General features: G+C 45.7%; 3 protein-coding genes across 3 annotated transcripts; 2 read left to right on the top strand and 1 right to left on the bottom strand.

The window, feature by feature from the left end:
* The first annotated feature begins 19,364 nt into the window (after positions 1 to 19,364).
* LOC124697514 (protein NRT1/ PTR FAMILY 8.4-like) lies at positions 19,365 to 21,019 on the top strand. The gene is made up of 4 exons (XM_047230096.1): positions 19,365 to 19,550; positions 19,691 to 19,790; positions 20,178 to 20,395; positions 20,636 to 21,019. The coding sequence occupies exons 1-4, from the start codon at positions 19,494 to 19,496 to the stop codon at positions 21,017 to 21,019; spliced, it is 759 nt and encodes a 252-aa protein (XP_047086052.1). The 5' UTR covers positions 19,365 to 19,493.
* A 1,739-nt stretch (positions 21,020 to 22,758) lies between these two features.
* LOC124697513 (protein NRT1/ PTR FAMILY 8.3-like) lies at positions 22,759 to 43,116 on the top strand. The gene is made up of 6 exons (XM_047230093.1): positions 22,759 to 22,854; positions 27,192 to 27,355; positions 27,477 to 27,831; positions 35,919 to 35,929; positions 36,756 to 36,765; positions 42,428 to 43,116. Exons 1-6 carry the CDS (start codon positions 22,759 to 22,761, stop codon positions 42,887 to 42,889), a joined length of 1,098 nt encoding a protein of 365 aa, XP_047086049.1. The 3' UTR covers positions 42,890 to 43,116.
* Positions 43,117 to 50,746: 7,630 nt separating this feature from the next.
* LOC124700641 (dof zinc finger protein 4-like) lies at positions 50,747 to 51,862 on the bottom strand. The gene has a single exon (XM_047232735.1). It carries the CDS (start codon positions 51,860 to 51,862, stop codon positions 50,747 to 50,749), a length of 1,116 nt encoding a protein of 371 aa, XP_047088691.1.
* Positions 51,863 to 56,420: the final 4,558 nt, after the last annotated feature.

Genomic DNA, 56,420 nt, shown 5'->3' with positions numbered 1-56,420 from the left:
ACAATGATAGACCTTATGTTCATCGCTATATCCAAGAAAAATACACTCCGCAGACTGAGCGGATAGTTCGGTGCGTTCACGGGGAGCGAGGAGAACATAGCAAACACAACCAAACAGACGAAGAACAGAATATATAGGAGAGCGATCATATAGTCGCTCGAGAAGAATGTCACCCTGAAGGGCGGCATAAGGTTGTATGTTAATGTTTAGGCCGAGGTAGAGATAGCCTCAGCTCAGAAATGAGGCGGAAGAGAGGAAGCGATCATCATCGCATGAGCAATTTTAAGAAGATGACGATACGTATGCTCAACAACGCCATTCTGAGCATGCACATCGGGACAAGAGAACTGAGCGAGAGTGCCCTTCTTAGGAAGAACACCACGCAAATGCTCGGAGATATACTCACCAGCAGAGTCAACACGAAATACACAAATAGGTCTAGAGAACTGAGTGTGAACGATGATAACAAAGAACTTATAAATAGAGAGAACCTCAGTAGGAGAAGACATAAAGTAAATCCAAGTGTAGCGATAGAAACCATCTATATAAATAATGTAATATCCATGTGTTGACGTCAGAAACCCCCTGGCGGGCAGAGACGGTCAACACGGTAGAGCCGGGAACAACTAGGGCTGCGGCTGGCCCCAGTCCCTCTGAGCGACGGCCCGCAAAGCCTCCTGGTCGCACGTCCGATGTTTATCACAAGGGCGTGCCACCCGACCTATACCTGGTCGGGAAGGTGTGGATGATGCCTCGCTTAGTTTCCTCGCGGGGCACACACGTAAACGTTAAATACGAGCCTCGATCGGCTCTCAGGTTATCCCGTGAATCGGCTCAAAGAGCCGATCCACCCATGATTCAGACGGGGTGTCCGAATATATGGTGGTCCTGCTTGATCAAGATAAAGCTAATGAGATCCACGACGATGTAGGGTTTTCACCGCATAATCGGATCATCCTACTCACGATTGGGCCTCGCGCTCGCGCACGGTGATCGTAAGCCGATCCTAGACAGGGCCTAAAAACCAACACGAGGTTGATCCTCGGAACATCCTTTCTAGGGCTAGCAAACGCCACCCTGCACGCCGCTGGATCCTCCAACCCTTTGTAAGGCCTAACTATTGCGGATATTAAACTAATCCTTGATGAATCAAGGAGCAACCGTAACGGATCAGATCTACTAAACTATGATCAAGCGGGTGCCGCCCCTACACCTAAGATAGGTGTAGGGCGGCTAGACATGCAAGGGTTGCACTACGAAAGCATGTAATTCGAAGAACAATGCTAACCCTAACATGTCTAAGATAACTACGCTGCTCGCCATCAAAAACGCTTCAGCACGAGCAACGCATGAACAACGTGGGTAGGCTTGTGCTGCCTAGATCGCAAGATGCGATCTAGGCAGCATGGTGCTTACCGGTAGAAACCCTCGAGACGAAGGAGTTGGCGATGCGCCGAGATTTGTTTGTGGTTGAACGTTGGTTGTTGTTTATTCCATAAACCCTAGGTACATATTTATAGTCCAGGGGACTTTCTAATGTGGGCGTGCACTAAACCGTGCACGGGTAAAACTCTAACTTCTAATCTTAGATGCGATCTACTATGTTACAGATACACGGGCGGTTTAGCCCAACTTGGTATAAAAGGCCGATTCACGTATTCCTTCTATGTATATTCTTCAAATCCACCTTGGTCGCGGCCCACCTCTGACTTGGTCGAATTCTGGTGATAACACATGCCCCCCCGGTTTTGGAAATGACATTTCCAAAATCATTATGCTCTTCTTTCGTCGGGTCATGTCGTGGCAGAGCAGAACTGCCGCAGAATCTTCCATCATTACGCCTCGTCTCCTGGGCTTCTCCGTATGACTTGTCAATTTAGGCATCACGTCCTCGAGAACCGTCATGGCATTAAATCTCCACTATACTCTCTTTATTTATCTGTGCCAAACGGTTCACCACTCCATCCCCTTGCTCTGCTCTGTTCACCAAACCAAAAAACCCTTCTCTCCCGCAGCCATGTCTTCCTCTTCCTCCTCCGCTTCAGGCCTCTCTCTCCAACCGTTGCCAAAGAACAAGGAAGAGGACGGTCCCTGCTCTGGGGCGCACCCCATCTCCTCAGACAAGGAGAAGAAGGGAGGAGAAGCGGAGAGGGCCAAGGCCTCCCCCTCCGCCAAGCTTCCGCCGAAGAAGCGCTCCCGCATGTGGGCGGACAGCGAAGACGACGATGACGACGAGGAAGAAGAAGATGAGGAGGAGGACTTCCTCCTCCATTGGGTATCCTCCAACGAAGCGCTTCCGCGGCTGGGCGGATAGCGGGGATGATGATGATGATGACGAGGAGGAGGAGGAAGCTCCAGCCGACGGCTGGGGCAGCAGCGGCGAGGAGCTTCCCGGGAGCCGCGCCGACGACCTTGACGATGGCGACGATGAGGACAACGACGACTAGTAGAGTAGGATTAGTAGTAGCAGTGCACTAGGCACTAGATCCCTCTTTTGAGAGCCATCGGCTCTTCTTGTAAAGCTGCTCCTTTGAATTAATGAGAATTGTTCTTCCAATTTCTCCTTTCATTAATCCAATTTCCATCCTCCCGCTTGCCACACCAAGACCGATAGTAACGAACCGGGCTATTATTGTTTTTCTCGACCGTGGCGTTTTGCAGTCCCGCAGCCGATGACTATTCATCGGCTAATTTGAGAGACCAGTCTCTCCCTTTTCTTGCAGCACCAGCACGGTCCAAACCTCGTACCAGACGACGGTCTTTCCTTCCCAGTTCTTCCCTGAGAAGATCATGATGCAGTGACGGCCGAGGTAACTCCAATCAGCTCTCAAAAATAGGGCACCTACCAGGCCTGTTGCCCCCCGAGTCTCAGCCAAGGCAAAACAGAGACGAGGATACGCACATTAGCTGTATGGACCTGGGCTTGATCATGTATGAGGGAGCTTTTCATGCAGAACCAGCCGATTGGAACATAAATCGGCTTCCCAGAGCAGAGAGCCTTCAAGGTGAGCTGCCCCCCGAGCTTCTTCAGTTCTTCCTGCATCTTGCCGGCCAGATCGGTGATACGTCTCCGACGTATCGATAATTTCTTGTGTTCCATGCCACATTATTGATGTTATCTACATGTTTTATGCACACTTTATGTCATATTCGTGCATTTTCTGGAACTAACCTATTAACAAGATGCCGAAGTGCCAGTTCTCGTTTTCTCGCTGTTTTTGGTTTCAGAAATCCTAGTAACGAAATATTCTCGGAATCGGACGAAATCAACGCCCGGGTTCCTATTTTTCCCGGAACCATCCAGAACACTCGAGAGCTGCCAGAGATGGGCCAGGGGGGCCCCACACCACACCTGGGCGCGGGCCAGGCCCTGGCCGCGCCACCTGGTGGTGAGGGCACCCTGGTGACCCCCCTGCGCCGCCTCTCCGCCTATAAAGAGCCCCTGGATCAGAAAACCCGATACCAATTGACGAAACCCACGAAAACCTTCCAGAGCCGCCGCCATCGCGAAGCCAAGATCTGGGGGACATGATCTCTGTTCCGGCACCCTGCCGGAGCGGGGAAGTGCCCCGGAAGGCTTCTCCATCGACACCGCTGCCATCTCCACCGCCATCTTCATCACCGCTGCTGCTCCCATGAGGAGGGAGTAGTTCTCCATCGAGGCTCGGGGCTGTACCGGTAGCTATGTGGTTCATCTCTCTTCCATGTACTTCAATACAATGATCTCATTGAGATTCATATGAGTTTGTATCACTACTATCTATGTGCTACTCTAGTGATGTTATTAAAGTAGTTCTATTCCTCCCGCACGTGTGTAAAGGCGACAGTGGGTGCACCGTGTTAGTACTTGGTTTATGCTATGATTATGATCTCTTGTAGATTATGAAGTTAACTATTGCTATGATATATTGATGTGATCTATTCCTCCTACATATGCATGAAGGTTACGGTGTGCATGCTATGCTAGTACTTGGTTTAGTCTCGTTGATCTATCTTACACTAAAGGTTACTAAAATATGAGCATTATTGTGGAGCTTGTTAACTCCGGCATTGAGGGTTCGTGTAATCCTACGCAATGTGTTCATCATCCAACAAAAGTGTAGAGTATGCATTTATTTGTTCTGTTATGTGATCAATGTTGAGAGTGTCCACTAGTGAAAGTGTAATCCCTAGGCCTTGTTCCTAAATACTGCTGAGTTACTACTGCTTGTTTACTGTTTTACTGTGATACTACTGCTGCAATACTACCACCATCAACTACACGCCAGCAAGCACTTTTCCGGCACCGTTGCTACTCGCTCATACTTATTTATACCACCTGTATTTCACTATCTCTTCGCCGAACTAGTGCACCTATTAGGTGTGTTGGGGACACAAGAGATTTCTTGCTTTGTGGTTGCAGGGTTGCATGAGAGGGATATCTTTGACCTCTTCCTCCCTGAGTTCGATAAACCTTGGGTATCCACTCAAGGGAAACTTGCTGCTGTTCTACAAACCTCTGCACTTGGAGGCCCAACACTGTCTACAAGAATAGAAGCTCCCGTAGACATCAAGCACTTTTCTGGCGCCGTTGCCGGGGAGGAAAGGTAAAAGGTACTCACACTCCGGATCTCGGCTACTAAGCTATTCTCCGCCATTGTAAGTACTCGAAGCTATTTCCTTTAGATCCTGCAATTGCAACTTTTTGTTTCTTGTTTACACTAGTTAGGCATAATGGAAAACAACAAAAAAATTAGTGAGCTTTTTAATCTTTTTCCTGATTTAGAATTGTTTGATGCGAAAATTAAAAAACCTATGGAACCTTATTTGCATGTTAGTAGCGATGTTATTAGTATGAATGCAATTACTGCTAATGCTATAAAGAAGTCTAAGCTTGGGGAAGCTAGTTTTTGTGGTCTTTTTAGCTTCCCATCTTTAGGGGAGAAAATTTGTTCTGATAATGCTTTATCTCCCATATGCGATAACTCTAATAATGCTTCGATATTTTAAATCCACCTGCTGAAAGTATTCCGTATAAAATACCCATGAAAATTATTGAACGTGTTATGGACAACCACTATAAAGGGGATGGAACTGTCCATCCTAGAGATCATTTACTGTTTTTGCACGAATTATGTGGGTTATTCAAGTGTGCAGGTATCTCTATGGATGAAGTGAGGAAGAAGCTATTCTCTGTTTCGTCTGTCCGGTAAGGCAGCGCATTGGTATAAATTGTTGGAGAATAGGCATTCTCTTGGTTGGGAGGAAATTGCATCTCTCTTTTATTCTAAATTTTATCCTCCGCATGAAGTGCATATTGATAGGAATTATATTTATAACTTTTATCCTCGTGATGGAGAGAATATTTCTCAAGCGTGGGGGAGATTGAAATCACTAATGCTCAAATGTCCCATTCATGAGCTCCCCCGTAATGTTATTGTTAACAATTTTTATGCGAGGATTTCAGGACAACACAAGGACTATCTGGACGCGTGTTCGGAGGGATCTTTCACAAGCAAGGAGGTTGAAGCTAGGTGGGACCTCCTTGATCGGATTGAGGACAACGCTGAAGGATGGGAGAACGACAAAGGTAAAGAGTCAGGTATAAATTATGATTATGAATGCTTTGAAGCTTTTATGGATACCGATGAATTTCGAAATATGAGTGCTACTTATGGTCTTGACTCTCAAGTTGCTGCAAATCTTTATAAAGCCTTTGCTTCTCATTTCAAATTGCCTAAAAATAATTTTGATAAGTACCATGAACCTTTTAAAGAGGCTTGCATGAAGAATGAAATTGTTGTTAATTATTGCAATAAGCATGCTCAAACTCCTAAGAATGCTATTTCCTATAAGCATGTTAATTTTTGTGGAATACATAGACCTTGTGGAATTAATCAAATCAAAGATGAATATTGCATCCATCATGCTAATGAAAAAACTAGAAAGTGGTTTAGGGCTCTAGATGATCTTGGTAAAAAAGTTTGTGCCCTCTATCCTTTTATTTGTGAAGTTTGCCATGAAGTGGGTCATTTTAATTTTCAATGTTCCTCCAGTGATATTTTGAACCCAATGAGTGCTGCAAATTTGTATTGTGATGATGAAATTACTCCTAATCAAGCATGATGAACTTACTTTATTTTTGGGGTGTGAAGAACTGTCGAGAAAAATCTCTTTGTTACATATGAGTGATCTTGATATTGATGATGTCCTGCATGGGTGTTTTTCTTATTGCATTGATAATAGCCATACAAATACTTACATACAAGATATTTTAGAAGATGACACCTTGCCAAAATATGATAGGACCGCTGTGTGTTTTCAACTAATTAATGAAAAGGAGGGATCCCCCCAAGTTTCTTCTATTGTTTCTGAAAGTAAATCAGGTTATGCGGACAAGCCACCCTTCAAGCCTCTCCCTCCTGAAGAAGGGAATGATGAGAAGGAAGAGAAGGAGAAGAAGAAGGGAACGAAGAAGAAGAAGAAGAAGGGGAATAAAAAGAAAGAGGTAACATCATATCCCCGCGTATATGAGATAACAATAGGTAACCGTAAGTATGTTGCTCCAAATGATTATTGTGATAATGAATCTGAATATGATGATCTTCCTATGCCCTTTACATACATTAGCAATCATGATTTGAATGAGCACACTACTCTTGATATTGCAAATCTCTGGGAAATTAATTCTGAAAATGATGACAATGTGCCTCCGATCCCTAATGATTATTATAAAGAATGCTATGATATAGGTTCTAACTATCCTTATGAAACTTGTCATAGTTATGATAGGCTTACCAAAAACAATTTCCTTAATATGCAACTTGTTTACCATGTTCAAATTCTTGATAATAATCCTGCTCAAATTACTATTAATAAGAATAATTCTTCTTATGCCAAATTTAATGATACTTCTATGCATATGAACCATGATAAGAATGTTTTAAGTGATGGGTATATTGTGGATTTCATCAATGATGCTACTGAAAGTTATTATGAGAGAGGGAAATATGGTTATATGCATCTTAATAATATTAAGTTTCCCCTCTTTATGTTGAGAATCTTGAAGTTACTCGTGTTTTATCCTCTTATGCTTGTCACTTTGTTCTTCATGAATTCATTTGTGTACAAGATTCCTCTTCATAGGAAGCATGTTAGACTTAAATTTGTTTTGAATTTGCCTCTTGAAGCTCTCTCTTGCTTCAAATACTATTTCCCGCGAATGGATTATTAAAACTGCTGAGCCCATCTTAATGGCTAAAAAGAAAGAACTTCTTGGGAGATAACCCATGTGTTATTTTGCTACAGTACTTTGTTTTATATTTGTGTCTTGGAAGTTGTTTACTACTGTAGCAACCTCTCCTTATCTTAGTTTTGAGTTTTGTTGTGCCAAGTAAAGTCTTTGATAGTAAAGTAAGTACTAGATTTGGATTACTGCGCAGAAACAGATTTCTTTGCTGTCACGAATCTGGGTCTAATTCTCTGTAGGTAACTCAGAAAATTATGCAAATTTACGTGAGTGATCCTCAGATATGTACGCAACTTTCATTCAATTTGAGCATTTTCGTTTGAGCAAGTCTGGTGGCCTAATAAAATCCATCTTTACGGACTGTTCTGTTTTGACAGATTCTGCCTTTTATTTCGCATTGCCTCTTTTGCTATGTTGGATGAATTTCTTTGATCCATTAATGTCCAGTAGCTTTATGCAATGTCCAGAAGTGTTAAGAATGATTGTGTCACCTCTGAACATGTTAATTTTTATTGTCCACTAACCCTCTAATGAGTTGTTTCGAGTTTGGTGTGGAGGAAGTTTTCAAGGGTCAAGAGAGGAGGATGATATACCATGATCAAGGAGAGTGAAAGCTCTAAGCTTGGGGATGCACCCGGTGGTTCACCCCTGCATATATCAAGAAGACTCAAGCGTCTAAGCTTGGGGATGCCCAAGGCATCCCCTTCTTCATCGACAACATTATCGAGTTCCTCCCCGAAACTACATTTTTATTCGGCCACATCTTATGTGCTTTTTCTTGGAGCGTCGGTTTGTTTTTGTTTTTGTTTTGTTTGAATAAAATGGATCCTAGCATTCACTTTATGGGAGAGATACACACTCCGCTGTAGCATATGGACAAATATGTCCTTGGTTTCTACTCATAGTATTCATGGCGAAGTTTCTACTTCGTTAAATTGTTATATGGTTGGAATTGGAAAATGATACATGTAGTAATAGCTATAAATGTCTTGGGTAATGTGATACTTGGCAATTGTTGTGCTCATGTTTAAGCTCTTGCATCATATACTTTGCACCTATTAGTGAAGAAATACATAGAGCATGCTAAAATTTGGTTTGCATATTTGGTTTCTCTAAGGTCTAGATAATTTCTAGTATTGAGTTTGAACAACAAGGAAGACGGTGTAGAGTCTTATAATGTTTACAATATGTCTTTTATGTGAGTTTTGCTGTACCGTTCATCCTTGTGTTTGTTTCAAATAACCTTGCTAGCCTAAACCTTTTATCGAGAGGGATTACTTCTCATGCATCCCAAATACTTGAGCCAACCACTATGCCATTTGTGTCCACCATACCTACCTATACTACATGGTATTTTCCCGCCATTCCAAAGTAAATTGCTTGAGTGCTACCTTTAAAATTCCATCATTCACCTTTGCAATATATAGCTCATGGGACAAAATAGCCTTAAAAACTATTGTGGTATTGAATATGTAATTATGCACTTTATCTCTTATTAAGTTGCTTGTTGTGCGATAACCATGTTCCTGGGGACGCCATCTACTCTTTGTTGAATATCATGTGAGTTGCTATGCATGTTCGTCTTGTCTGAAGTAAGGGCGGTTTTCACAATCAAATGGTTTGAGTATGCATATTGTTAGAGAAGAACATTGGGCCGCTAACTAAAGCCATGAATCATGGTGGAAGTTTCAGTTTGGACATAAAACCTCAATCTCTTATGAGAATATTAACTGTTGTTGAATGCTTAAGCACTAAAAGAGGAGTCCATTATCTGTTGTCTATGTTGTCCCGGTATGGGTGTCTAAGTTGAAGAATGATCAAAAGCGAGAAATCCAATGCGAACTTTCTCCTTAGACCCTTGTACAGGCGGCATAGAGGTACCCCTTTGTGACACTTGGTTGAAACATATGTTATGCAATGATGATCAGTGTTAACCCAAGCTAATTAGGACAAGGTGCGGGCACTATTGGTACACTCTGCATGAGGCTTGCAACTTATAAGATATAATTTACATGATGCATATGCTTTATTACTACCGTTGACAAAATTGTTTCATGTTTTCAAAATCAAAGCTCTAGCACAAATATAGCAATCGATGCTTTTCCTCTATGAGGACCATTCTTTTACTTTCAATGTTGAGTCGAGTTCACCTATTTCTCTCCACCTCAAGAAGCAAACACTTGTGTGAACTGTGCATTGATTCCTACATACTTGCTTATTGCACTTATTATATTACTCTATGTTGACAATATCCATGAGATATACATGTTACAAGTTGAAAGCAACCGCTGAAACTTAATCTTCTTTTGTGTTGCTTCAATACCTTTACTTTGAATTATTGCTTTATGAGTTAACTCTTATGCAAGACTTATTGATGCTTGTCTTGAAGTGCTATTCATGAAAAGTCTTTGCTTTATGATTCACTTGTTTACTCATGTCATACACATTGTTTTGATCGCTGCATTCTCTACATATGCTTTACAAATAGTATGATCAAGATTATGATGGCATGTCACTCCAGAAATTATCCTTGTTATCGTTTTACCTGCTCGGGACGAGCGAGAACTAAGCTTAGGGATGCTGATACGTCTCCGACGTATCGATAATTTCTTGTGTTCCATGCCACATTATTGATGTTATCTACATGTTTTATGCACACTTTATGTCATATTCGTGCATTTTCCGGAACTAACCTATTAACAAGATGCCGAAGTGCCGGTTCTGTTTTCTGCTGTTTTTGGTTTCAGAAATCCTAGTAACGAAATATTCTCGGAATCGGACGAAATCAACGCCCAGGTTCCTATTTTTCCCGGAACCATCCGGAACACTCGAGAGCTGCCGAGAGATGGGCCGGGGGGCCCCACACCACACCTGGGCGCGGGCCAGGCCCCGGCCGCGCCACTCGGTGGTGAGGGCACCCCGGTGACCCCCTGCGCCGCCTCTCCGCCTATAAAGAGCCCCTGGATCAGAAAACCCGATACCAATTGACGAAACCCACGAAAACCTTCCGGAGCCGCCGCCATCGCGAAGCCAAGATCCGGGGGACAGGATCTCTGTTCCGGCACCCTGCCGGAGCGGGGAAGTAACCCGGAAGGCTTCTCCATCGACACCGCTGCCATCTCCATCGACACCGCTGCCATCTCCACCGCCATCTTCATCACCGCTGCTGCTCCCATGAGGAGGGAGTAGTTCTCCATCGAGGCTCGGGGCTGTACCGGTAGCTATGTGGTTCATCTCTCTTCCATGTACTTCAATACAATGATCTCATTGAGATTCATATGAGTTTGTATCACTACTATCTATGTGCTACTCTAGTGATGTTATTAAAGTAGTTCTATTCCTCCCGCACGTGTGTAAAGGCGACAGTGGGTGCACCGTGTTAGTACTTGGTTTATGCTATGATTATGATCTCTTGTAGATTATGAAGTTAACTATTGCTATGATATATTGATGTGATCTATTCCTCCTACATATGCATGAAGGTTACGGTGTGCATGCTATGCTAGTACTTGGTTTAGTCTCGTTGATCTATCTTACACTAAAGGTTACTAAAATATGAGCATTATTGTGGAGCTTGTTAACTCCGGCATTGAGGGTTCGTGTAATCCTACGCAATGTGTTCATCATCCAACAAAAGTGTAGAGTATGCATTTATCTGTTCTGTTATGTGATCAATGTTGAGAGTGTCCACTAGTGAAAGTGTAATCCCTAGGCCTTGTTCCTAAATATCTGCTGAGTTACTACTGCTTGTTTACTTGTTTTATCGTGATACTACTGCTGCAATACTACCACCATCAACTACACGCCGACAAGCACTTTTACGGCACCGTTGCTACTGCTCATACTTATTTATACCACCTGTATTTCACTATCTCTTCGCCGAACTAGTGCACCTATTAGGTGTGTTGGGGACACAAGAGATTTCTTGCTTTGTGGTTGCAGGGTTGCATGAGAGGGATATCTTTGACCTCTTCCTCCCTGAGTTCGATAAACCTTGGGTATCCACTCAAGGGAAACTTGCTGCTGTTCTACAAACCTCTGCACTTGGAGGCCCAACACTGTCTACAAGAATAGAAGCTCCCGTAGACATCAATCGGCTCTTTTCCTTTGGTGGATCCCATGCAATCCATCCTTGACCTAATCTGCACGTCCAAGCTGCTCTTGGCCTTGTCCTTGGAGAGAGGATCTGAGCCCTTAAACTACTCCATTGAGGAGTTCTTCCATTAAAATCCCCCTTCGTGCTCCATTGACCCTCTGATCGTGACAGTCATTCTTGAGTCGATGGCCATGCATCCGCTTTTATATCCTTAAGTCGATGTCTGCTGCATCGGCTGTGCTCGAAAATTTTCGAATTTTTTGGATTTTTTACGGCCGATTTACATTGGCCCCCATGCTTCGATACCCATCGACACAGGATGAGACGCTTCCATTGCATATCCTCGTGTTTTATCCACCTGGGTGCCCCCCCGAGCCGATTCTGTCAAGAGAATTGATGGTATCGGCTCTGTCAGATTACAGTTGAACCCAGGCAGAATGGATGGTGAGGATAATTTTGGCCGATTGCTGGAATCGGCCTCCACATTGCTTGCTCGGTGAAGGTTTTGTAACGTCCCTTCATAAATCTTTTGGGGCCGATCACAAGGATCAGCCTCGCCGCGTTTGTTTATTGGTTCGCTCCAACTACATGGTTGGGCCGGTGGATAAAACCAGCCCAATCTCTGACTTCATCATGTTGGAGCGCTTGCTGTCGTCCACCTTGAGTGCATCGTGTAAACGTGGAGCGCTAAGCTTTGTCGGAAGGACGAGCACCATGTTTGTGCCAGCCGATGTTTCATCATCGGCTTTCCTTTGCTTGGGGCGCCACTCTTTCTTTGTGGACGACCCTCTTCATCCAGGGTTCGTTGAACCTTCGCAGCTAGATCGGGCCTTGCCTTCCTCAACGTATGCAAGTATAACCTCTCGGCTTCCTCCAGGCCGCGCAATCGCTGAACCCTGCGTTTCTGGGAACGGCTGAGTCCGTCAGGGCACCACCTTGGCCGGTGGTACCTGTCTTCTTATTCTTCTTGTCCCTCGTTTTCTGAATCCTCGAGATCTTCCCATCGAGGGGACTCAGCGCGTTTGCTTTGTGGTGGGAGAGGCCCTAAGCACTCGAACACGGATACATTGGCTGCCTCCTTCTTCTTTCGGTTGCATTCTGGGCAATTGCCGATTGTTGGCAATCGGCTCATTCCTGAGTCCCAGCAGTGTCTGAAGAAGGGACAATCCCAGTGCCTGTCCTCGTCATCCCGCTCCCTTGCCTTTTCGTTGGCACAACGCTCGTGCTCCTCCTCACCGCGATTATGCCGACGATGTCTTCTGGCTTCTCTAGCCAAACGATCTCTTTCATCATCATTACCAGACCATCGGCGTTGGTCATACTGACTCACATACTTGTTGAGGAGGTGATCAGAGAGAGGTCGCTGATATCTTATGTTCTTCACTTCTCCCTCTGTCACGTAGCGCTTGCCATCTTGGCGGAGCCGATCGCACGGAGCGGCTTCCTCTGTATCTTTGCTATGAGAGCAGCTGCCCTCATCTCCATCCTTGCCAGCGTGGTGTCCGAGATCCTACCATGTTGATACTGAACGAAGACCCTGGCTGGCAACCTTCGTGGTAAGTATACTCCACCATGTTAACGGCGGGGAAAGGGTGTGTGTCGACCTTCATGGCGTACTGGTTAAAAATCAACCGCCCATTTTCTATCGCCATCTGGATTTGCTGCCGCCACACCCTGCAGTCGTTGGTGTTGTGGGAGAACGTGTTATGCCATTTGCAGTATGGCTTTCCATTCAGCTATTGCACCGTGGGGAACTTGTGGCCTTCGGGTACCTTTATATGCTTCTCCGTGAGTAAAAGATCAAAAATCTGCTCCGTCTTGGTCACGTCGAAGTCGAACCCTTTTGGAGGGCCTTGTGGCTTCACCCATTTGCAGGTCACGGGGCCCGTCGCTCGAGTCCATTCAGCCACTGCTATCTCCCGATCTCCCGCAGCACCTTCATCTTCGTCTGCCTCAACCAAAGTCACCACCCGCTTGAATTTGTCCTGGTAAACATCTGGGTGGCGCTGTTCATATGCTGACAGCTTTTGCACCATGTGCGCCAACGAAGGGTAGTCCGCTTGGGAGGCCACGTCCTTGATTGATGATGAGAGACCCACCACCGCCAACTCGATTGCTTCTTTTTCACTTATATGAGCCGAAAAGCATCGGTTCCTAATGGTCCTGAAGCGCTGGACGTATTCTGCCACTGTCTCCCCGCGCTTCTGTCGTACTTGCGCTAGATCGGCAATCCCAACATCGGAAGCCTCTGAGTGATACTGCTCATGGAACTCGCTCTTCCAACTGCTTCCAAGTCTGGATGGAGTTCGGTGGTAGCGATGTGTACCACCCGAAAGCCGATCCTGTGAGGGACTGTGCGAAGAACCTCACGCGCAACTCGTCTGACGCTGAGATCGTACCCAGCTGTGCCAAATATCGGCTCACATGCTCGATGGAGCTGGACCCATCTGATCCACTAAACTTTGTGAAGTCCGGGAGCCGATATTTGGGAGGCAGCGGGATCAGTTCGTAGTTGTTGGGGTACGGCTTGGTGTAGCCGAATGCCTTCCTTTTTGGCATCATACCGAACTGATCTTTCAGAATTGCACAAATCTGATCCGGCTGTGATGGCTGAAGGTGTCGAACCACGAAGGTTCGCCGGGGTGGCATACTTAACCAGCCATGCTTGTTTTTCCGGTTCTAAGCCAAGCTGCAGGAGCTGGGCTTTGGAGGTTTGTCGGGGTGGCGTACTTAGCCGGCCACGATTGCTTATCGGGATCGGCTCCCGAAGTTCCTCCCGCCGTTCCGGAGGCCCCGATATTGCCGCCTGGTTCGAGAGTGCCCAGGCGTTGCAGTCCGGTACGTATGCGCACGCGTATCCGTGCGGGATCTCCTTGGGTGCCTCAGGTAGGGATTGGTAGTCATTATGATCACCACCAATCTTGTAGACGACGTATGCCGATGAGTTCGGCAGTTCCGGTGCTGCCCATGCGAACGGCTGGGGCTGGAGCGGCATCTCTCCCTTGAAAGTCCCCAGAGCCGGTCCCGATGGAGAATACCGGTGGCTCATGATTTCCTTGACGACGCGCAGAGCGACACGCTCCAAGGTGTTCACCAGGCTCTCAGAGTGGCGGTGCAGCGAATGAGCCACCATGTAGTTGATTTCCTGCCGCAGCGACCTGGTGCGTTCTTCCGACGGGGCGGAAAGGTCCACTCCATCGAGTGCGCCTTCAGGTGTGAAACCCTTCCACCTGACGCCATGGGAGCGGGTTCGGTGGAAGGAGCCGATGAGTTCGGCTTCGAGGACTGTCTTGATTTCGTCATGCTTTTTCTTGAGCTCATCAGGCAGATCCTCGTACTTGACCGGAGCGTCTTCCGCCATCTCGGATGTAGACGGCGATGCGGCGGATGTCGAAGATTGTCCCACCGGGCGTGCCAGAATGTGTTGACGTCAGAAACCCCCTGGCGGGCAGAGACGGTCAACACAGTAGAGCCGGGAACAACTAGGGCTGCGGCTGGCCCCAGTCCCTCTGAGCGACGGCCCGCAAAGCCTCCCCGGTCGCACGTCCGATGTTTATCACAAGGGCGTGCCACCTGACCTATACCTGGTCGGGAAGGTGTGGATGATGCCTCGCTTAGTTTCCTGCAGGGCACACACGTAAACGTTAAATACGAGCCTCGATCGGCTCTCAGGTTATCCCGTGAATCGGCTCAAAGAGCCGATCCACCCATGATTCAGACGGGGTGTCCGAATATATGGTGGTCCTGCTTGATCAAGATAAAGCTAATGAGATCCACGACGATGTAGGGTTTTCACCGCATAATCGGATCATCCTACTCACGATTGGGCCTCGCGCTCGCGCACGGTGATCGTAAGCCGATCCTAGACAGGGCCTAAAAACAAACACGAGGTTGATCCTCGGAACATCCTTTCTAGGGCTAGCAAACGCCACCCTGCACGCCGCTGGATCCTCCAACCCTTTGTAAGGCCTAACTATTGCGGATATTAAACTAATCCTTGATGAATCAAGGAGCAACCGTAACGGATCAGATCTACTAAACTATGATCAAGCAGGTGCCGCCCCTACACCTAAGATAGGTGTAAGGGCGGCTAGACATGCAAGGGTTGCACTACGAAAGCATGTAATTCGAAGAACAATGCTAACCCTAACATGTCTAAGATAACTACGCTGCTCGCCATCAAAAACGCTTCAGCACGAGCAACGCATGAACAACGTGGGTAGGCTTGTGCTGCCTAGATCGCAAGATGCGATCTAGGCAGCATGGTGCTTACCGGTAGAAACCCTCGAGACGAAGGAGTTGGCGATGCGCCGAGATTTGTTTGTGGTTGAACGTTGGTTGTTGTTTATTCCATAAACCCTAGGTACATATTTATAGTCCAGGGGACTTTCTAATGTGGGCGTGCACTAAACCGTGCACGGGTAAAACTCTAACTTCTAATCTTAGATGCGATCTACTATGTTACAGATACACGGGCGGTTTAGCCCAACTTGGTATAAAAGGCCGATTCACGTATTCCTTCTATGTATATTCTTCAAATCCACCTTGGTCGCGGCCCACCTCTGACTTGGTCGAATTCTGGTGATAACACCATGACCCCCTTTAGAGGTGAAGGGAGCCGAAGCCCAAACATCTGAATGAACAAGATCAAAAGGACGCGCATACACAGAGTCACTATGAGGATATGGTAGCTGAATCTGCTTACCAAGCCGACAATCCATGCAATCCAAAGAGGCATTATCGGAGACATACCCTAGAACACCATGATGAACTAGAGATGATAGACGAGAACCACATAAATGGCCAAGACAATGATGCCACTGCTGAAAAGAGCTGGTGGATGCGGCAACATGGGCCGAAGAAATGGCGGTGGCGGCATCGGAAGGAAGACAAAGCCAGTCAAGCTCCCAGAGGCCATCAAGGCATCGGGGGCCAGCACCAAGCAGAGTGCCCCATGCAACGATCCTGAACAGAACATGAATCACAGTCAAGAGTGACCCTACAACGAGAATCGAGAATCCGACTACCACAGAAGAGCTGCATGGTGAGTCGAGAAATATGAGCAATAGAAGGAACATGATAAGACGAACTACTAAGAGTGCCTCGACTAGCAATTGGGAGGGCAGAACCATCGCCGGTAAGAACAGAAACATGGTAATCAATGGGGCGAACAAAGCTCGAAGCGGAAGAATCATAAGTCATATGAAAAGATGCTCCAATATCAAGAATCCAAGAGGATGTACCTAAAGTAGAAGAAGGTGGTCTCTTAGTCGAAAAAAGTCAATCGTCGAACCAGCATAACCTGTCGGTGAAGAGTCCCAAGTAGCAAGCTGGCATCGGAGTTGCTTAGTCTCGCGCTCACTGAGAGACGCAACTGAAGAGGCCGAGGCTTCAACCCATGAAGAGCGAGTGCAATCGCGTGAAAGTCACATGAAAAGTTGATGTAGAGCGGTCACGAACTCGTGTACAAGACGTGAGAGGTGTCGATGTAGAGCGGCGAGCTGACATAGACAAAGTCGACGAACAGCAGCCACAACCAAGTGAGTCGCGATAGACGTCGATGTAAAGCGGCGAGGCGACGTAGAAAAAGTTGACGGAGAGCGGCTACAACCACGTGAAGAAGCCGCGAGAGATGTCGATGTAGAGCGATGAGGCGACTTAGACAAAGTCGACGGAGAGCGGCCACAACCACGTGTAGAAGTCACGAGGGTCGACGGAGTCTGACATATACATAGTCGACGAAGAGCGAACATAGCTGTGCGAAGAAGCCACGAGAGTTGACGTAAAGCGGTCGCACAAGACACATGAGGAGCACCATGGGCAGATGATAAATCTCAGATCCTGGAAAAAAAATGCAGCAAGAGGGTTTTCTGAGATGCTCAACATCATTGACTATATGCATTAGGCTGAAAGAATTGCCCTTTTTCTTGGCAGGGGATCTACAAGGGGCATACTGGTGAGTGTGCAGTGTCATTATTGAGGCGGTGGCAGACCATGATCTTTGGATTTGGCATGGCACGAAGAAACAATGATATCAACGTGTTGCATCGCTCTTCGGTGTTTGCCAGGCTAGCTGAGGGACAAGCTCCTGCCGTGAATTTTGAGGTAAACGGCTACACATACAATAAGGGGTACTATCTAGCTAATGGTATCTATCCGACGTATGCTACATTTGTGAAGACTATTTCGTCTCCAGCAAACGAGGTGGATGCTTATTTTGCAACATGCCAGGAAGTAGCACGCAAGGATGTTGAGCATGCTTTTGGGGTGTTTCAGCAGCATTTCGCTGTTGTGAGGTACCCTGCTCTCACTTGGTCTGAGTCTCAGATGTGTGGGAGGTGATGAACGCCTGTGTGATCATGCACAACATGATCATTGAGAGCGAGTGCGACAAACATATACAGGATGATCAAACATTTGATTATCAAGGGCCACTTGCTGAGATAGAGCGTGTACCTCAAGAATTTTTCTTGTCGGTGATTATTGTCTTGCTTAGCCTATTTTTCTATGAGTGGTCCGTCAAAAACTATCATGTCCTTAGTATGTAATAATGCAAGGCACTGTTGGGTTATGCCTCGGCATCTTCTTCATGTGGATGTAAATCTGAACCTAACTAAAGTAGGTATGCGTATACACCTCTCCCAAAATTTCTACAAGATTATGAACTTTTTTATATACTGCTCGTTTATAATCTGCATTTATATAGTTGATGTATCAAGAAGCACAGTCCAGACTGCAATGTTAGGTCTGTTTAGCGATCCAGATTTTTTTCTTTTAAAATAGACCTCTACTTATTTCATATGCTAAAAGAGATCGAGACATATTTCTTAGCCCCAATTGTTGTGTAGTGTCAGACAATTTTTTTTTCCGTTGGTGGATTATTGTCTTGCTCAGCCTATTTTTCCTATAGTGATCTGTTAAAAACTGTCACGATATCAGTATGGCTCTGCATCTTATGGGGATGTAAATCGCCACCTAAACTAAAGTAGGTATACTTATGCTATCACCTCTCCCAAAATTCCTAGAAGATTATGATATTTCTATATATTTGTGTTAAGCTTCATGCAGTAGCCACTTGAACCAAAAGTCCGAACTGATGGAAAGGGCTAGGCAATCCACATATACATTTCACAACACCCCCACTCGCGTGTGACGGGAGAAGAGAAAGTCAACACGTGAAAGAAGAAGAGCACACCATGGGCATCAGCGGTGGCTAAAGAGGGGGGCAACAACAATTTTTAGGCTTAATTGCGAAAACCATGATTTGAACTCGAGACCCGGGCCACTTGAACCAAAAGTCCGAACTGATGGAAAGGGCTAGGCAATCCACATATACATTTCACAACACCCCCACTCGAGGACACCATGGGCATCAGCGGTGGCTAAAGAGGGGGGCAACAGCAATTTTTAGGCTTAATTGCGAAAACCATGTGAAAGCCATGATTTGAACTCGAGACCCGGGGCTTTGATACCATGTTAAGCTTCATGCACTAGCCACTTGAACCAAAAGTCCGAACTGATGAAAAGGGCTAGGCAATCCACATATACATTTCACAACAATTTGTTCATTCGTAGTCTGCGTTTATAAATACCTTTAAGCAGACCATGTTCATGTAGTGCATTAGACTTTAATTAGTTCTGATTTGAGTATGCATTAGAGAAAGCACTAAAAATATGCAAGTGTTATGCTTGGCTATGTCTGAGGTCACCAGCAGGCGGCGTGGCGAAGCGCGCATCTTAGTCTAGTTAACCTCTTGAGTTACGAAGAAAAATCTCTTACCTCTGCAAAGCACACTGATATTGGCAAAACTAACAACAGTTCAGGCAGAGCCAACAACCACATCAGCATCGCCGTAGGTATCAAGCTGTCACAACTCGCAACTATAGCATAGCACAATCAAAGCACTATTGTCAGATAACTCCCATTGTCATTTATTTGTCCAGCAGAGACTAGAAGGCGATGTATGAACCTCTTGCTCGTTTAGGAACGAAGCAGAAAAAAATAGGGTGCACAGTGAGACAGTTGAGTGTGGAGCCGGCCTTATGTCCTTGCTTGGACCGAGACAATTGAACCAGCAGTTTTCCCTCCTCCATCGAGGTGTATTCTTCCCGGTCTTGCTTTTCTCGGCATATCAGATAACCTCGTCTGCCTCCTCCTTCTAGCCAGCCATGGACACCACGGACAAGGGCCCTCTGCTGGAGAAGCACAGTTCCACCTCGCAGCAGGTCTGTCTTCTCTCCCTCTCTGTTATGTTTTGACTTGGTTCATAATTCGTGGTGTGTTCTTGTATGAGTTCCCAATAATTGATTCAGTTTGCAGAACTATATATCACTACAATTGCTTCTTTATTTATTGTGAAATGCAGAGTACCGCCGGATATACAGGCGATGGATCTGTTTGCATCCGTGGGATTCCTGCTTGCAGGAAAGATACAGGGAACTGGAAGGCTTGCTCCTTAACCATAGGTCAGGACTGTGAAATGCTTCTCTATAATTAGACTTCTATTGGAAGACCATGTAGGACATATAAATACTTACTTTTTTAGCGCGTTGGTAGCGTGATGCCATTCATTCTAGATCAAGATATTTATATATAGATTGTTTGATAATGGTTGTTAGATACCTGCAGAATTCTCTTTTCTTCTCCCTTTCTAAGAATGAATACTTGAGCAGTGACATTCACTGTACCCAAATGTTCATATAACATCCCGACAATATCGTGACCTCCGTTTCCAAACATTAAAAAAATCTTGATGATGCCCTATATGCCTATTGAATTTTTGCACTACAGTTTTCATTACTCCGTTCCATACTCAATGCAAGATCCAACAGAAACGAAATTTCCTTGTGCAGTTTGTTCGTTTTGCTTGTATCTGGCCTATTCCTCGATCATGAAAAACCTAGTCAGTTATCTAACAAAGGTCCTACAAGAAACAAATTTGGCCGCTGCAAAAGACCTCACAACTTGGCAAGGTACTAGCTATCTCGCACCTTTGGTTGGAGCTTTCTTAGCTGATTCATATCTGGGGAGGTACAGGACAGCTCTCATCTTCTGCACAATCTTCTTTCTTGTAAGTGCTACAAATAACTCAGACTCCCTCCATTCCTAAAAAAGCTTCGCAACTTTTTCTAGATATGGATGAATCTATAGGTAAAATATGTCTATATACCTCCATATCTAGACAAAGTTGGCAAACTTTTTTAGGAACGAAGAGAGTGCTCATTTATCATCCACATTTCTGAACTAAACATTCAGAGTTGAATTTTGACTTTCCTAACGCTTACCTTTTATTTCCATTCTGTTCATTTAGGGAATGATGATGTTGCTTCTATCCGCGGCTCTTCCGTTGATCTCTACCGGTCCTCAGGCATGGATTATTCCAACAGGTCCCGTGTCTTCCAAGAACATATTCTTCGTCGGGCTGTACATGGTTGCTCTAGGGTATGGCGCACAGAAACCTTGCGTCTTCTCCTTCGGAGCCGATCAATTTGATGACACTGATGAAGTGGAGAGAACCAAGAAGAGCTCTTTTTTCAATTGGTACTTCTTCACTGTCAATGCTGCTGCGCTGATCTCAGGGACTATTATTGTGTGGGTACAAGACCATGAAGGCTGGGTCTGGGGTTTTGCCATTTCTACAGCGTTTGTGGCTTTAGGTGCAGGTACTCTTTTCTTCGGCTCAGATACGTGTTAAATGTAGATGGGCTGCAGCCCAGTAAGGCAGCCCATATAGTCTACAATTCCTGAAATCTCAAGGCCCATCACGTTGGCAGCTTGGGACAGCCTTGGGGGACAAAGTTTAGTCCCACATTGCTAGTTGGGAGAGAGTTGGAGTGGTATATAAGGGCTGCTGTTCTAGTCATTCCAAGTGAGTGAGAATAGAAGGAGCCCTCGCGCACTCCTCCTCCTCCGCCCGTCTCGGCTCGGCACGGCACGGCACGTCACGTCACGCACGCACGTCGCGTTTCGTGACTCGAGTTCGAGTTCGAGTTCGAGACACACTCAAGGAAGCCTAAATTTTTGCTTGGTGCACCAACTGTGTTGGGTACGTGTCGACCTGCATGTGCATGCTCGCCGCGTGTCCCTGGCTTCCTACGCGTGTCAACGAGGGCGGGTCGGCGCGACTGCTCGCTGCTGTTCGTCTTCTTCATCGACGGTCCGGCTGCTTCATCGACAGATCCGACTACACCATGGGCGACATCAACAACTCCCATGGTGGTGGTGCTGCTGCTGGTGCGACCTTCCCGGTCGCGATGTACGTGCTTTTACTCTCCTACCTTGCCTTGCTACTTGTTCCATGTTCAGATCTGATGCATGTGCTTAGTCTGATGTGTATGGTTAAGTATGTTTGTGCATCTGTAATCTTGCTTTCGGTAATTAAACTCACACGGAAATTGCCTAATTTTCCAACAATCCAAAAACCTTATCTGCTTAGGCAATTTTCACCGTCTGGTTTTGCTGCTGCGCTCAAACCGAGCCCGTTTACGGGTTCTCATTTCAAGAGATGGCAGAGTAAGACCCTCTTGTGGCTCACTTCTATGGGTGTGCACCGAGTTGCGGAAGGTATTCCCAGAGGTCCGCTTACTCACGAAGAGGATAAAGCGTTCGGGGATGCCACCGTAATCTTTGTGGGTGCCGTCCTAAGTGTGCTTGGAGACAAGTTGGTTGATGCTTATACTGCACATACGAAATGGGAAGGAACTCGTGGGATGCATCTGGACGCTAAGTTTGGTGCTTTGCCGATGCCGGAGGTGAGCTGTATGCTATGGAGCAGTTCAATGACTACGAGAATGGTTGAGAACCGATACTGTAGTAGAACAGGCTCATGAGATACAGATCATGGCAAAGGAACTCGAGCTCCTCAAGTGTGTGCTACCGGACAAATTTGTCGCGGGATGCATTGTCGCTAAGCTTCCCCCTTCATGGAGGAACTTTGCCACTTCCCTGAAACATCAGAGGCATGAGTTTTCTGTTGAGAATATCATGGGCTCTCTGGATGTTGAGGAGAAGGCGAGGGCAAAAGACAAACACACTTCGGAGGAACCGAGGGACGTTCTGCTGCCAATATGGTACGGAAAAATGCCCACAAGTCCAAGGGAAAGAACAAGGGAGTCTCCCGGACTACCAACTTCAAGAAGAAGGGGAAAACGGAGAAGAAAGATCCTTGTTGGGTGTGTGGTGAGACCGGCCATCGGGCCAATCGTTGTCCACAACGCAAAGGAAAGAAATGTCGAGCTGGACAGAACTCAAATTCTGTCGGCATGGTCATTGGCAACACGAGAGGAAGGAACTACGGGGTATGGTAATATGTTACCTACATGTTCTTTCGGTGTTTCAGCCCATAGAATGGTGGGTTGATACGAGTGCTAATGTTCATGTGTGTGCTGACATCTCCATGTTACCTCTTATCAGGCCCGAGGTTCCTCAGTAATGATGGGGAATGGGTTACATGATACTGTTCTTGGTGTTGGCATGGTAGATCTGAAGTTTACTTCGGGCAAGATCGTGCAATTGAAGAACGTGTTGCATGTCCGTTCTATCAAGAAGAATTTTGTTAGTGGCTCCCGTCTTATGAAAGATGGGTTCAAGTTGGTGTTTGAGTCCAATAAAGTTGTACTTGTCTAAGTATGGAACTTTTGTTGGAAAGGGATATGAATGTGAGGGAATGTTGCGTTTCTCTCTAGAAGACTTCTGTGATAATGTTGTGAACCATGTAAGCACTAGTGTTAATGAAACTAATGTTTGGCATTCACGACTTTGTCATGTTAATTTCGGTTGTATGACGCGGCTTGCTGATATGAGTTTAATTCCGAAATTCACCTTTGTCAAAGGCTCTAAGTGCCATGCTTGTGTGCAAGCAAAGCAGCCTCGCAAGCCTCACAAGCCTGCGAAGGAAAGAAACTTGGCACCACTAGAGCTCGTGCATTCAGATCTATGTGAGATGAATGGTGAGTTGACAAGAGGTGGAAAGAAATTTTTCATGACGTTGATTGATGATTCCACTAGGTACTGTTATGTGTATCTCCTCAAAACTAAAGATGAGGCTCTTGATTTCTTTAAAATCTATAAGGTCTGAAGTTGAGAACCAACTTGAAAGAAAGATAAAAAGGGTTCGGTCCGATCGTGGTGGAGAGTACTTTTCTAATGAGTTCAATTTATTCTGTGCGGAACATGGTATAATTCATGAGAGGACGCCTCCCAATTCCCCACAATCCAATGGGATTGCGGAAAGGAAAAACCGTACTCTAACAGATTTGGTTAACGCCATGTTAGACGTGTCGGGTTTATCCAAGGAATGGTGGGGGGAGGCTATATTGACTTCGTGTCATGTCCTAAACCGTGTTCCAACTAAGAATAAAGAGATTACCCCTTATGAGGAATGGGAAAAGAAAAGACCAACACTCTCCTACCTACGAACTTGGGGTTGTTTGGCGAAAGTGAATTTGCCAATCACCAAGAAGCGAAAGCTTGGACCAAAAACCGTGGATTGTGTCTTTCTTGGCTATGCTGCCCATAGCATTGCTTATAGATTTCTTGTGGTGAAATCTAGAGTGGACGACATGAATGTTGGCACCATCTTTGAATCAAGAGATGCTACATTCTTTGAGGACATATTTCCTATGAGAGATATGCATGGCATGTCTAGTTGGGAATCTGATCCAATACACGAAACTCCTATGGAGTCTGATGACGAATCTGATGATGAGAGTTCAGATTCTAATGAAGATGACAATGAAGCTCCCACAAGGAGTAAGAGACAAAGGACTGCAAAGTCTTTCGGTAATGATTTCATTGTGTATCTTGTGGATGATACTCCCACTACCATTTCGAAGCTCTTGCATCTCCCGATGCGGACTCATCGGAAGGAAGCGGTTCAAAGCGAGATGGATTCCATCTTGGCTAATGGAACATGGGAGTTATACGAGCGTCCTTATGGGTGCAAACCTGTAGGATGTAAATGGGTATTTAAGAAGAAGCTTCGAGCTGATGGTACTATTGAGAAGTACAAGGCTCGGCTTGTAGCCAAAGGCTATACCCAAAAGGAAGGCGAAGATTTCTTCGATACCTACTCACATGTGGCGAGATTGACCACAATTCGAGTACTACTGTCATTGGCTGCCTCACACGGTCTTCTCGTTCATCAAATGGACGTTAAGACGGCTTTCCTAAATGGAGAGTTGGACGAGGAAATTTAGATGGAACAGCCTGATGGTTTCGTACTTGCAAGGTCAAGAAAGAAAGGTGTGTAAATTAAAGAAATCTTTGTATGGTCTCAAACAAGCACCCAAACAATGGCATGAGAAGTTCGAAAGAACTTTGACATCTGTGGGCTTTGTTGTTAATGAAGCCGACAAATGTGTGTACTACCGCCATGGTGGGGGTGAGGGAGTTGTCCTATGCTTGTATGTGGATGACATACTAATTTTTGGGACAAGTCTCAAAGTGATTGAGGAGGTAAAAACCTTCTTATCTCCAGTGTTTCGAGATGAAAGATCTTGGAGAAGCTGATGTTATATTGAACATCAAGTTATTGAGAGATGGGAATAATGGGATTACTCTTGTGCAATCTCATTATGTTGAGAAGGTGTTGAGCAGATTTGGCTATGCTGATTGCAAATCTTCTCTCACACCTTATGATCCTAGTGTCTTGCTTCGAAAGAATGAAAAGGCAACTAAAGATCAATTAAGATACTCTCAAATCATTTGCTCACTCATGTATTTAGCTTGCGCTACGAGGCCTGATATCTCGTTTGCTGTATGCAAACTTAGCCGGTTTGTGGCCAACCCGGGAGATGATCATTGGCATGCTCTTGAGAGAGTGATGCGCTATCTAAAGGGAACCATGAGTTATGGAATTCATTATACCGGGTATCCAAGAGGACTTGAAGGGTATAGTGATTCCAATTGGATTTCTGATGCTAAAATGAAAGCCACAAGTGGATATGTTTTCACTCTTGGTGGTGGCGCTCGTTTCCTGGAAGTCTTGCAAGCGAGACCATCTTAACGAGGTCAACTATGGAAGCGGAACTCACGAGCATTAGATACAGCCTACCGTCGAGCGGAATGGCTTCGTGAGCTCTTGATGGACTTGCCTATGGTTGAAAAACCAATACCGGCTATCCTCATGAACTGTGATAATCAAACTGTGATTGTCAAAGTAAAAAGTTCTAAGGATAATATGAAAAGTTCCAAACATATCAAGAGGAGATTGAAGTCTGTCAGAAAACTGAAGAACTCCGGAGTGATAGCATTGGATTATGTCCAAAGTGCTAAAAATCTGCGGATCCTTTCACAAAAGGACTATCAAGAAACATGATAGACCTTGCATCGAGGGAGATGGGTTTGAGACCCACTTGAGTTGCCGAGGGGTAACCCAACCTATGTGATCGGAAATTCCGTGAAGTAGGACCTGGGAAAACAAACCGGAGCAAGCCGAGTTGAGAGAAAATTTAATACTCCCACTCCGCTGCGGATGCAATTCTCTCATAGCTACTCGTAAGGCAGGTTGACAATGTCTTAATGTGTTCCGAGCGGCTCTTGATGAGCGAAGACGCCGTCCTACGAGGCGATCTTTTGAAGAACACACCTATATGAGTGACACTACTGGTCATAGTGTGGGAGATTTGGGTGAATCTCTAGTAAGCTCATGAAGGGCCGAGGAGTATGACTTATAAGCTCCACCCGAGGGCAAGGCTAAGGTAGCCTAGTACCGTGCCGGCATTGAGCGAAACTTGCTGCACAAAGACCGACAATTCAAGGCATAGTCCATTGTTCGAGTTGTAGTCAAGCGTAGCACCTTGCCTAAGTGGAAGTTCAACTTAACAGTCTCCACCGAAGTGCAGGTATATTAAACAGTAAATGGAACTAATGTGTCATCTGATGTGCATATGAGATATGGTGGAGGATTGTTAAATGTAGATGGGCTGCAGCCCGAGTAAGGCAGCCCATATAGTCTACAATTCCTGAAATCTCAAGGCCCATCACGTTGGCAGCTTGGGACAGCCTTGGGGGACAAAGTTTAGTCCCACATTGCTAGTTGGGAGAGAGTTGGAGTGGTATATAAGGGCTGCTGTTCTAGTCATTCCAAGTGAGTGAGAATAGAAGGAGCCCTCGCGCACTCCTCCTCCTCCGCCCGCCCGTCTCGGCTCGGCACGGCACGGCACGTCACGTCACGTCACGCACGCACGTCGTGTTTCGTGACTCGAGTTCGAGTTCGAGACACACTCAAGGAAGCCTAAATTTTTGCTTGGTGCACCAACTGTGTTGGGTACGTGTCGACCTGCATGTGCATGCTCGCCGCGTGTCCCTGGCTTCCTACGCGTGTCAACGCGGGCGGGTCGGCTTCCTCCCAGGCTATACAAGGAGACCGATCAGATCTGGAAACAGTGATCTTAGATCTCTCTCGCGCGAAGTTCCTTTTTGCTGTGCTACTCTCTAGTCTTCCCCATCCCGGCGACTGCGTGCACAGCCATCCGGGAGACCAGGCCTCCGAAACCCCGTCCGTTGAGATCCTGCACCGGGAGACGGGCGATAAGGTTTTTGGGGAGCGTCTCGGCGCGACTGCTCGCTGCTGTTCGTCTTCTTCATCGACGGTTCGGCTGCTTCATCGACAGATCCGACTACACCATGGGCGACATCAACAACTCCCATGGTGGTGGTGCTGCTGCTGGTGCGACCTTCCCGGTCGCGATGTACGTGCTTTTACTCTCCTACCTTGCACTGCTACTTGTTCCATGTTCAGATCTGATGCATGTGCTTAGTCTGATGTGTATGGTTAAGTATGTTTGTGCATCTGTAATCTTGCTTTCGGTAATTAAACTCACACGGAAATTGCCTAATTTTCCAACAATACGTATAGATTCCAGAAACCTGGAGGGAGCCCTCTTGCAAGAGTATGTCAAGTTCTTGTCGCGGCTACTCGCAACTTCAATAAAGATTTGCCATGCGATTCCACAGCTCTTTATGAGTTCCTGGGTCAAGGTTCAGCAATCCAAGGCAGCCGAAAATTGGAGCATACAGACGGGCTTAAGTAATAATACTCTATGCTGCGAACTCAACTCTTAATTTTATTACCTACATATAAATCCATTTCTGTTGCATTTCCAGTTAAATATTATCCAAGGTCGTAATCTGTTTTATTTCACTCTCAGCTTCTTTGATAGAGCTGCAATTGTGACACCATCTGGCTGTGAATCTCCTCGCCAACTTAGTAGTTGGGAGATCTGCACTGTAACTCAGGTGGAGGAGTTAAAGATTCTGATCAGGATGTTGCCAATCTGGTCTACGGTCATACTATATTCTGCAGTTCAAGAACACATGTTTTCGACGTTTATAGAGCAAGGCATGGTAATGGAGAAACACGTCGGCTCTTTTGAAATACCTGCTGCGTCCTTCCAGTCCGTACAAGTCATCACTGTCCTTCTACTTATTCCATTCTATGGACGAGTCCTCGTCGCGGTATTCAGAAACTTCACTGGCAGGACGAACGACATTTTTTTTGACACGGTACAGTAGGGCAAAAACCCTACTGCTTGTCGATTTTTATATTATAATGGGTGAATAAATGTACAGGCGGTGGGGGATCACAATTCTACCAATTTACAAAGTATCAATCCAGGAAGTCATGCCTTCCTTCAAACTGGGTCTAGCCCTAAGAAGATTAGAGGTAAAGATGGTTTTAAAGAAAGATGAACATGATAAAAGAGATGGGGCAATGTCTCTGAAGATTAGGCCATTTCTCTGATCCCATATAGCCCAACATCCCGATATGATTATTTCCATGATGAAACTCATTTTGTACCTCTGGCATGCGTCAGAAATCATATGAATGAGATGAAAGTCAGTATTCCATTCAATACCAATAGCCCACCAAAAACTTTGACTGAAAGAGCATTCAAAGAAAAGATGCATCAGGGTTTCCTCTGGACAGGTATCGCACAAAACACAGTCTTTAATTTGCACAAAGAAATTCTTTCTGCACATGAGATCCTTAGTATTCAGTCTGTTGTTCATGAGCAACCATGCAAAAAATTTCTGCCTCGGAATATTGCATGTATTCCATATATCAAGAATTGGTTTAGGCACTTCATAATTACCAATAAGAGCTCGATAAACTTTCTTTGTAGAGAAAGAAGCCTCATTTCCTCTAAGACACCAAATATCATCACGATCTGAGGTATTAATTCCATTTAAATCCAACTGCAAACTCCTGAATTCTTGATGAGCTTCAATAGACAGTGGCAAATGAAAGAGATCATATAAGTCCTCTAATCCAGTAGCCTTATGCAGATTTATACTGTCATTCTTAGCAAAAGAGAGAAGACGTGGATATTGGGTTTCCTTCTTACTGTTATTATCCCATTGGTCAAACCACAAAGATATTGAGTTTCCTTTATGAACAGAACATGTAGTCAAAATTCTGAAATCATCCACCAAGGATAGACAATCTTTCCACCAGAATGAGCCTTTCCTACTGCATAAGTGGGGGGTATTATTGATGTTGTGATAATAAGCTTGCCAAATAAGATTTACCCATGGAATGTCTTGGTGATTATAAAACTTATACAGATTCTTCATGAGTAGGGCCTTGTTTTGGGTTCTTAAGTTAAGAACACCCAGACCACCTTGATCCTTTGGCTTACATACCATGTCCCAGCTTGCCAGGCATTTTCCATGTTTGAAATCATCCTTATTTGCCCATAAGAATTGTCTTCCGCTCTTCTCAAAATGGACAAAAATAGTCACTGGGATCTTGATTGTACACATAGCATACAAGGGAATAGCATTCAAAGTGGTGTTGAGTAATGTCAGTCTTCCAGTATATGAGAGCAAGGAAGAGATACCTGACAACCTTTTATCCAATCTTGAAACCAAGGGCATTAGATCATCAACAGAAGGCTTAGTAGTGCCTAGGGGAAGGCCTAAATAGGTAAAAGGAAGGCCTTCCACTCTACAGCCAAAAGATGAGGCTAAATTCTGTGCTTCCTCTTGTGAAATATTGATAGGCACCAGAGAAGTTTTGTGAAAATTAACTTTCAGTCCTGTAGCTTCACTAAATAAAATGAGAATATCCTTCAGTTTTGCCAATTGATTAGCACATGCTGGCATAATGAGAAGCGTATCATCAGCGTACTGAATAATAGGAAATTTCTGCCCAAAGTCATTATCAATAGGTAGGGTAATCTCTCCCCTTTGCCAAGCATCATTGATGACATATTGCAATATTTCTGCTATGGAAACAAAAAGGAGCGGTGAAAGTGGGTCACCCTGTCTGACACCACGTTTGCATTTGATTTTTTTCCCTGGGACGCCATTGAGCAGATGATAAGGGGTGGCCCGATCTTCTCAGTAAGCAACGGTGGTGATGATGATCACGGGATGATGACAGCGGAGAAACACGACGATGTAGTGGATGATAACTTGTATGACGCAACGAGATCTCTCGATTGGTCCCTGTCGCCAATGCAACAGCTCTCAACCCTGCAAGATATTCGCAACTCCACACACTTGCGCACGTAGCCGCCGACCACGGAGCGGTAAGTTGCAACCGTCTAATTCCCAATGGAACAGAAGATCACACAAGACTTAAACAGGATCTACACAATATCCAAGCAATATGGTGTAGGGAATTCAATAGTTTTGCAGAGCAAACAACTAAGAACTAGGGTTTATCTTAAACGTGGTCTAAAGCAGCTAGGGGGCGTCCCGGGCACTTATATAGGTGTCCGGGACGAGTTCTGGTCGAAAAGATACAAAAATAACCGACCCAGAATAGATCTGGTCGAGACAGACTCGGACTGGTCCGGTCTGGGATCCGGTCGACCGGGCTGTGGACCGGATGGTCCGGTCTGTGGTCCGGTTAACCGGGCTGTGGACCGGCCGGTCCGGTTGGTGGTCTGGTCAACCGGTCGGAAACCGGGAAACTGCGAAGTTTCCGGTTTCGCCCCGGTACGATAAATTTCCTCCGGTTGGCGGCCGGTTGTCGACCGGTCGACCGGGCCAGGGACCGGGCGGTCCGGTCTGACCGGGTTCTGGACCGGCCTGGACTTCTTCTTCTCCTCTCGCGCATTCCTCCCGCTCCTCCCTCGCGCGTCCATGAGATATCTTCATGTCCAGCTTCACGGCCCTCTTGACGTCCGTCTTCATGTCCAGCTGCTCCTCTCCTCGTGCGATGCTTGTCTCCTCTTGATACCTGATGATACATAAGTAATAGGACTTAGGCAGTATAAAGTTCTCATCAATCAAAGTATCGTTTAGGAACAAGTTCACTCGTTGTTTAAGTAGCTTCGCACGAGCTCTTGTAATTGGTCCAATCCGAACTTCATTGGACTTGAGCTTCACAGCAGGTTCATCTTCATTTGTTAATGACGGAGGTAGTAGTGAGGTAGGGATGTCCTCATCATCTCCCCCCTTCAAAAGGCGTCGACCCCGACGCTCCAAGGTCTTCTCCGTCATATGGTGTCAAATCAGCAACATTGAAAGAATTATTGACACCAAACTCATCAACTGGAAGATCTATCGAGTATGCATTATCATTGATCTTGGCAAGCACTTTGTAAGGACCAGCACCACGAGGCTTCAACTTAGACTTCCGCAGCTTTGGGAACCTATCCTTGCGAAAATGTACCCAGACCATATCACCAGGCTTGAACAACATCTCTTTGCGCTTCTTGTTCATCCTTGCAGCATTGCTCTTGCCTTTCTTCTCGATCAACTCTTTAGTCTTTACATGGATCTTACGCACAAAATCTGCCCTCTTGGATGCCTCCATATTAACTCTCTCATGTATGGGCAAAGGCAACAAGTCAAGTGGAGTAATGGGTTTGAAACCATACACCACCTCAAAAGGACACAGCTCCGTGGTAGAATGTACCGCCCTGTTGTAAGCAAACTCCACATGCGGCAAACACTCTTCCCACTCCTTCAGGTTCTTCTTGATCATGGATCTCAACAGTTGTGACAAGGTTCGATTCACCACTTCAGTTTGACCATCAGTTTGGGGATGACAAGTAGTACTGGACAGTAGCTTTGTCCCCAGCTTTCCCCAAAGTGTCTTCCAGAAGTAGCTCATGAACTTCACATCACGATCAGAAACAATAGTCTTCGGGACTCCATGTAGTCGAACAATCTCCATGAAAAACAGGTTAGCAATATGCGACGCATCGTCGCTTTTGTGGCGAGCAATAAAGTGTGACATCTTAGAAAATCTGTCCACTACCACAAATATAGAATCATGGCCTCTCTTAGTACGCGGCAAACCCAACACAAAATCCATACTAATATCTTCCCAAGGTGTAGTAGGTGCCGGTAACGGAGTATACAAACCGTGAGGCTTCAGCTTGGACTTGGACTTGTTGCAAGTAATGCACCTCTTCACATACCTGTCCACGTCCCGCCTCATCTTTGGCCAATAAAAATGATCAGCGAGCATGAGTAGCGTCTTCTCACGCCCAAAGTGACCCATCAAACCTCCGAGCATGTGATTCCCGCAATAAGAGCAAACGCACAGACGATTCTGGAACACATAGTTTGTTAGCTCTAAACAAGAACCCATCATGTATGTGATATTTTTCCCATGCTTTACCAAGAGCACATAAGCGATATGGTTCAGCAAAATCATGATCAGTAGCATATAAATCACATAGTATCTCTAAACCAGGAATTTTAACATCAAGTTGAGTTAATAGCATATTCTTCCTAGATAGAGCATCAGCAACAATGTTATCTTTTCCCTTCTTATGTTTAATGATGTATGGAAAAGACTCAATGAACTCAACCCACTTAGCTAGACGCTTATGCAAAGTAGATTGGGCTTTTAGGTATTTTAAAGCTTCATGATCAGAATGTATGATAAATTCTTTTGGCCATAGATAATGTTGCCAAACCTCAAGAACTCTAATTAAAGCATACAATTCTTTATCATATATAGGATAGTTCAACTTAGCACCAGATAATTTCTCAGAAAAATATGCAATTGGGCGACCCTCTTGCATCAACACACCACCAATTCCAATACCACTAGCATCACATTCAATCTCAAATTGCTTATTGAAATCAGGAAGTGCAAGCAACGGTGCGGAAGTTAACAATCGTTTCAGTTCATCAAAAGCATGATCTTGGGCAACGCCCCACTCAAAGACAACACCCTTTTTAGTCAATTCATTCAAAGGTGCAGCAATAGTAGAAAAATTGGGCACAAAACGGCGATAAAACCCAGCTAGACCATGAAAACTTCTAACTTGACTCACATTCATGGGAGTAGGCCAATTTTGAATAGCTTCAATTTTAGACACATCTACTTCTACTCCATGCTTAGAGACAACATAACCCGAAATATGACCTTATCTTTGCAAAATGTGCACTTCTCAAGATTACCATAGAGTTGATTATCACGCAACACTTGCAAAACATGTCGAATATGGATAGTATGATCAGATTCATTGCGGCTGTAGATTAATATGTCATCAAAGTATACAACCACAAATTTGCCAATAAATTCACGCAAAACATGGTTCATTAGTCTCATGAAAGTGCTAGGTGCATTAGTTAACCCAAAAGGCATTACTAACCACTCATATAAACCAAATTTTGTTTTAAAGGCGGTTTTCCACTCATCCCCTTCTTTCATCCTAATTTGATGATAACCACTACGCAAATCAATTTTAGAGAACACGACAAGCACCACTCAATTCATCTAGCATATCCTCTAAACGGCGAATAGGATGACGATATCGAATAGTAATGTTGTTTATAGCTCTACAATCTACGCACATACGCCAAGTACCATCTTTCTTAGGAACTAGAATAACAGGAACAGCACAAGGACTAAGGCTTATGCGGATATAACCTTTGTCGAGTAGCGCTTGTACTTGCTTCCGTATCTCCTTCGTCTCTTCGGGATTAGTGCGATATGGCGCCCTATTGGGCAGCGATGCTCCGGGAATCAAGTCAATTTGATGCTCAATACCTCGCAATGGTGGTAGTCCTGCGGGTACCTCCTCCGGAAACACGTCGCCGAATTCCTGCAAAACACTAGAAACACCAAGAGGAAGAGGGGTCATGTCGTTAGAAACCAAAACCGTACCCCTGTACAAAAGCACAAGAGGCATGGCCGTAGGATCCTCACTAAATTCTCTCATGTCTTCTTTGGTGGCTAATGAAACTAAGGAATTCACTCTCTCACTTTTCGTTATATCACTCACGACATTACAATTCTCTCGCCTATCTAGAGGTGCATCCTCCAAATTTACTTCAATCTTCTGACGAGACTCATTGACAATCTGTTGTGGTGACATAGGCCGTAAGTTAATTTTCTTGCCCTTGTACTCCAAGTGATATGTATTGGCTCGGCCATTGTGTTGCACAGAACGGTCATAGAGCCAAGGCCGACCCAATAAGAGGTGACAAACCGTCATAGGAACCACATCAAAATCAATGCAATCCTTATACGGTCCAATCTCAAACTCAACACGCACCATATGGTTGACCTTCATCTCACCATTGTCGCTCAACCACTGAATATAATATGGATGCGGGTGCGGTAGGTACTTCAACTTCAGCTTGGTACATAACTCCTTGCTTGCTAAATTGCGGCAACTCCCGCCATCAATAATGACCTTGCAAGCCTTGTCAGGACCAACCAAAGCTTTGGTTTGGAACAAATTGCAACGCTGAGTAGATGCACTAGGCAACACATTAAGAGCACGTCTGCGACACAACAATGGTACGAGCATCGAAGGATATGCATCTTCGCCATCGGTGTCATAGTCATCATTGTCCGGAGCATTTGGATCAACATCATCTCCGAGTCTCATACTCATTGTCCTCATTGATAAACATGACTTTGCGGTTAGGACAATCTCTCTTGAAGTGACCCTTGCCACCACATGTATGGCAAAGCATATCGCGGTTGCGCGTTGTAGACACACCAGAACCACTCGTACTTGCCGCAGATTCGGACTTCTTTGCATTAGATACATTGGAGACCGGTTTGCTAGGCGGAGTAGAGTAAGGAACGGAGCGCGTCGACGGTGCCGGCGCCGTAGAGGGCGCGCGGGGTGTAAAACGCCCAGCTCCCGTAGCACGTCCTTTAACCTTTGCTTCTTCAGCCAACGCGTGATTCAGCTTCTCGTGCATGATGTAACAATTGATTCATATCGGTGTAGGTGTAATGACGAACAATGCCTTTAACATCATACTTCAATCCATTGAGAAAACGCTGCATTGTCATCTCGAGAGACTCACGGACACGACCACGCTGCATAAGCATCTCCATCTCCATGTAGTACTCATCAACAGTCTTCACACCTTGTCTCAATAGTGTTAGCTTATCAAATATATTCCGCATGTAATTTGTAGGCACAAAACGAGAAGTCATAACTTCCTTCATAGCACGCCATGTACGGATAGGTTGTGCACCATCTTCGTCGCGGTTACGAACCAAAGAATCCCACCAACGCAATGCATAACCATCAAATTCAGAAGAAGCAAGCTTGATCTTCTTATCTTCGCAGTAGTTGGGATGTAAGCTCCATAACTTCTCAATCTTGAGCTCCCAAGTGAGATATTCTTCAACATCAGCTCCCCTTCAAACTTGGGTATGGAAAACTTGGGCTTACCCAATCCATCTTCTTCATCTTGCCCACGACCATTACGGCCAAGTGGAGCCCGACCACGCGGACGATAATCACGAGGCGCACCACGAGCATTGTGTGCGTCATCTTCAAGCTCAGGATCTTCATCATCGTCTTGTTGTTGTTGTGTAGTCAAATTCTCAATAGCGAGGCGCATATCGGCAAGATTGCGCTGTATATCGGTCATTTGATCAGCCAATCCAGTGACGGTGATATTAGTAGCATCCGGCGTACTGTTTGATCTCGTCAACTGTATCCTTAAGCTCATCATCCTTAGTGCGGAATTCACGTCGCATCTCGTTACGAAGAGCTTCATATTCCCTCCATGTGACGATATCTTCCGAATTCTTGTTTTCCTGGTTAACAATCTTATTATCACTAGCAGACATGATTAGTAGGTTAGTGCACTAAATCCAAAATATATTGTGGTACTCTCACAACTCACTCAAAACTGATAAGAAAAGGAAATCTTACCGTTCCAAAGTAAATTAGTGTTGCTTACCACTTGTAGGAACAACTAGTGCACGGATGTAGCGAAGCGAATATCAAGGGTATAAGAACAATCACACGACAAAGCAGGATATATGTGGGGCTGTAGGTAGGCTACCTATTTGCACCAATAACAAGCTCTAGCGCTGACCGTAGACAACCAAAGAAACTCACACAAGGCGATATAAAGGGGCAATGCAACTATATGGAAGAAAAGGTTGCAATGCACTAGAGAGACGCTAGCAAAGCTCAACGAGACAGGCACAAGATTGCTCAACTATGGGTGCAGTAAAGTAAACTTAGGCCTTCACTTGATTCAACTAGCACAACACTTTTCTTTTTGTATTTTTCTTTTTGTATAACACACGCAGCTATGTAGCTCTTTTTGCTTTTTTTTAATTTTTTTTTTGACTCAACTCCTTGATAACACGGCCAACAGAAATTGCAAAGCACCAAAACCCTAGCGAGCAGCCTGTCGAGCGGTAAAACTAGTCTCTTCTGGGGAAGTTCCTAGTCACTTTATATCGATAGGCTGTGTCTATGGTTGGGAACAAGCACACTGTACGCTATGTGGAATCGGAGTAACAAAAATGACACACTATGATAAAACTAATGATAGAGAAAACACAAACCCTAACAATTCTACTAGAAGAAAGATAAAGATACGCAAAAACAACTACGAAAAGCAACTAAAACTCGAAATTAGTGCAATCTAAGGCTATGGCAAACCCTAACCCTAACTTTTTATGGCTTTTTTCTGGATAGGAAAACACTCACAACTCAACTATGGGGTGGATTGTGGATGGCTTACCGAGGAAAACTGGAAATCTGATACCAAGATGATAAGGGGTGGCCCGATCTTCTCAGTAAGCAACGGTGGTGATGATGATCACAGGATGATGACAGCGGAGAAACACGACGATGTAGTGGATGATAACTTGTATGACGCAACGAGATCTCTCGATTGGTCCCTGTCGCCAATGCAACAGCTCTCAACCCGGCAAGATATTCGCAACTCCACACACTTGCGCACGTAGCCGCCGACCACGGAGCGGTAAGTTGCAACCGTCTAATTCCCAATGGAACAGAAGATCACACAAGACTTAAACAGGATCTACACAATATCCAAGCAATATGGTGTAGGGAATTCAATAGTTTTGCAGAGCAAACAACTAAGAACTAGGGTTTATCTTAAACGTGGTCTAAAGCAGCTAGGGGGCGTCCCGGGCACTTATATAGGTGTCCGGGACGAGTTCTGGTCGAAAAGATACAAAAATAACCGACCCGGAATAGATGCGGTCGAGACAGACTCGGACTGGTCCGGTCTGGGATCCGGTCGACCGGGCTGTGGACCGGACGGTCCGGTCTGTGGTCCGGTCAACCGGGCTGTGGACCGGCCGGTCCGGTTGGTGGTCCGGTCAACCGGTCGGAAACCGGGAAACTGCGAAGTTTCCGGTTTCGCCCCGGTACGATAAATTTCCTCCGGTTGGCGGCCGGTTGTCGACCGGTCGACCGGGCCAGGGACCGGGCTGTCCGGTCTGGGGGCCGGTCTGACCGGGTTCTGGACCGGCCTGGACTTCTTCTTCTCCTCTCGCGCATTCCTCCCGCTCCTCCCTCGCGCGTCCATGAGATATCTTCATGTCCAGCTTCACGGCCCTCTTGACGTCCGTCTTCATGTCCAGCTGCTCCTCTCCTCGTGCGATGCTTGTCTCCTCTTGATACCCGATGATACATAAGTAATAGGACTTAGGCAGTATAAAGTTCTCATCAATCAAAGTATCGTTTAGGAACAAGTTCACCTCGTTGTTTAAGTAGCTTCGCACGAGCTCTTGTAATAGGTCCAATCCGAACTTCATTGGACTTGAGCTTCACAGCAGGTTCATCTTCATTTGTTAATGACGGAGGTAGTAGTGAGGTAGGGATGTCCTCATCAGCAGAACTGAAGTGGAGGCCGAGTAAAGAATTTGTTTGATCCAGGAGAGAAATTTAGGTCCAAAACCAAGAGCAGAACACATTGCAATAATAGCACTATATTCAACTTTATCAAAGGCTTTTTCGAAGTCTATTTTCAGAATGATGATTGGTTTCTTTGAAAGATGGCATATGTGAAGATATTCATAGGTCCAGGCCAAGCAATCATGAATAGACTTGCCTTTTATGAAGCCATATTGGTTCTGATGTAGCATAGGAATGATTTCTTTCTGCAATCTGTTGGCCAGGAGCTTGGTAAGAAATTTGATAGGTAGACTGACCAAAGATATCGGCCGGAAGTCATTCATATTCTCAGGGTCATTCACCTTAGGGATTAGAGTGATATATGCCGAATTGATACTGTCCAGATTGATAATTCCATGATAAAAATCATTCACCAGTTTAAATAAATCCTGCTTAATAGTGTCCCAACATTTTTTCATAAAGAAACCATTGAAACCGTCCGGGCCTGGTGCTCTATCAGTTGGCATCTCTTTAATTACAGCCAGAATCTCCTCATTGGTGAATGGACTGTCAAGATGATCAAGATTATGCCTGTGCACCAGTTCATTGAGATTGTACGGCATGATTACTTCATTAGAAATCCCTAGTCTGTCCTTATATGAATTCCATATAATAGCCGCTTTCTGATCATGATTGGTGACAAGAGAATTGTCCTCAGTTTTCAGAGAGGTAATATAGTTTTTCCGATAACTTTGGGTAGCTATAGCATGGAAAAATTTAGAGTTCTTATCACCCAGGTTTATCCATCTGATTTTCGCTCTGTTCTTCCAATATATTCTCTTAGCTTCCAGTAGTTTTGCAGTATGCACTTTGAGAATAGATCTGAAATTATATTCCATAGTAGTGAGACTTCTCTGATTTTCAATACCATCAATCATAGCAAGAGTGTAATTGCATTTGCATATGGTATTATTGAGTTGAGAAATATTTCTACTCCATTTCTTCAGAGCCGATCGGAGACATTTGAATTTCGAATTAAGAGATAAGGCAGCGTCACTCTTGTATGGTGCATTGTTCCAAGCTGAAGACATTATATCCATAAAACCATCAAAATCATACCAGTAGTTCTCAAATCTGAAAATTTGGGATTTTGGAATGTGTGATCCAATTTGAATATGAATAGGGATGTGATCCGATCCAATGTGTGCCAAAGGGAATGCCATGGTATTGGGGAATTCCAAAGTCCAATCAGGTGAGGTGAAAATCCAATCCAATTTTTCTAACAGAGGTTGAGATTGCATATTACTCAAAGTATAAGCACGTCCTTTAATAGGTATGTCTTCCAAGTCATGTGCAAGAATGGCACTATTGAATGCCAACATATTATTTGAGTTCCCACCAGGTCTGCTTCTATCTTGTGGATCACGAATGAGATTAAAATCCCCTAGGATCATCCAGAATTTTATAGCCGAAGAATCAAAATTGTTGAGCCAATCAATAAATTCTTGTCTGCGATCTTCATGAGCTGGCCCATAGATATTAGTCACAGTCCATATAGTGTTGGAGATGTTGCATTTAAATTCAATAGTGAGCTGAAAGCTTGATTGACTTATGATGGTGCCAGTAAACAGACTGCCATTCCAGATGGTGATAATACCCCCCGAGTTGCCAATAGAGGGTACATATGCGAAAGAATTGAATTTTCTATGGCAGAAATTCTTAATATAAGCCAGATCAAAATGTTCTCTTTTGGTTTCTTGGAAGCACATAATAGCACAATTACTTTCCTCAGATCTTTGCCTTATGTCATCCCATCTATCTTGCGAATTAATACCCCTCAAATTCCAATCCAATAAATTCCAGTTTCTATTCATTGGGATACTTTGCTATAATGAATGTTATGATATGATCAAAGTAATTGATCATACGAGAGAATGATAGACAGGGTATTTGAGACATAAGCATGTAAGCAGTAGGAATATATGGCATGAAGAATAGAGGAATAGATCTCATAAGAAACATACCACATGCCAATATATAATCGATAAAACCAGAGTTTGTAAGGAGGAGTAGACAGGTATTTTGGGTACTCCAAGATTGAGTAAGTACATGCCCATAATACCAAAACCTGATTATTACAAACGACTTGGAAAAAAGACAAAGATGGAGGATGATGATCGGTGGATAAAAAACAAATAAAAGGTGGCCATGAAGCGGGCCAGGCTGAAAGGATGGATGGTTGTACTCCATCAGCCACTGGTGGAATTGAGCCTTTCCTTAGTCACCTCACTAGGAGGTACCTTGCACTGGTTGATAGCAATAGCTTGAATGGTTTCGATCGGAAGTTCAGGCGGTGGAGGAGTTGATTCATCTATGATAATAGCTTGATGAGTCGAAGAGGAGGAGGGTCGCTGCTGCTGCTTGTTTTTTCCTTTGACTTTTTTGCTCGTCGCATCATTCTGTTTGGCATTAGTAATCTTCCCTGAATTGCCCAATTCTGCCTTTTCCTTTGCTTCCTTGGTTTTGTAGCTAGCTTTCTTAATCGCAATACGCGTGCTGCGACGAACTTCAGTCACATCTTTTGGTTCAGCAGCTTTCCTTTTAGCAGAGATGTGATCACCTTGAACCACTGAAACTGGTGATTGATTCAGGTCCAAATTGTCCATAGCTTCATCAGATGCATCATGATCATCATAATAGTCATGAACAGGGGATAGGTAGGCCTGGTTATCCACTTGCAGATCATGCAAAGGTGGCTCATCAATAATCTCAGTAATCTGAACCGTGGAGTTTGTAGCAGGAGCAGGTTCAGAGACATAGATAGTGAGCAAACACTTACGGGCAGCTGAGGCAATATCAATCACATCCAAAGTGGAGACACGGACGGCAGAGACACGACTGGTGTTGATATTATTGATCACAGTCGGTGCGTGTTGGAGCATATCAACCATCAGTTTGTTCATAGCTGAATAACTGTCAACCGCTTCAATCATAGGATTAAGGGTGTTCGTGGCCAGTGAAGCTGCAAAAGCTTGTGCAGAGGAAGTCTGACCGTGCACAGGAAGAGTCGGCGTATGAACCATGGGTTCAGTATCCGCAGCAGGAGCAGCATGGGGCACATGATGAGCGTCATTACCATTAAAATCCATATGATCCTGATGATCAGCAGGGTCCTCTTCAAGATCTTCATCATCCCATATACCCCCGAAAGGGATGTTGGGTAGGGGATGAGGGTTAGCTCCATCATCAATAGGATCTTCATCTGGTCCAAGACCACCAATCAGTCTAGCATCCAGGATATAAATGACTGAAGTCCATGATTGCCCGTGTCCTGCATCATTAGTATTTTCCACAAGAACATGGCTGATAGGTATATCCAGGAGGTTGGTAACCCTAATCTTCACAATGATGCGTGCTTTGTTTGAATTATCACGGTGCCAGACTAAGAAACGTCCAAAGGAGCTAACAGATTCACGAATTTTTTCAACCATCCACGCTTCAAGAGGGAAGTTCATCATCATAATCCATACATCGTGAGAAAATGTGCAATCTCTGTAGTTCAGCCCTCTATTATGTGGGATAAGATGGAGCACGGAATCTCCAATGAAGAAAGGACTACGGCTGACCGCTAGTTCCATGGACAGAGAGTTGGGGAACTGGAGGAGTGCAGTGCCCATACCAGATCGTGAGGTAGATCGGATCGTAAAACCCTGATCATGCAAAAACTCCACAATGATGTCCACAGCTCCTTGGAATTGCTCAGGTTCAACAGGAGGTTCAATGGCAGCGATAGCCCAGTCGTCACAGATCAGCAGTTGACCTCCACCGAAGATATGGTGGCTACGACGGAGGCGGTGGATGCATGGCGGGATGATGTTGGTGCCAAGGGGGAGGTGAGGGTAGGGGTCGCAGGGGTAGGTAGCCATCTCGTCGACGATGGGTGAAGGGTTGCAGAGGCAAGGGTTTGCAGAGATGGGATCGGGGTTTATGGGCTGAGGGTCTCTGGAAACAGTATGCGCGAAATTTGAGGCATGTGTAGAGGCAGGTTTAGGTTTGATACGATAGATTGGTTGTTGAAACCTCCGGTTGAGACAATGTTTTTTGATATGCCCATAATGGTAGCAAGATCGACATCTTATCTCAGAAATACAATCAACCGAGGTATGCCCCATCGCAAGGCAGCGTGAGCAGCTAGGGAGCGGAATAGGTGGAAACATATTTGGGTTTTGTTTGGTAGGGTTCGTAATGGGTGGGTTTTGGCATGGTGTTGACGGCGAAGGGCTGACATGGGATGGGTCTTGGTTGGGTTGAGTGGGCTGAGGCGGTGACGGTGTAGGGCTGACATGGGTCATGGATCGGGCCGGAGAATTTGAAAAAACGGGTGAGCGGGATGATGATGGGGGATGCGAAAAAAGTGGATCAGGCGAAACATCTGGTGAACGGGAAACAGGGATGAATTGACGATGAACAAAGATCGGCACAGCGTTGGCTCCAGTAAGAAAACGATGCTTTTTTGGAATGTAAATCCATTCAGCGTTTGATTCATGGATCCAACGCCGGTGTTCAAATCTTCAATTGGGTCCTCCCGAGCTCCAGAGATGGAAGAAACAAGAAAAGTGTTGACAAGAGTAAGATCTGAGATTCTTAATCATGAAACCAACATCCTTAGAGCAAACGGTGAATCTGAAAACTCGATCTCGAAGAGATAGAACACGAAGGTAATGATCAATGCCGCCAGTACATGCTTCCAGAGCAATAGCAACTTGGGATTCTTCAAGGCGGAACACAGATCGACCAAAGGAGACAACAAGGTGGAAACCATGATCGGGGGAAAGGGAGTGGATAGGGGAAGAGAGATTAGATCGAACCTGGCCAGCCAGATGGATGCCCGGAGAAAAGTCCAGGTGGGCTTGGAAATCCATGGCCGTCGGGCGCCTAGAATCGCCATGGAGTCGCCAGGGAAGACGCCGGGAGGGAGAGGGGAGTCGCCATCCGTTTTAAGAATTTGTAGTTTAATATACCTCTTGATTTTCCTTCTTGGGAAGGGCTTATTTTTGTCAATGCTATCAATGATGTCAGCAGCAGTGGTGGAGAGCAACCGGTTGCGGATCGCACAGGATAAAGGCTTGGTGCACCGTCAGGTAGCCGTTCCGATGAGCATTCTGTGGCAGGGACCACAGTACATGATGCTAGGAGCCGGCGAGGTGTTCACCAACATTGGCTTAAGCGAGTTCTTCTATAGTGAATCACCAGACTCCATGAGAAGCCTGCGCATGGCTTTCTATTTTGCCAACATCGCGACTGGAAATTACCTTAATTCGTTCATCCTGTCTCTTGTGCCGGTGTTCACAGCCAGAGGAGACATTCCAGGGTGGATACCTGGTAACCTGAATGAAGGGCATTTGGATAGGTTCTACTTGATGATGGCTGGGTTGAGTTTCTTGAATTTGTTGGCATTTATCTTCTGTGCTACTAGGTACACAAATGTGAAAAGGCTTCATATATAGTCCTGGTGTGAAAAGGTTATGATTTGGTACAACATAAAATCAAGTTCACGGGTAAGCTCTGTTGGAGCAGCAAGCAGACAACGCTAATGCAGTCTCAGGAAATCGCGGGGGAAGACCCATTTACACAGTTGAGAATTTGAGATTTTCTCCAATCATGAACATCTAGCAAAATATACTACCATGTTCAGATCTGAATGTGGTATCCAAGATAAAGTAACTTAGTACCAGATGCAGTCCACATACATCAGGAAACTGCAAATGTATTTGTTTTGACAGTGGTAGAAACCAATGTCTAAAATCCGGTAGGATGTTTGTAATTTATTCTTGAAAACTATTGCCCTGGATGCCTGTGTGATGGAAGGCTTTGAAACTGTAAGCTAGTGATTGTGTGGTTTGAAAAGCTATTTTTGTAATGCAACGCTACAGTACTTGATAGCTTTTTTTTGTAATGCTTATTGTTAATAGCAAACTCTTGTTCCCAACAGCAAATAGAACCACAGCCCCTTACAATTCTTAGAACACTAAAACTATTTTTCATTACATGAGTATAGAACGATTTTATCAGCAAACCAACAAAAACATGTCCCACCTGTATCGTAACAGACCAATCTAACTGGCCGTGCACGGTAGTTGATGCAAACTAATTTTGAAGCTGCAATGCACAAAAAAGATCCCAGTCAAGTAGAGCTTGTTCATTTAGCATCAAACAATGACCCATACATAGTTTATCTTCGACAACCAAGCAACAACCATACTAACAAGTTCAGATAGTAACGATTGGTTGAATAGCTAGGATAGCAGTTTTCTTTAGATAAGGGAAGAGCTTTATGCAGAGAGACAAACCTAGAACTGTATGCAGTGACCAGTAGTACTTGCACTTCGGTTTTAAGGGAAGAGCCATGTCACAAACCCCATGTTTCGCTTCGCGAGTCCATTGATAGGGGGAAGGAGAGTGTGCCGTCTATCATGTTGTAGGCACAACAAGAACTCAAACTCTTCTCATCAAAGCCGGGACAATCACTACCATCAGGCACCAAGCAGAATAGGGATCGAATCCGCCGTGGTGGCACTCAGGCAAGATGGAGTACCTTGACCTTGGCATGGCCTGGCCGTAGTTTTCTTGGAAGAATGCCCGAGACGACGGCTAGTATCTCGACGAAGACGCACCGGCGGTTTGGCAAGCCCACCCGACGATGACGTGCGGCAGATGCAGAGGATGATTTGTGGCCGCCCACGCCACCGCTGCTTGACCCCGCGCCTTCGCCTCCTCCTCGTCAAGCGCTGCCTTCGTAGCATTGGCCTTCACCGCCCTCGCCCTCCGGTCAAACGTGACTGCGTCTGGGCGCTTCTGTTCGGCAGCCCAAGCGACGTTGGTCATACCTTCCGGCTTCTCCTTCCGCGCCCTGGGCTTCCACTGCTTCGGCGGCGACGGACATTGGACCGGTGAACTTTTTGAGTGGTAGCATGGGCAGATCTAGATGGTGTTTGTGGGATGGCAGGCGACAATTGGCAAAAGCTGGCTAGATAGGGAGGTTATGGAGGAAGAAATGGAGGGACACCAAACAAAATGGAGTGAAATCGGCTCTCTGTCGCTGATAGTTCTGGCCCACGCGCATTTTCCCTATCACCGGTGTCCCCTGGCACACCCCGACGCGTTGGGTTCGGCCTAGGATCGCCGGTTGAATAACATGCCCAATCCGGCAAAAAATGGGTTCGTGAGGGAGTGGGAGAAAAAACTTCCACCGGAGTGAAAAAAAGGCCCCTTGGGGTGGGGGGGAGCGAGTTGAGATGCTCTAAGATATTAAATATTATATTTTTGTTGAGTTGGAGAAGAGAGAACAGGAGAGAGAACCCAAGTGGGCTCTATAGCTAGTCATTGTGGGGAGTAATATAGAGTAGTAACATGCATATGTTACTATCCTCATAGTGAAGAGTAACATATGTTTGGTATCAGGACATCTCCAATGGGGCGACCAAACGGATGCGGAGCGACGGTTTGCGATCGCTCGGTCGAAAAATGCGCCTGCACCCAGGCCCAGCGGCCCGGTGCACAGTGACAAGATTGCGCAGCGACACAAACGTGGCCCAAATATACGCCGATTTTGCGTCTCGACGGACGTTACGCGATCACACCAAGTGACCGTCGTTCCTCATGTAGGGCCCGCATGCCCGTGGCTCAGACGCCGCTCACATTCCCTCCATAGGCCACTCGTAGCCCAAAAAATCAAAGTTGAGCAGCGCCAACGCTCCAACCCCTTGCGATGGACGTCCTCCTCGCAGCAGCCGTCGTGGATTCCGAGGAAACCATGTGCGCAATCTGAAGTACTTATTTCAGACCAAAATATGAGCCAATCTGATTGCCATATTTTGGTGCAATTTGATTGTTTGTGCTATTTTGAGAGATTTCAAAAAAAAAAAAGGCCCTTGGAAAACCAAAATGCCTCGTCGGCGCTAGGAATACCCCTCGGCGCAAACGTACGCCTGATATTTTTTATTCATGGACCGATGCAAACGGACGCTCGTGCGGACTAATTTAAACATTCAAAATATATCACCCGTTGAAAATGCCTTTACGGTAAGATAGATAGTTAGCTCAGTCTGCTAACCGACAACGAAGTGGTGAGCTAGCGAGGATCGGAGCGGAAGCACACAAACAAAGAAGGACTGTGCTACCGGGCGGCGCCGCATATTTTTAGATCCGTGCGGCGGCAGTTGGCCTGGTCCCGCACGAACACATGGTAAACCATTGCATGCATCTGACAGCTACGAAGTACTACGGAGTACTAGATTCTCCGGTCCCACGAGTCCAGCATGTGTCACTGGGTAGGAAGTACTAAAACTATTATAGTCATTTAAATGTGTCACTATTTTGTACTAAGCTTGCATTGACCATTTGCATGCGTTCGCGTGATTGCAAACATTTGCAAGACTCAAGTGTTGCTAATTGCATATTAATTATGCTTAGTTGCCAGAATACTAATCACAAGTTTAACTAAAGGTAAATGATACTTGGTTTAATTGTTACAACAATTTGCCAGATTAATTAGACCTGCTGGCCAGATTATTTAGGCCTAGTTACCAGGATCAATCGTAAATAAACTCCATATTAATCAGGTTCTATTTCCAGATAAATTAAGTTCAATTGACAGATTAATTAAGCCTCATTGCCCTGTTAATCAAGCCTAATTGCCAGATTCAATGAAGGGAAAGAGAAAAGTAACTATGTTGTAAAGTTGTGTAACTGCCAAATTCTCACTGCGTAGCTACCAAATTCGAAAGCCTAGTTGACAACAGATTTTGTATTGAAATTTGTGATGAATCTCTTGTTCTCCAAAATAATTTGAAGACGCATGCAATTAGTGGATACTCACAGAATAGTTCACATGTAAAAAAAAGCAGTGGGAGAATCTCCTTCAGCAGAACGAGATGTAGGAGGTGAGGGAAAAAATCTGGTCGGTAGTGTACAGCTCGCATCTTCTTCTCACGCTCACAGCGGCGGCGGCAGCCTACCTTCTGAATACTTGGCGTCGCACAGCGTCCTCGCTTGACGCGCTCTGCGGCAGCCTCGCCAGCGTGCTCGTCCGCACCTCCTCCCCGTGCCCATCACCGGTGGACTGGCTCGTTCCCGTCGATGGCGGCGTGGCAGAGCCATCCTCGCTCCATGCTCGCCGCTTCTCCTCGCGCTCATCGGCGGCCGCGGAGCCTTCACCGCGAAACGCCACCTTCTCGCGCTCGCCGGCGGCGGCCTAACGGAATCCTCACCGCGGCGCGCCTCGTCCTCAAAGCTCATCGGCGGCGTCCTAGCAGAGTTCCTACGACGTGTCTCCTCCATGCGCGCTTCTACGCCGGTGCTCTGGAAACTCTCCGGCGCGGCGCTCTGCCTCTACCGGATGTTTTGGTTTGGGAGAGAGAATTGTGTGGCTGAAAGAAACCGTGAGGAGATAAGGTGAAATAAAAATCAATAGATAAGTCCGAGTGGAGCCGTCCCTATAGGCACGCGATGCAACGTGACGCGCCGCACGGGGGCACTGCTTGTGCGGCGCCTTTCGGTAGATTTTCCCAACAAAGAAACAACCCCTTCCTTCGGTGGGCCAGAGAGAGAGCGAGACAGGATAAAGACTATCGGGTTTCTATTCCTCGCACAGTTCAATTTGGCAATGGGGCCCCATTCCCCGATCCCCGGTGGTTAATTCACCTATTAGGGGACGGTTTTGGTTAGTACTTCATCCCCGTGGGGATCTTATTGGAGACAAACTCTCCCCATTAGGTAAGGTGGGGATGGGTCCGTGTTACCACTATCCATACCCGATAACCATGAAATCCCCGTTAGGCACATGACATGTGGCACTAGGGTACAAGATAGGTATATATAGATACGAGAAAACCCTAATCCTATGGTGCTCAATTTCCCCTCTCGCCTCCAACTATCGTAGTCCCCAAATCCCAACTCCCAAACGCTCGCCTCTCCTTCCTAATCTCCTGATCTAGCCAGCCCTGTCATTCTACCATGTTGTCATTTTATTTTGGACTCATAGTTACTAGCTAAAACGGGGATGGTTAACCGATGGTTATTTGTTTACCCGATGGAGATGGGGATGGTAAAAGAACTGGCCCCATGACAGTTAGTGGGGATGGGGACGGAGAAAGTTTTCATGCTCGGGGATGGTTATGGTTGAGCAATAACCAGTGGTTAGTGTCCCCGTTGCCATATGGACGCACAGTAGAAGAAAAGCAGCGTGCTCCTCGATGCGGGCGATCGATGAACGGAGACGGAATATTTCCACGCGTGTTCCGAGGACACGCACCACCACCACCACCTCCTCCTCAAGCTAGCTTCTAGCTCATCTGCTCGCTCTAGCTGAGCCAGTGTGTCGTATGGAGTACAGTAGTGTTGTTGCTGCGATGGACGGATCGATGCTTGCATGCATGTTTGCGTGGGAGGCAGCGACAAAAACAAAAGGGAGCTATGGCTAGGGTAGCCTCTCTCCACCAACCCCAAGCAAGCAAACAAAGGCTGCACCTTGCAGGAGATCAGTGGCTGCCCATTGGACGGGAGAATCGAATCCACCTGCCGTCCCAGACTCCGGCCGTATCCTGCTGCTTGCGAGCGCACCTTCCGAAGGCTGCATGCATGCTCCCTCCCAGTACACCCTCTCTCTACACGTCTACAGTTCACCTTCTATCTCTCTCTACAGGCAGGGCAACAACAAACAACACAGTGGTGATTTGGTGAATGTACGTATCGGCCTGCTTTGGCGTGCCATGCATGGCCTCGCCGACCGGCCAGTCTCTTTTCCCCTCCCTGCCAGTCTGCCACGCTTGACTGCACCGGCGTAGTCTTGTGTCCCATATGCCTCTCTCTGCATACCTGCGTGCTCCGTTCCAGCCGAGAACACAGACGGTGTCAGCACTCTTCACACACTCTATCTTCTCCTCTAAGGCAGAGCTTAAAGCGAGTTTGAACGAACTGGAATCATTCAAAGATAAAAGTTTGCGCAGGCCTGACGTGTTCGCCCTGCCGGATGATTCACAGACAAAGTTTGAACGCGCTAACGTATGCGTGCTCGTATGCATACATGGTCCCATGCATTTAGCGTGCCCATCAGACCATCCATCATGGCCCAATCATTCATGCACCATCCAATACTACCTCCGTTTCAAGGAATAAGGCGCCCTCGTTTTACGAGCTTTTTGTTTGACCAAGAATTACTTCAAATATATAAAAATTATTTGTATGAAGTTAATATCATTAAAAAGTACTTTTCAATACGAATCCAACGATACTAATTACATATAATATAATCAAGATTTTGTTACTCAATTTTTATGGTCAAAGTTCGTCTTGGAATACGTGTGCGCCTTATTCCTTGAAACGGAGGTAGTATTACTCAACATGGACAACATCTGTGGCCTCACAGATACATAGCCGAACCCTTCGCCTGTTTTTTTTTTATCTGACCCTTCGCCTGTTAATGGCAACATTATCAGACTATTACCATTACTCGGCATTACTAGCATAGGTTCATACTTCATACCATAGTGCATGGACGGTGGACCACACAAGCTTATACACTACCTATGATATCTTGCATGGCATGGCAGGATCATATGTGGGACACATTGCGAGATAATCGAATGGAGATACTATTTTGCCTTAGGGCATCTCTAGCAGATCCCGTAAAAACAGACCAAAACTGCAAAATATTTGTTTTTTTTGCGACTTTGGTCGAAAAAACATGGATGAAATACACCTCTCAAAACTAGTGGTACACAAAAAAAAACTCCAGCATCCCCCAAATAAACCCGTTTGTACTGCAGATTTCCAGATTTCATCCGCACGTTTCCACTTCCCCCATGGCTTGAAAATAGTTGGCGGGGGTGAAACTTCAGCAGTAACCGCTCGCGCCGGCGCCGCCTCCTAAGCTCCATTCCGGTGCCAACCTTTAATTCCCAAATCAATCATTGATTTCTAGGCTCAAACAACCAAATCCTCGAAAATTACAACCGCCAAGGTGGAGGAGGACGAGGTTGGAGCCCGGTGCAACCCAATAGGGCGAGCTAGGGCAAGAGGCAGGCCTAGAAGTCCGTGGATGAGGCTGGCTGACCTCGCCGTCGATGCTTCGCACGAAGATATGGCTGTCATGTTGAGGTCAGGCGGGGCGCCCGCGGCGGCACCGACTATCAGGGCGTGTGCAGTCAAGTGAAGAAGATGGGAGAGGGAGAACAAAAAAGAATTGTACATGTCCCTGAGATTTTGGGGTATATGTTCTTGCCGACTACAGTTTCGTACCGTAAAACGTCTTGCAGTGTATTGGATACAATTTCTGCAGAACCGGTTTTTAGGAGATCTGCTAGTGATGCTCTTAATCAGATATATATAGATAGAACTGGACATAGTAGCATTAATACAAACTCTAGAGATGGCAAGTTAATCCATCTATAGGTTAGTATATGGCTATGATTTCGAGTGTATGTATGGATACTGCAACTTCAGGCTCACTAGTGCTGGTTTCTAATTCCAGATTATTAATATGTAGTATGTCACAAAAGGGCCTATAATGTTTCCGGGCTGCTGTTTATTTTGCCTACTTTGACGCCCAATTTTAATCATGAAGTTGTTGAAGCATCAATTGATTTTTTTTTCACGAGAGTATGCCGACGGCGTACCATGTTTTTATTTGAAATCAAATGAAGTTATTTGAGTGACCAATCATTGGGACCTAGATCTTTTACGGCATTAACCTACCTGTCGTTCTTACACTTTAGTCAGGTGAATTTTGCATGCAGTAAGTAAACAATCACCTCAGCAAGGATAGGATGGCCGGGTTCACACTGATTTACAGAAAGAAGAATCAGAGAAGGATCAATGAACACATATGGTCCAAAAAACACAGATCAGTACGTACTGGAAAGCAAACAAAGGAGCTGATCCCTTCTGCAGTACTTGCGTGAGACAACCAAGCCTGTGTACTTTTGCATTTCTGAGAACCAAAGATAAATTTGCAGCCATATAAGTACACAGCAGATTGCAGGAAATGTAAACCTTACAAGCACATCACATGAAAGTAGACAAATTCTTGAACTACAAACCCACCCTTATACCATTGATCTCACTAGACACTAGTATACCATATTACCCATACCGAGAAATCTAAATAGACACTAGACCAAGTTACTCATCAAACCCCCCACTGATTAACAAAAAACACTGCTGATATAAGAAAAACTTAGTTAAACCCTCCCCACGAGTTCATCTCACACCTGAGAAAATGAAAGAGCGCCACAAGAGCTACGCTACGTTGAGCTACACTACTGCTGTCATGCATGCGATGTCGTCGTCGACTGACTCGGTGTCCATCATGGGAAGGCGCCGTTGAGGGTGGGCAAGTCCGGCCACGCCATGGACATGGACGCCGGACCGCCGCTCCAGTATTGCATCTCCTGCGGGGCGAAGGACGTCACGGGTGGCTGCTGATGATCCATCCCGACGCTGAGGCTGGGCGGCGCCGCCGAGACGGGCGACGCAGCCGGCGGGAGGGAGCACATCGCGGTGGAGCATGGGTAGGACGACGCAGGGGAGTCGTACGCGGGCGGGCGCACAGAGTTGCCGTTGCTCACCACCGCGTTCAGCTGGTCGCTGTAGTAGCTCGTCGCCAGCTGCGACGGAGACGACGAGGGCGGCTTGAGCCCGAGCCCTGACAGCAGGTCGTGGTGGCCCTGGCCCAGCCCCAGCGAGCCCATGCTGAGCTGCGAGTCGAGGTGCATTGGTGGAGGAGGCATCGTCGCCCGGTGGGTGGGCTGCGGCGGCCACAGCGACGGCGACATGCCATGGGCCGAGCCCGGCAGCACCTGGAGCTGCCCCATGGTGTCCAGGCCGAGGAGCCTGTGCACGTTGCCGCCGCCGTAGCCGGCCCTGGCGCTGTTGAGCAGCGCCATGAGCTGCGCGGTGGCGGCCTGCGGCGCGGAGGCCCAGGACATGGGTCCGCCCACCCCCACGCCCATGCCGAGGCCGAGGGACGGCGCGGTGCCGACACCGAGCACGGACTTGCACGAGGAAGGCTGCGCCTTGGCGACGGGGGCCGGCATGGGGCGCGGCTTGCGGCAGCCGCCGCCGATGGGGACGTTGCGGAGCGCGCCGCCCTTGGTCCAGTAGCGGCGGCAGGTCTTGCAGAAGTGGCGCGGCTGGGTGAGGTTGTAGTTGTTGTAGTAGCAGAACTTGGTGTTGGAGGAGTTGCACCGGGGGCAGCGCAGCGGCGCCTGCTCCGGCCCCGGCGGACCCTGCGGCGAGGAGGTAGCCGAGGGTGACCGCTGCGTCGAGGACCGCGACGAGGTGGACGAGGACGTGGGGGACGGGTTAGAGGAGATGGGCTGCAGCACCATGGGGAGCGAGGGGTGGTGCTGGTCCGCGGCGTTGGCGCCGCCGCACTTGAGCTGCTGGTCCATGGGTGTCCCTCCGAGGAGTTCTTGGATCATGGTGATGGAGGGCGAACACTCGAACTCGAACTCGAAAAAAGGCTTCTTGCAGCAGAGATGAGGGGTGGTTCTTGGAGAGGGCGAGCAAAGGCGAGGTGTGGTGGCTTTCAGGAGCTTTGTGGATCAGATCATGGGGGTTTGAGGTGGGGCAGTGGCACTGGGGTTGGGGTGTTTATAAAGAGGTGGCGAGGGATCGTCGATGGACTGATCGATCGGGCGCTAGGGCTAGCTGTGCTTTCTTTCTGTTTCTGTGCCTTTGTCTGTGTTCAGAGGCTTAGCTTTGTCTTGATTTGTAATTACCTTGTACATTTTGTTGTCTGCTTGGTACATCGGGATATTATTGAGGAATGTACTAGTCACTAGCTAGAGTGGGAGCCGGACTGAGTGAGGCTCATCGGAATGATGAACGGTGGGCCGGGTTGTATAGTTTTGAACTGTCGTTTAGGTAGACCAATGTTATCTGTCTGTTATTGTCATGCATGTTTTTCTTAATATGAAACGAATTAATTCCTGTCGACGAAAATAACTTTTCCAAGCCTTCAGCCCATGTGTCTTTTCTTTTACTCTACAATAGAATATACACCACTGGTAGACATGCTTAATGTTTATCTCTCAGCTGCTGGAATAAAAGTAAATTTTTAATAGGATAGATAAAAAAGAAAAAGAAAGGGATAAATAGTTAAAATAAAGAAAGTATGATTGCATCTACTATATTTGTGTAGACAAATCTGTGACATGCTTTTTGGAAATGATGGAGTATAATAAATTCTATTTACCCCATTAATGTAGAATCATAGTTTATCTTGCACAATGGAAAAGGGATTGTATTATGGACATTGGCGGAAATTCAATTTGGCTCTTGGATGCATATGTAAACAAGAGAAATTTGATACAGTGAAAATCCTTATTTTTAGCACCAAATTTTATCTTTTTTTACACACGCCATATGACAAGTCGATTTCTCATGAAACGACTATGTCGGCGCGTTGCACATGAAGATGCATGTGTGATTTTTTATTTCAAATTTTTGAGACTCAAAAATGTGTGTAAGATGCAATTCAATATAAAACCAAAACATCACTCGTGGACATTTGTGCGTTCTTTCTTGGTAACTTTCTCCCTTTCACGTACTAAGTTATTTTTAATATCTGTCTCCACCATACATACCCATATATGGCATTTTCCTGCCATTCCAAGTGATTTTCCATGTGCTATATTTAAATTTTCTTTTCATAACCTTTCTATTTGTGTATGCTCAAAGCTCATGGAGAAATAGGTCGTGAGGTGAACCACCAAGTTAACAACACAACCACCATTATTTGGAATAGAATACAATATGGAATAGAAAAATGTAGAATCCAACTAGGTTTCGGTTTCTCTGGGTGGACTCCTCCTTGGGGGTTGTTGAACTGCCCTTGGTCTGCCATATAAGGAGGGGCTCCGACCATGGCAAACCAAAGCCCCAAGCAAGTCACACCCCCTTGGGAGAAACCTAAGGGCTGTCGCGCCATGCCTCTAAACCACCTCTGGACCCCCTTCTCTCTCCGATCTAGATTGGATCTAGGACGCTCCACCTCGTCGATTCCTCGATGCCCATGTCATCACAAGGCCGCTACTCCAGAACGCGTACTTACCTCAGAGGTGTCTTCTATTTGAACTTGATCGTGCAAACCATTGTGAAGAGATTACTCTTGTTAATTGGAGGTATAACTTAGTTGAGGGAATTCGAGGACTTCATCGACTACCTTAGCATCTTCGCAGCATTGATGTGATCGTCGTGATCATCAAGGGTATAACCTCGTTACTTGCACATCGATAGTGTATCTTCGTTCGTTCGTTCATAGCAATTTTTTGTTGTCTAGCACGTTCCCCAACACGGCTGTCGTGAAATTCGTCTCTCTGCCTAGTGATGACCCACCCGATCGGGTTCGTAACATCCCCCTCCATCATGTATAAAGTCGAGAAAGCGAATGGGTCATAATTCTAATTGGTAGTGGGTTTCTGCACCTGTTTGGGCTGCCTAAAAGGTTTCAAATGTTCATCACCTCACAACCCACCAGAGGATATCCAACAAATGATTGCAACATTGATGTGAAAATGTTAAGTTTCTACTTAATACATACGTTTATGAATCATTTTCTAAAATTTGAAAACTTAAAGATGCGATTTTAACTAAATTTTGGAAAACATGTTACGAGGTTTGTACATTAGAGACATATAGATATATTATTTTATCTCTCAAAATGACAAATTTAAATTTCTAAAAAAAACAGAAAACATCCATGGAAGTATTACATGTTGTAGCATGCCATCCTTCAAATTTTGAACCAAATTATTACCATTTATTTCCAAGTTTTCTTATATCTGACATGTAAGTTCTGAAATTTGTGTAGGTACAAATGTGGGTGAGAAGATCTTGTATCTAACAACTTTATGTCCTGCACAAAAAAGAACACTTGGCAGTCAAATTAAGCTAAATTAAGTGTATGCGGACATGTGCATGACCACGACAATTGGGACGATACTCGATCGACATGCATATTTTGTAGTACATGGGAGTGGAGCCCATGCATCACATTCTGCCCGTAACGTCGTGTTCAGTAAACTCCGGGTTGGGTAGGGCCGTCCCAAACAGCGTGTGATCATGGCAGCCAACTGAGAAGACATCAAATCATCACGTACAGAAATTCTCTAAAGCCGAAAGTGGCAAAGGAAAGGAACATCCTTCTTGTGATCGAGCACATAAACAGCATAGGGATTTGGTCATACCAGGAGGAATCTCCATTAATTCCCCCATCATGCAGTCCACAACTCCACTAGAGTACAAGGTCATGTGTCGTTGCCCTAGCAGCTACGGAAACCATGGACTCAGCTTCAGTCCATACGACCAAATTAATAATCTGTACAAACAAAACAAGCAGCCCATGCATGCATGGAGCTGATATGCAAGCATGATGTGGCACGTATGTGTGCTTCACTTGACGATTGCTACCTTTGAAAAGCTAGCTCTAAGAGTGGCTTATCACTCACTTGGTCGGCTGGAGCTGCCTTGACCACCTCGAGAACATCCAGAATTCTCTGTGTCATGCGTGAGGTGACAACCTTTGACTGAGGACCGCTATTTGGTTTGAACAAGCGATCAAGCCACAAGCATGATATGGTTACCGTTTTTTTCAGGAATGCCACATGGCGTTTATTTATTAGATAGGAGAGTTACATCATGTACAAAAGAGAGGATGAAGCCAGGAGAATCACCGTCCCAGAACCTAGTGGTTACTGTCCTCTATGGTAAAGTAGGCTTCTTGGCCAAAAAAATTGTCTGTCGGATTTGAATTTGGGCTGAGTCTAGGCGCCATGTGAGAAAATGTTGGTTGCCATCTGGTTGTAGACCGGTAACCACATAGTAATCGGTGATGACCAAGACTATTGTAATAATCTTGAATTTCAAATTCAAATTTTGTTTGCAATCCTTGTCCCACACAAGTTATGTGCATGCAGCTGGGGCAATATGGGCCAATCCATCACAACACAAGTTGCTACTCGTGATGTCGTTCAATCCTTCGGGACGAGGCTGGGGCAACAAAGCTTTCCTTAGGGCTACCTTGGACCAATATGAAAAGGGTTTGTGCTCCTTTAAAAGTAAATAAAAATCATGTACCATTTAAAATCGGCTATGGATGGCGGACTGATTGGAAAAGAGAGGTTGACAAAATTGTCGTTTATGCACACTATGAAAACGAGTGCAGAAATGGGCTTACATATCTTCGTCGTCGATTGATCAATTGTCGTTTCACCAATAGAATTTTGTACTTCATGAGGGATTAAATTGGGCTCCGCTCTCTAGGTCTTCAATAATGTCCGTCACAAACAATCAAGAATTGATGGGACAACATGTCCGATGGCTCCACACCCAACCGTGAGGCCATGGCCTCGCTCACCTTACCTATAACTGGGAAATTTTGAATGAGAGAAATATGTGACGGTTTCCTTAACAAGGAGGCAGATCATTGGGCAATTGCAGGTGCGAAGAATTCGAGAAAATCATGCTTGGAGGTGGGCCAGTCGTAATTTTCATTTTAAGTTCGTAGCACAAGCCAGGGGCAAATATTTTTTTCACCGTTCGGAAAGAAAGGCCGGGCAACAATGGACCTGATTGGCGTCTCTTCAGTGCCCTGGCTTTTGTATCTGAGCTGTGCTCCCAGTTAGCGTTTTCACATGTATGTCCCTGATCACCACCACATGATTACAATTCTGTCAATGCAAGCGCTTTTGGCGGTGCCATGATCAAAATTCAGAAAAGAGAACCGTTCCTACGACCGTGAGCTTCATTGTAGCGTTTGATGTGAGGGGTGAGGTGAAGCGACCATACTCCGTAGTAACATCATGTCAAAAAGCTTGGTCGTCCGGCAGTTTTCTTTGTAGGTAAAAGCTTCGAGCAGTCTGATCACTTCTTCCGGCCTGCATAGGTACCCTACATCTTGGCCTAACGAGATTAACTGCTCTTGTCATCCAATGGCAGCAACCAATTACCACAAAAAAACCTTGCACGCTCCATAAT

Source organism: Lolium rigidum, chromosome 3 (assembly GCF_022539505.1).
Source record: "Lolium rigidum isolate FL_2022 chromosome 3, APGP_CSIRO_Lrig_0.1, whole genome shotgun sequence".
Taxonomy (NCBI): Eukaryota; Viridiplantae; Streptophyta; class Magnoliopsida; order Poales; family Poaceae; genus Lolium; species Lolium rigidum.
The sequence above is the reverse complement of the archived record's forward strand: the minus strand, read 5'-3'. Positions and strand labels throughout refer to the sequence as shown.

What these genes read in the sequence shown, in the direction of transcription:
- LOC124697514 (XM_047230096.1), top strand. Translation starts at nt 19,494, where the DNA reads ATGGACACCACGGACAAGGGCCCTCTGCTGGAGAAGCACAGTTCCACC. An exon ending in ACAGTTCCACCTCGCAGCAG is followed by an intron (nt 19,551 to 19,690) that starts GTCTGTCTTCTC and finishes TGTGAAATGCAG; the next exon opens with AGTACCGCCGGATATACAGG. An exon ending in GGCTTGCTCCTTAACCATAG is followed by an intron (nt 19,791 to 20,177) that starts GTCAGGACTGTG and finishes TTCCTTGTGCAG; the next exon opens with TTTGTTCGTTTTGCTTGTAT.
- LOC124697513 (XM_047230093.1), top strand. Translation starts at nt 22,759, where the DNA reads ATGGGGAATGGGTTACATGATACTGTTCTTGGTGTTGGCATGGTAGAT. An exon ending in AATTGAAGAACGTGTTGCAT is followed by an intron (nt 22,855 to 27,191) that starts GTCCGTTCTATC and finishes TATAGATTCCAG; the next exon opens with AAACCTGGAGGGAGCCCTCT. An exon ending in GAGCATACAGACGGGCTTAA is followed by an intron (nt 27,356 to 27,476) that starts GTAATAATACTC and finishes TTTCACTCTCAG; the next exon opens with CTTCTTTGATAGAGCTGCAA.
- LOC124700641 (XM_047232735.1), bottom strand. Translation starts at nt 51,862, where the DNA reads ATGATCCAAGAACTCCTCGGAGGGACACCCATGGACCAGCAGCTCAAG.